At 45.3% G+C, this 72089-nt stretch overlaps 1 long non-coding RNA gene across 1 annotated transcript; it reads right to left on the bottom strand.

Moving 5' to 3' along the window:
- Positions 1-29060: 29060 nt before the first annotated feature.
- LOC140467898 (uncharacterized) lies at positions 29061-43038 on the bottom strand. The gene is made up of 3 exons (XR_011955528.1): positions 42929-43038; positions 37749-37855; positions 29061-29162 (listed from the first exon to the last, which is right to left on the bottom strand). It is a non-coding gene; the product is annotated as an uncharacterized lncRNA (long non-coding RNA).
- Between the last annotated feature and the right edge of the window lie 29051 nt (positions 43039-72089).

The following is a 72089-nucleotide window of genomic DNA, read 5'->3' as shown; positions in this document are numbered from 1 at the left end:
GTCGTGTTATCGAGTTTGTGGGAATTTCTCAAGAACCATCTGTACTTGTGGACGTGTCTCTGTGTGTTTGGGAAGGGAAGGTTTCTTGTGATTCGTCACTTTTTTTCACTAATTCAGAATTTCCCATTTGTTATTGCAGCTCCAGTTATTTCAGTAATAATGTGAAGTTACACATTTGATAATCTCACTGGATCCTCAGTCAGACTAGGAAATATGCGTACAGGCTGATAGATAATCTGCTTGTTTTCCTTCCTCACAGTTAACGCACTGACAATCTACGTCTTGCATGAGAAAGATTGTGGATTGTCTCCATGCGTGAGGCGTTACCTGGTGGCCATGGCAGCGGCAGATCTACTGGTCATTATCTTCGATCTGATACTGAGAAAGATTCCCGTTGTTTATGCAGAATTGTTTTATTTTTTCAAGTCCATCCCCGTCTGTAATATCCACGCCGTCCTGATTTATGCATCCATTGACTGTTCTGTCTGGTTCACCGTCACTTTCACCTTTGATCGGTTTGTGGCCATTTGCTGCCAGAAACTGAAAAGTAAATATTGCAGTGAGAAAACAGCGGTTGTGGTGCTGGGAGCAGTGACGGTGCTGAGTTGTTTAAAGAACATTTTCTGGTATTTTATGCTCACAACTCAGTATCGGCTGATGACACGCCCCTGGTTTTGTGAAGCAAAAGATGGTGTTCAATCCTCCCATGTCTGGGTCACAATCCAGTCCATCCACTACACTGTAACCCCGGCCCTACCATTTCTCCTAATTCTGCTGCTCAATGGTCTCACAACTACACACATTTTAGTGACCAGCAGAGCCCGCAGGAGACTCCGAGCTACCACCAATGGGGACACTCAGTCGGACACAGAAGTGAGAAATCGAATTAAATCCATCATTTTACTGTTTTTGATCTCGGCCAATTTCATCCTGTTATGGTCAATATTTATGCTGTATTCTATGTGGGTGCGGATTCAGGAAATTGTGAATACCCCTGTACATCTCCATCGTTATCTGCGGGAATTGGGCTTCATGCTGCAGCTCCTCAGTTGTTGCACAAACACCGCGATTTATGTCGTGACACAGAATAAGTTCAGACAGCTTCTGAAGAATGTGCTGACATATCCATTTACCTAAATTCATCAATCAATCAAATTCAGTCGTTATTCAATCCATTCAGGATTTCCTCATATCAGTTCAGAGTTTCAGAAATGAAGCAGTCTGTCTCTCTTTTAACAGACTGAGGGTAGCTCTCGTCTGTGCAACAGTATCCCACATTGGGGTTACATGGACACATTAGAATGTTTCTCACAACTTAGTGGCCAATGGGAAACGGCAAAATCCAACTGACTGTACTCTATCACTTCAATTTGTAATCAAAACTGTTCATTAAAAAGCGCCAAACAGCAGAGTGGAAGGTATTGTTGTTTGCCTTTGCTTTGAAGAAGCTGGGCTGGAGAGAGAAAGACTCAGCCCCAAGTCATGGTCCACAGGAAGGGGAGGGATTGGGACTGAACTTAGCAGTTGGGTTTAAGTCATTCTGTCCTTGCTTTCACCTCTGCGTCCCCCCACTCTGACCTGGCCGACTGCACAATTCACCTCTCTGCCTTTTTCATTCTCCCTCCATATCTCCCTCCCAAGCTCACACTGTTCTTCAGTTTTTCTCACTCCGCCTTCCATTTACACAGTCTATTTCACTGGCTACGCTCCCCATTCTCCTGCGCTCTCTGCGTTCTGCACTCGTTCAATCCCAATCGACCTCTCTCCAATTCTGTCTTCCTCGAATCCTCTTTTTACATTCCGTTGCTTGGGGGACAGAAGAGGGGTGTGGATATTCAGGCCGATTCTGGGGGAGAAAAGATGAATGTAGCGTGCCAGGCTGTTGCTCACTAAACAGCCTGGGGCTTGGGACAAACGTCCTTTCTCGGGGATACAGTGAATGCGAGAGCATTCAAGGAGGTAATAGTGGGGGAGGCACCATCGGCTGTGGAAGGGGCTGATGGGTGGGAGTTGGACAGCAGGCTGCTTCACACGCCAGAGACTGTGTAGAACACATTGTAGGCACTCATTGATCTAAGTGGGCACGTGATCAAAGGTCAGTTCAAGAGAATTAACTAGGGAGGGGCATTTGACAAATGTTCAGGGTAGGGAGTGTGCGGGTGAGTGAGCGTTATGGTGAGAGAGAATTCGGGCGGATGATCGTGACGGTGTGGACTGTGCAGTCGAGTGCACGAGTAGTGTACATTGGTGCTGGAATGTACGAGGAGTGAACATGACGGTAGGAGACTGTGCATGGAGATTGAGAGGGACCACGGGGTAGTGTGCAGGAAACTGAGTGCAATGTTGTGGAAGTATTCAGGGAGAGCGAACATGATAGTGTGGGCGTTTGTGGGGGAGAGCGCGTGATGTGGTATGAGTGTGTGGGGAGGGATAATGATGGAGTGGGAGTTTGGGGAAGTGAGTGTGACGATGATGGAGCATGATGGTGGGAAATGTGTGCGGAGGATTAAGGGTTATGGTGTTGGCGTGGGAAGGCTGGAGCGTCTCACGGTGGAGGAGATGAAGGGGAAATAAAAGTCATGGTGAGGGAGTGTGAGGGGGAGTGAGTGCAAAACTGAGGGCGGGTACAGGGGAGTAAGCGTGATGGTGAGGAGTGTGTAGCACGGTAGGCGTTATAGTGATGAAGTTTACGAGGATTGAGCATAATGTTGGGGAACTCCGTGGGGGAGTGATCATGGTAATGTGGGCATGTGGGAGGAAAGAGAGCGGAACGTTGAGGGGAGAGTGTGGGTGAGGCAGTATGTTGGTCGTTGAGTGCGGGGGTGAGCGTGACGGTGACAGAGCTTGTTGGAGAGTCAGCTTGACTGGGGGAAGTGTGCAGGAGTGTGAACATGATGGTTTGGGTGTATGCGGATAAGAGAGTGTGACAGTAGAGAAGAGGGTAGAGGAATGAATGTGATGGTGGAGGAGTGTGCAGTGAAGTGACTATGGTGGTGCTGTACTATGCAGCGGAGTGAGTGGGGAATGATTGCGATGGAAACAAGGTTGTTGGGAGATGGTATGACAGTGGGAGAAGGTTCTGAGGAATGGATGTGATGTCAGGGCTGTGCATGGAAGAGTGTGCGGGACAGTGGGGAAGTGTGCAGGGGAGTGATGTGACGTTAGGACAGTGGCGGCGTATTGAGCATTACGGTGTGGTGGTGTGCGTGTTGGTGGGGGCGTCTGTTTGGTAGTGAGTGTGATGGTGGGGACGTGTGGAGGGGAGTCAATGTGACCACGGCGGATTGTGTGACTGTGGGGAGCATTCAAGGGAGTGAGCATGATGGTGGAGAGTGTGTGAGTGAGCGAGCGTGATGGTGGGCATTTGTGTGGCGAGTAGGCTTGAAGATGAGGCATTGTGTGGTGGACTGAGCATGACAGTGGGGGAGTATATGGAGGAGTGAACATGATGGTGGAGGGATTTGGGGGATGTGAGTGAGATGGTGGGCAAACATGTGCAGAGTAAGTGCATTGGTAATGGTGTTTGGGACGGTGTGAGTTTGACAGGATGGGAGTTTGCAGGGGAGTAAGCATGAAGATGTGGGAGTGCAGGTGAAGTGAAAGTGACGTTGGCATTTGTACAAGCAAGCGAGCCTGTCCATGGGTGACAGTGCAGCAGAGTAAGTGTGACAGTGGGGGAAGTGTATGGGTGCATACATGACAATGGCGGAGAGTGCGAGGGAGTGAGCATAATGGTGGGGCAATATGTGAGGGAGTGAGCGTGATGGTCGGGGAGTGTGTGGGTGAGTGAGTGTGATGGTGGGTGTATGTGCGGAGCAGTGAGAGTGAAGGTGCAGAACTGTGCGGGAGGTGAGCATTACAGTGGTGAAGAGGAAGGAGGAATGAGTGTGATGGTTTGGGGAATGTGCAGGGAAGAGGCAGTGACGGTGGGAGAGAGTGCGTGAGAGTGAGTGAACAGTGCGCGAGTACGTAGGATTGAGTGTGAAAGTGGGGATGTACGCAAGAGAGTGAGGGTGATAGTGGGTAACTGTGAACGTGACAGTCGGCAAATGTGCGGGGAGTTAAATGACAGTGTGCAGTAATGTTTGGGAGTGAATGTGATGATGTAAAGATTGCAGGAGTGAGTGTGACCATGGAACAGGGCGCAGGAAGTGATCATGATGATATTGGAGTATGCAGGGGAGAGAGTGTGACGTTGGTGGAGACTCCTGCTGAGTGAGTGCGACATTGGGGGAATGTGAGGCAGAGTGCGTGACGATGGGCTCGCGTGTGGGATGAGGAGGAATAACAGTGGAGGATTGTGCGGGGGAGTGAGTGTGATGGTGAGGGAGTGTGCGGCAAGTTGCACTGACGATAGAGGAGTGTGTCAGCGAGTCAGCGTCAAGGTAGGAAGCATCTGAGGAGTAAGCACGAAGGTGCGTGAATGTTTGGGGCAGTGACGGTGGGAGAGTACGCAAGTGTGGGGGTCTGATGGTGGGAGCATGCACAGGGAGGGAGAGTGAGGTTTTAGAAGTGTGAGGGTGCGTGAGTGTGAGGATGCTGAAGTATGCGGGTAATTGAGAGTGACGTTTGGGGAGAGTGCAGGAAAGTGAGTGTGATGGTGGTGGATTGTGGGGGAATGAACATAACACAGAGCATTGTGCAGGGCAGTGAGTGTGCTGGTGGGGGAGTGTACCTGGGAATGAACGTTGTATAGGGGTGTTTGTGGGAGGGGAGTGAACGTAACTGTGGGGCAGTGTGCATGGGAGAGAGTCGAATGGGGGAGTGAGTATGACGGTGAGAAAGTATCTTGGAAATTGATTGTGACAGTGGGTGTGCGTGTGTAGGGGATTGTGTGTGATGGTGTATGAGAATGCAGAGGAGAAGGAGTGATGGTAGGGGTGTGTGCAGGGAGGTGAGAATGACTGAGTAGTGTCTGATGGGGAGTGAGCATGATAGCGGCAGTATGCACGGAGCATTGAACGTGATGGTGCGGTGTGCATGGTGGAGTGAACGCAACACTGGGGCAGGGTGCGGGGAGTATGAAAATAACAATGAGAGAGCGTGCGGGGAGTGAGCATGACATTGTCCTGTATGTGGGGCAGTGAGAGGGACTGTGGGGGAGTGTGTGGGGAAGTGAGCGGGACGGCTGGAGATAAAGTGCGGGAGTGAGCTGGACGGTAGTGGAGCGCACGGAACTGAGTGTGATGGTGGATGAGTGTGCGGGGGAGTGTGCATGATGGTGAGCGAGTGTGTAGGCAAGAATGTATGAGGATGGGTGAGTGTGTGCAGAAGTCAGTGTGATGGTGCTGTGAGTGAGTAGTGGTTTGAGTGTGATGGTGGGGGAGTATGCCAGGGACTGAGTGCAAAGGAAGTAGTGTGTGTGGGGGAGGGAGTGTGATGGTAGGAGAGTGCATGGGGGAGTTTGTGCGATACTGTAAAAGTGTATAGGGGAGCGACTGTGACGGTGGGTGAGTGTGGTGATAACGGGTTGTGACACCGGGACAGTGTGTGGTAGAATGAACTTCATTGCGTGGGAGTGTGTGGGAGAGTGAGCATAAGGGTGGGAGAGTGTGCAGTCGACTGAGAGTGAGGGTGCAGGAGTGCGAGGGCAAATGAGAATGACATTGGGTGAGACTGCAGGAGAGTGAGTATGAAGGTAGGGGATATTGTGGGAGAATGAGCATGTTGGTGTGCGTGTGTGAGGTGGTAAACATGATGGTGGGGGCGTGTGCGTGGGAGTCCGATGGTAGGATCATGTGGGCGTGAGCGCTACGTTGGGGTTGTGAGAGTATGAGGGTGGGGGAGAGTGTGGGCGAATGAACATGACGGTGGGTCAGTGTGCAGGGTAGTAGGCATGACAGTGTGGAGAGTGCGGAGGCTGTGTTTGATAGTGGGTGAATGTGCAGTGTAGTTAGGATGATGTGAAGTAGATTGTGGGGAAGTTGGCTTGATATTGGGGCGAGTGAGGCAGATGCTGTGGGAGTGTGCAGCGGAGTGATGGTGATGTTGGCGGACTGTGGAGGGGAGTGAGCATTGTGTTGGGGAATGTGCGGGGAAGAGAAAGTGATTGTGGACGAATGTGCAAAAAAAATTAGAATAACAGTGGAGGCGTATGCAGAGAACTGAGCATGATGATGGGGGAGTGTGCAGGGGAGTGAAGGTGATGGATGGGGTGTGTGCAGGCAAGAGAGCATGATGGCTGGAGATCTTTTGCGGGAGTGAGAGAGAAGATTGCGAGCACGCAGGGAGGGATTGTGCAGCTGAGTGACTGCGATTCTGTGTGCATGTACATGAGAGTGTGTGTTGCTTTGGAGCAGTGTGCAGGGAAATAGGTGAGAATGCAGGAGAGCGTGCAAAGGAATGACTTTGATGCTAAGCAAGTGTGAGGGAGAGCGGGCCTGAGGGTGGAGAAGTGTACACGTGAGTGAGCTTGACAGTGGGGAGAAATGCACAGGAGTGAGCGACACATTGATAGACCATTGATAGATGGATCGTGATGGTAGAAGATAATGTGGGGTGCTGTTGAGGGGGCACAGTAGTGATTATTATAGTAGGGAATTGAGTGAGGAAATGAGTGTGATGGTGCAGGGGAGTGAAGGCGGTTGTGAGTGTGACAGTGCAATGAAGTGAGCGCGAATGTAAGCATGACTATGACGGAGTGAGTGTGAGGGGATCAAGGTGACAGTGATGAAGTGAGTGTGAGAGGTTCAGAGTTATATTCAGTGAGTGAGAGAGACGAGGTGAGGATGAAAGTGATGAAGTGAGTGTGAAGTAGTCGGGGTGACAGTGAGGGATGGAGTGTCAAAGGGTCAAGGTGAGGGGGATACAGTGAGTGTTAGGGGTCAGGGTGACAGAGGGAGTCTGATGGGAAAAGGGTGAGCGTGACGGACTGTGTGTTAGCAGGTCAGGATGAAAGTGTTGGAGTGCTTGTGAGGGGGTCAGCTTGTCAGTTACAGAATGTGTTTGAGTCTGATGTGGTCAGGGTGATGGATACAGAGTGAGAGTCAGCGAGTGAGGTTGAAAGTGACTGAGTAAGTGTGATCAGTTTAGATGACGGTGACAAAGTGTGAGAGAGGGGTTCAGGATAATGGTAACGGAGTGAGTGTGAGGGGGTCAGAGTGTTGGTGATGGAGAGTTTAAGGGTGTCAGCGTTAAAGTGAAGACGTGAGACTGAGGGGTTCAGGGTGACAGTGACGTAGTGACATGGAGGACGTCAACGTCATGGTGATGGAGTGAGTGTTATGGCGTCAGGGCAAAGGTAATAGAGTGAGTGTGAGGTGCTCAGATTGATGGTGATGGAGAGAGATTGCGGGTGCAAACTTTACTGTGATGGACTGAGACTGAAGGATTCAAGGTGACTGTGATGGACTGAGAGTGAGTGACCCAGTGTGATGTTTACAGAGTGATTGTAAGGGGGTCATGGTGACAGTGATGGAGTGAGAATGAGGAGGTCAGTGTGACAGTAATGTAGTGAGTGTGAATGAATCAGGCAACAGTGATGGAGTGAGCGTGAGTGAGCTAGGGTGACAGTAATGGAGTAAGTGTCAGTGGTTCAGATTGCATTGATGGAATGAGTGTAAGGAGAAATTTGTGATGGAACGGACTCAGTGTGATTGGGTCAGGGTAACAGTGACAGAGAGGGTGTCAGTGTGTGCGTGGAGCAGTGAAAGTCTGAGTATAAGTCGGTATGTATAAAGGGGGTGGAGAGATTGTTAGTGGGCCAAGGCAGTGGAGTGTGTGTGAGAGGGTCAGGGTTTCAGTAATGATGTGAATGTGATCAGATCAGGGTGAGGGCAATGGATTAAGAGTGATAGAGCCAGAGAGAGGGTATTAGAGCCAGAGTGTGTACAAGGGAGTCAGGTTGATGGTGACAGAGTAAGTGTGACAGGGTCAGGCTGACAACAGCGGAGAAAGTGGGGGTGTTCAGGATGACAGAGTGAGTGTGAGGTGGTCAGGGTGATGGAGAGAATGTGAGGGGTGGTGGTAACGGTTATGCAGTGTGTGTGAGAATATCAGGGTGACAAAGTGAATATCAGGGTTTCAGGGTGATGGTGAAAGAGTGAATGTTGGTGAGTCAGGGTGACAACGGTGGAGTGAGTGTGTGGGAGTCAGGGTGTCAGTGACACAGTAAGTGTGAGGGGGTCCGTCTGACGGTGATGGAGTTACTGTGTGGGGATCAGGGTGACGGAGAGGGAGTTATTTATCCAAAGCCTAGGTGAGTATGATGGTGTTAGTGTGAGCGTGTCAGTGTGGCAGAGTGAGTGTGAGGGGGTCATGGTATCGGTGTGGAGCGAGATTGAAGGGGTCAGGGTGACAGTGATGCAATGAGTGTGAGAGTGTCTTGGTGAAAGTGACCGAGTGTGTGTGAGCGAGGGAGGTTAGCCTGACAGTGATGGAGTGAGCGTGAGGAGATCCCAATTACGAAGGCGGAGTGGTTATGAGCAAATCGGGATGATGCAGTGAATGTGATGTGTCAAGGATGACAAAGATGGAGTAAGTGTGATGTGGCCAGGGTGACGTCAATTGAGTGAGTCTGAAGGGTCAGGTTAATGTTTCCAGAGTGAGTGTAAGATGGGGTCAGGGTGACAATAGCCAAGTGCCTGTGAGTGGGTCCGAGTGACCATGACAGAGTGAGCGTGAGGTGGCCAGGGTGACATTGACAGAGTAAGTGTCAGGGGTCAGGGTGATAGTTCCGGAGTGAGTGTGAGGGTGTTAGGATGACGATGACGGAGTGAGCGTGAGGTGGCCAGGTTGACTGCGACGGAATGAGTGTGAGGGGTTCAGGGTGACTTTGGTGAAGTATGTGTGAGGTGTCCAGAGTTATAGAGATGGAGTGAGAGTGTGTGAATGGCTAGCGTGACATCGACTGAGTGAGTGTGAGGGCCAGGATGGTAGTTCCAGAGTGACTGTAATGGGGTCACAGGGATGGTGAGGGAGGGAGTCTGATAAGGTCAGGTTGATAGTGATGGAATGAGTACGAGGCTGTCAGGATGACAGTGATGGAGTGAAAAGGAGGGGAACATTGTGACAGTGATGGAGTGAGTGTGATGGATTCAGGTTAATGGCGATGGTGTGATTCTAAGGGGGTCAGGGTGACGGTGAGGGAAAGAGTGTGAGCGGGTCAGGGTGACTGTGTGAGTATGATGGTGGGCAGGGTAGGGATGATGAAGTGATCAACGGTGGGACATGGTGCCGGTGATGGAGTGATTGTGAGGGCGACAAGGTGACTGACTAAGTGTGAGGGAGCCAGGGTAGGAGTATTTGTGATCACTTCAGGGTGAGGGTGATGGAGTGCATGTGAGGTGGGTCAGGGTGATGGTGAGGTCGTGACTGCGAGGTGGTCTCTGTGACAGTGAAAGAGTCAGTGTAAATGATCAGTGTTACAGGAATGGAGAAGTGTGGAGGGGATCAGGGTGACACTGACAGCGGGTGTGTGAGCGGTTCGGGGTGATGGCGAATAATTGGGAGAAAGTGGTTCAGGTTTACCTGTGACACAGTGAGTGTGAGGGGGTCATTGTAACGGTGACGCACTTGAGTGTGGGGTGTCAGGGTGATGGTGATGGAGTGAGTGTGAGGAAGGAAAGGTGACAGTGACAGTGATGGAGTGAGTGTGAGGGGTTCAGGGTGACAGTGATGGAGAGAGTTTGAGGGTGCGAGTCTTACTGTGATGGAGTGAGACTGAGGGGTTCAGGGTGAAAGTGAAGGAGTCAAACTGAGGGTGTCAGGATGGCAGTAGTGGAGTGAGTGTGAGGGGGTCAGTGTGACAGTGACAAAGTGAGAGTGTAGGGATCAGGGTGATAGTCACAGTGTGAGCATGAGATCGTCAGGGTGACAATGGCGGACTGAGTATAATGGGGTTAGTGTGACATTGACAAAATGACTGTCAGGGAGTTGAGGGTGACAATGACTGAGTGAGTGTGGAGGTATAGTGTGATGGAAATGGAAATAGTGCGAAGGGTCAGGTTGACAGTGAGGGAATGAGTGTGAGGGAGACACAACGACAGTGGCTGAGTGAGTATGGCGGGTCAGGTTGCCTGTGACTACGTGAGTTTGAGTGTTTCAGAGTGACAGTGACAGAGTGAGTGTGAGGCGGTTTGGGTGACAGTGACAGGTTGTTTATGAGGATGGTCAGTGACGTGAGGAGTGAGTGTGAGGTCTGCGGGTGATACTGATAGAGAAAGTATGAGGGTTTCAGGGTGATCCTGGGAGAGTGAGTGTGAGGAATTCAGCGTGACACTGAGGGAGTGATTTTGATGGTTCAGGGTGACAGTGTGTGAAAGAGTCAGGGTGACGGAGTGAGAGTGAGCGATGCAGATTGACGGAGATGGAGTGGGTGTGATGGGCTCAAGGTGACTGTGATTGGGGGAGCCTGATGGGGTCACGGTGATGGGGACAGAGTGAGAGTCAGCAGGTTAGCGTGACAGTAACAGAGTAAGTCTGATCAGTTTCGATGAAGGTGACCAAGTGGGAGAACGCCGTTCAGGTGACGTTAACTGAGTGAGTGTAAGGGGGTCAGGGTGTCAGTGATGGAGTGAGAGTGCGGGTGTCAGCCTGGTTGTGATGAAGTGATTATGAGGAGGTTAGCAAGACGATGAAAGATTGAGTGTCAGCGTGTTCGTGTAACAGTGACAAAGTGAGTGGAAGGGGATCAGTGTGTCGGTGATGGAGTATGTGTGTGAGGTGTTAGGGTGACAGTGATGGAGACAGTTTGAATGTGCCAACGTTACTGTGATGAAGTGAGACTGAGGACGTCAGTATGTCACTGATGGAATGAGAGCGTGGCTTTCAGTGTGACGTGGCAAAATGTGCGTTCGAGTGTCAGGGTGATAACAGCAGAATGAATGTAAGGACTTTCAGGGTGATGGAGTGATTGTGAGTTCATGAGGGTGACGGAGAGAATGTGAAGGTTCTGAGTGACAATGACAGAGTGAGTGTGCGGGTGTCAGGGTGGTGGTGTCAGAGTGTTGTCAGAGGGTCAGAATGACAGTGGCACAGTGAATGTGAGGCAATCACGTGACAGAATGTCGTGGCTGTGAGGCTGGACAGCAGAACAGTTACAGAGAGAGTGTGAGGGTTTCAGGGTGACAGTGACTGACTACGTGTGAGACAGTAAGAGGGTCGCTGAAGGAGTGACTGTGATGGAGTCAGGGTGATGGTGATTGATTGAGTGTGAGGGGGTAAGGGTGGAAGGAAGGACTGAGTGTGGTTGCGCCTGGGTGACAAAGTGAATGTAATGAGGTCAGGGTGACAGTGATGGAGTGAGTGTGCGGGGGTCATGGTGACAGAGATGGAGAAGTGTGAGGTGGTCCGGGGACAGAGTAAGTTTGACATGGTCAGGATAACATTGAGGGCTTGAGTGTGACAGGGACAGGCTGGCGGGGAGCACTGAGTGTAATTGGTCTGGGTGATGGTGATGGTGTGAGTGTGACGGGGTCAGGATGAAGGAGTGATTGCGAAAAGGTCAGGGTGACAGCGAAGGAGTGTGTGTGAGTGGATCAGGGTGACAGTGAGTGAGTGAATGTGAGAGGGTTAAATTGATTGTGTCCGAGTGAGTGTGAGGTATCAGGGTGATGATGATGGAATGAGTGTGAGGGAATCAGGGAAATGGTGATGTGATGAATGTGAGGAGTAAACGATAATTGTGACTCAGGGAGTGTGAGCGGTCAGAGTGCTTATGACGGTGACTGATTATTAGTGGGTCAGGGCAACGGAGTGAGTATAGGTAGCAGTGATTGAGTGAATGTGATGAAATCAGTCTGAGGGCAATGGCCTGATTGTGAGGGGGTCAGGGGTTCATTGAAGGAGTGAGTGTGCGGGTGTCAAGCTGATGGTAACAGTGACAGATTGCATGTCAGGGTGTGACAGTGACTGGGTGAGAATATGGGGGGTCTGAATATCTGCGATGGAGTGAGTGTGAGAGTGTCAGATGACATTGAGGGTGTTAGTGTGATCCGTTCAGGGTGATGGAGATGGAGTGAGTGTGAGTAGGTCATTGTGACATTGGCAGAGTGTATATGAGTGTGCCAAGGTGAGTGACTGTGAGGATATCATACATTACAGTGATGGACTGATTGTACAGAGGTAAAGGTGACAATGACGGGTATGTGTGTGGCGAGCATGGTGAGGGGTTGGAACGAGTGTGAGGGGATCAGAATGACCCTGATGGAGTGAGTGTGTGAGTGTCAGGCTGCTGGTGAACGAGGGAGTGTGAAGGGGTCAGATTGACCATGACAGATGAAGTGTCAGGGTGTGAGTGTGGCAGTAATGAAGTGAGTGTGAGGGGGTAGGTGTATCGGTGATGGAGTGTGTGCGAGTGGTCAGGTCACCATGAGTTTGTGAGTGCGAGGGGATCAGGATGACAGAGTGAGTGTGAGGGAGTCAGGATGACGGTTACTGAGTGAGTGTGAGTGAGTCAGGGAACACAGTTAACCCCGGGGTCAGGGCGATTGTGACAGAATGCGTGTTAGAGGGTCAGGGTGACAATGTAAGAGTGAGTGTGAGGGGACAGGGACGATAGAATGAGTGTGAGGAGAGCAGAGTAACAGCAACGGAGTGAGTGCGAGGGTGATATGCCTGACAGTTACAGAGGAAGTGTGAGGGAGTCAGGGTGACAGTAACGGATTGAGTGAGGTAGTCAGGTTACAGTGGTAGAGTGACTGTAAGGAGGTAACGATGACGGAACGGACTGAGTGTGCTTGGGTCAGGCTGACAGTGAGAGAGTGCATGTCAGGGTATGTTTGATTTTAACGGAGTAAGTGACAGACTGATTTTAACGGAGTAAGTGTTATAGTTTTGGAGTGATTGTGGCTGGGTCAGGGCGACGGAGTGACTGTGAGGGTGTCAGGAAGACTTTGCTGGACTACGTGTGAGGGGTCAGGGTGACACGAAAGGAGTGAGTGCCAGGGGGTCAGGTTGACAGTGACTGAGTTAGTGTGCGGGGAGCAGGTTGACAGTAATGACTGCATGTGAGGAGTGATGCAGTGATTGTGAGGTGGCCAGGGTTACAGAGATGGAGTGTGTATGAGGTGGTCAGGGGACAGAGTGAATCTGAGGATGTCAGGATAACATGGAGGATTTGAGTGGGAAGGTGTCAAGGAGGCTGGGCGGATTCAGTGTGATTGGGTCGGGGTGACGTTGATGAGGTGAGTGAGGGGGGTCAGGATTAATTAGAGATTGTAAGGAGGTCAGGGTGACAGTTATGGAGTGAGTGTGAGGGGTACACAGTGATGGTGACTACGTTTGCGGAGGTCACGGTGCCTGTGACTGTGACTAGTCAGGGTTACGTTCTCATACAGTGTGTGTTAGGCTCACTGTGACAGAGACAGAGTGAGTATGAGGGTGTCAGGGTGACGGCGAGGGAGTGAGTCTGATGGGGTCAGTGTAACTGTGACAAAGTGAGTATCGGAGAGTGAAGGTGATAGTGACAGACTAAGTGTTGGGGTAATAGTGTAATGGTGATGGAGGGAGTGTGAGTGGGTCAGGTTGATTGTGACCGAGTGAGTGTGAGTTATTAGGGTGATGGCGGCGGAATGAAAGTGAGGGGTTCAGGGAAACAGTGACGGAGTGAGTGTGAGGGGAACACTCTGACATTGACTAAGTGAGTGTGAGAGTTTCAGTGTGACACTGAGGGAGTGAGTGTGAAAAGCTCAGCGTGACAAAGACGGAGTGAGTGTCAGGGACTCAGTGTGACAGTGGCAGACTGAGCGTGGGGCGATCGTGTGATGGTGATCGAGTTAGACGGAGGGGGTCAGAGTGACAGTGAGGGAGGGAATGTGAGGTGGTCAGGGTGACGGTGACTGAGTGAGTATGAGGCGCCTGGGTGAAATTGAAGGAGTGTCTATGAAGATGGTGCGTGTGATGGAGGGATTGTGAGGGCTCCTGGTGACGGTGATGGAGGGAGTGTGAGGGGTTCACGCTGATACTGGGAGAGTGAGTGTGAGGGATCAGGGTGACAGTGATGTAGTGAGTGGTAGGGGATAATAATGCGCGTGTCAGGGTGATAGTGACAGAGTGAATGTGTGTGTGTGTCAGAGTGACGATGACAGATTTAGTGTCAGGGTGTGAGTATGACACTAATGCAGTGTGTGTGAAAGGGTTGGTGTGTCAGCGATGGAGTGACTGTGAGGGTGTCAGGTGACAGTGAGGGTGTGGCTGTGAGTGGGTCAGAGTAACAATGATGGAGTGAGTGTGACCGGGTCAGGATGATGATGATGGAGTGATTGTGATGGGTTCAGAGTGATGGTGATGGGATGAATGTGAGGGGTCAATGTGACGGTGATGGAGTGAGTGAGAGCGGTTCATGTTAATTCTGGGAGAGTGTGTGTTTGTGAGAGGCCAGGGTGACAATGATATAGTGATTGTTTGGGGATAACAATGACGTTTACGAAGTCAGTCTGAGGGAGTCAGTGTGAAACTGAGGGATTGATTTTGAGTGTTGAAGGTGTGAGGGAGTGTGTGTGTGTTTGTGTGTGACCGAGTCAAGGTGATGCCGTGAGAGTGGGCGATTCAGATTGACGGTGATGGAGTGAGTGGAATGGGCTTAAGGTGATTGTGATTGTGGGATTCTGATGAGGTCATGGTGATGGGGACCGAGTGAGAGTTAGCAAGTGAGCGTGACAGTGACAGAGTACCTTTGATCAGGTTCGATAATGGAGACCAAGTGAGAGATAGGCGTTCAGGGTGATGGTAACGGATGAGTGTGAGGAGGTCAGGGTGTCAGCGATCAAGTGAGAGTTTGGTTTTCAAGGTGGTAGTGAAGGAGTGTGATGGCTGCAAGTGACAATGACAGATTAACTGTGAGGATTTGAGTGTGACAGTGACAGAGTGAGTCTAAGGGGGTCAGTGTACCATTGATGGAGCCTTTGTGAGGGGTTAGGGTGATAGTGATGGAGAGAGTTTGAGGGTGCCAGCGTTACTGTGATCGAGTGAGACTGAGGGGTCCAGGGCGACAATGACAGAGTGGGATTGAGGGAGTCAGGGTGAGAGAGATGGAGTGAGTGTGAGGGGATCAGTGTGATGGTGAAAAAGCGTGCATGAGAGGGTCAGGGTGACAACAGCAGAGTGAGTGTGAGTGGTTTCAGGGTGAGGGATTGAGTGTGAGATGGTCATTGTGACAGAATGAGTGTGATGGTTATGGAGTGCATGTGAGAAGGCCAAGGTGAAAATGCCAGAGTGAGTGTGAGGGGATCGGGGTGACAGAATGAGTGTGAGGAGGGCAGGGTAACAGTAATGGAATGAGTGTGAGGTGGACAGCAAGATAGTTACAGAGGGAGTGTGAGGGTTCCAGAAAGAAAGTGAATGTGTGAACGTGTGGGGTTCAGATTGGTAGTGATGGAGTAAGTGTGTGAAGGTCAGTGTGATTATGACAGAGTGAGTGTGAGATGTTCAGTGTGATGGTGATTGACTACGTGCAGTGTGTAGGGTTGTCGCTGACGGAGTGAGTGCGAGTTGGTCAGGTTCATAGTAACAGAGTTAGTCTGAGGTAGTCAGGATGATTTTGAGGGTTTGAGTGTGAGGGGGTTCAAGGTGTCTGGGCGACAAAGTGAATGTGATGGGATCAGGGTGACGATGACAGAGTTAGTGAAGTGGCCAGGATGACAGAGATGGAATGAGTGTGAGATGGTCAGCGGACAGAGTGAGGTTGAGGTGGTCAGGATGGCACTGAGGTTTTGAGTGTGAGGGGATCATGGTGGCGGGTTGACTGAGTGTGATTGGGTTTGCGTAATGGTGATGGAGAGTGTGTAAAGGATCAGGATGACAGAGTGATTGCGAGGGCATCAGGGTGACAGTGACGGAGTGAATGTCAGGGGACACGGTGACGGTGTCTGAGTGAGTGTGAAGATGTCAGGATGCCTATGAATGTGACTAGTCTGGGTTATTGTGACGGACTGAGTGTGACGGGGTCAGCGTGATAGAGATAGAGTGAGTGTGAGCTTATCAGGGTGTGGGTCAGGCGGTGATTCTGATGGGGTCATTGTGACGGTGACAAAGTGAGTGTCAGGGAGATGTAGGTGACAGTGATTGAGTGAGTGTCGGGCAGGTTGTGTGATGGTGATGAAGTCAGTGCATGGGGGTCAGGGTGACAGTGAGTGAAGAAGTGTGACAGTGCCAGGTTGATTGTGACCCAGTGAGTGCAAGGGGATCAGGGAAACGTTGACGGGGTGAGTGTGGGTGGCACATAGTGTTAGTGACTGAGTGAGTGTGAGTGGTTCAGGGTGCTTGTGACTGTGACTATCAGGGTTAATTTGACGGACTGAGTGTGATGGGTTCAGCGTGATAGAGGCGGAGTGAGTGTGAGGCTATCAGGTTGAATGTGAGGGACTGTGTTTGATGGAGCCAGTGTGATAGTGACAACGTGAGCGTCAGTGATTGAGGGCAACAGTGATGGACTGAATGTGTGGGGGTAGTGTGATGGTGATGAGGGAATTTTGAGGGGGTCAGGGCGACAGTGACGGAATGAGTGTGAGGGGGTCAGGGTGACAGTGAGAGTGTGTGGGTTCAGGGTGATGGTGATGGAGTGAGTGTGGGAGGCAGGATGACCGTGACCAAGTGAATGTCGGTAGCTGGAAGGCCTGGTCAAAGAGGTCACAAAGGTTCGGGAGTCAAGTTACAACCAACCCGAGAGTTGTGTTTTGAATAGGTTGAAACAGACTTCCTAACGCCTTGACTTCCAGCCAGTGCCTGAGCATTATACACCTCACTTGAGAATGACAACAACAGAAGGGTGTTTACTCGAAACTCATTGGATGCTTAGAATCCAGAATTCTGGGAAAATGTCGTGAAAAATTTCCCAAATCATGGCAATCAGCTCAACATTATTGAAATCAAAGAACTCGTAATGGTCTTCAAGGCCACTTAATTACTAATTGGTGAAACCTCTTTGTAAGTACTTTTTGTTCTCAGGATCAATTATCACTGCAATCATCATGCTCTCATCAGATCCAAACATCTGCACGAGACACCTTATTATAATTTACACACTATATCTTTCCCAGACCAATGATGACACTTTATTACTTTTGGCTGTGGATGCTAATCGTAACATGTATTGAGATGAAGCAAGTCCTGACTGCTGGCAAGTTTTCTGAAAGATTTCCAATCCAATAATTATGATAAAAATATAATTGTGGCTCGTTACATTGTGAACAGATCCCCATTAAACGTAGTTAGCTGTTTATTCAGAGACAATATTGAAATAAATACCGTGACAAATGCATTTGACTGTATTTTTCTGAGTTAAAAAGAACCTGATTGACTTATTTTCTTTGTAATTCTAACTCAAATGTCTAAATATTGATAATATGAAAAATTGCATGGATTAAATATAATACATAACTTGTTCTTATTATATATTGTATTTCTCCAGAAGGAAAGCAGAGAAATCAAGTGTAGAATTCTTGAAGTTCTGAGAATTTGGAACGAGAAACCACTTCTGATCAATGTTCACTGAATGTCTAATGTCTTTTCATACTATCATGCCAGCATTTTAATTCTCAGTTGACTGATCTTAATAAATATCAAATCAACATCAAAGCAAGCCCATTTGGAAATATTGATTCATTCAGCTTGCCAGAGTTCTAAAATTAATTAATAAGTCATTGTCTCTCCAAAAATCACACAGCAATTCAGTTTAGGTTTCGTAATAAACATAATCAAATTCACATTTTGATTTAATCCATTATGTCTTAGTGCCAATATTGCAAAGAATAATAGTTCACTCATTCCAAGTCGACACAACGCAAACTAACTCACGATTCCCCATCCAACACTCACAGATAATATCTCTTCCTGTCTCCTTTGAATGCTCACAAAAATCATTGAATTAATATTCAGTCTTACCTATCAACAGATGTCTGATTGTTTTGCACTCCAATAAATACTTTTCATTTTTACATATCACTGGCAGCTATATGAGATTTCTAATCATTTTTAAGTTATCTATGAAATGTTTTTTAAAAATTAATTGTTGCTTATATCTAATATTTAATAATTGATCAAATCCAGTATATCCAGCTTTGAGTGTGAAATTAAGGCTCAGTGCCGGAAACGCATTGCACTGTACAGGTAACAATGGTAGCGAATGGTGATTTTTATTGTAATACTTGAATCTTAGTTGATTTTCTCTTGTGGGTGTGGCCTGCCCCCATCTGGAACAGAAAATAGTTCATGTTGGCTCATACAAAATGCCTGACAATCAAAAAGAGGCAAACTACCTTAGAACTAAAACACAAGATGTCAGAAGGGTGATAAACAAGACTAGCAGTCTCTTGCAGACTTTAATTTAAAAAAAAACGCACGACCAATGGACCTAGTCCAACGCCCGGAGTACAGAATTCCAGACAGCATACAGACAAATGACCAATCCCGACCTTCATAAATTAAAGGATAATTGTTCCAGGAAATGAATAAACAGCAACTGCAGGATGCAGCTCAGTTAACTCACGAAGCAGCTGACACGACAACAGAAGGTTTCGTTTGCCAGAAATAGTTATTATTCTAGAGTTACTCAGAACATTAAACAAAGGTTCTAATAGCAGATTCTTGAGAATCATAGGGATAATATGAAACATAAACTAGATACATGTAACCAATGCCTACTAAAAAGCATTAGAGAAAAGCATTTAGACTTAGATGTGAAGTTTGCTAGTTTTAGGAATTAGCTTCGAGATATGATGTTTACTGCCTATAAATTATAAAGTCCTGACAGTAAGAGTACCTATATAATTTTACACTGTATTACTAACTTTATAACACAAGTCATATTACTGAGGAGGAGGCTCCCAAGCACTGAGGATGTCACCTAGACAGGGGAAGAAACGTGTGCAACACAAATTTCCAGTTCAGCGAACAGAACCACAATATCATATTACTGGCTTTAGCAAGTAAGTTAAAACTAACTGTCGTTTGTATTTCTTTGTGCATAAATAATTAGGACAGTGAACAATATGAGGAGTAATTGACTTTGGTAAAGTAAAATACAATAAACAGCAGAATTCAAAATGTCACACCAGATAAGGCATCCTGAGATGCCCGAGGGAGTTAGCAATAACTTTTGAATCTGAATGAATGAGATGCGTGGAAAGATCCCAAAGCCTGGAGATTATAGTACCTGTTAAACAACATGAGATGATAAGAATCTGGGAATGTCCATCTGAGATTGTGTGTTTAGTTTGGGTGTCTGGATGAGGAGGAGAGGGCTGTAACCACATTACTTGTGCAGAACAATGCTGTTTTTTTTTACTGTACGTGTTACAGTGTGTCATGGATCTCCCTTCCGAGCATGGCCTCGGGGGACGATCCCTTCATTAACTGGTTGCTGCATGAGGAAACATCTTCCACATGCCTGAGCTTAGTTTGCCTCATGAGTCTTCATTCCCTGTCAGGGAAGAACACTTCTGTAGCTGTCATGACATTTCAATTCAATACAAACATTTATTGTGTGTGAAATGATTACATTTTGAGCAATGTTACTTTCATGATAAAATTTCTTTGCATTTGCTTTTATTTTGGTATACAAGAAAACAATGGGGGTATATCCATTTGTTCTTTAGTTCAACTAACACTAAATTTTAAATTATGGTAAAGACTCCAATGGGACAATGGGGACTAGTCTTCAGCTCAAATGTCACATTAAATGATTCTTTCCTTGTCTTTTGAAACATGTTTCCTCCAAAATGATTTTTTATTTTTATTTCATTGTAAGAAAAAAATTGCTTGGAAATGTTGCCAATTTCCCTTTTCCTTTTCCTTACATGTTAGTCGTCAGTGACAAATACTCACACAATTATGAGAAATACTTTCCGGACGAAATGTCATTGACTCGACCTTTTGTTCACAGTAATAGTCACTTTCATGGCCTAATTCTTTTCCTCCTAATTCTGAAATAAATGTCGAAGCATTTATTGTGATAAAAGTTACATTAATAAAATGGACACGACTCTTCAAGAAAACTACTGGAAGAAAGCATATAACTCTTGCGTTGCCTGCATTTTTGAACAAAAGCAATTTTTTTCAATTGTTGCTGAATGATTTTTTCATTTCATACAGCCAAAGTTTAAGCTTTAAGTTTCAGTTTCTTAATCTTAATCTTAATGACTATCCAATCAACATCAGAGCACAGTGCTTTCAAAATATTAAGGCAACTAATCTTTCAGGAATCTAAAAGCAATTATCAATTACAATAATTACACAGCAATTTAACTAAGACTTTATAAAAGTGTTTTTTTTTAAAAATCATTCATTATTTCTTATTGCCAATGATAATATATTAATACTTATTTTTTCAGGCCAATTTAAACGCAAAACAATTAATAATGTCCCTTACAAAATTCTTTGTAAGTATCAGATTTTTGCTCATTTGAAAGATAACAAATATCACAGCCTTTGAAATTCAGAGAGCTCCAATTACTTTTCCCTGCAATATTACTCTTCATTTCTACACATTACTCAGTCTAAAATCAAGATGAGATATCTCGTTATTCTCAAATTCATGAATATGATTTTTAAAATCCCTTTGTTGCTAATATATATTATATATAATATTTGTGCAATCCAGTAAGGGGTATAAATGAGGAATTATGCATCCATGCAATAAACACTGCAAGGATATTGCAATATACAATCTTTCAATCATTGTGAACATTGTATTTATTTTTAAACTTGGAAACATTTTAAATTGATTTGATTATGATTTACTTCGATGCTGATATTTACTGTATATCTAATCACAATATCAGTAGATTATTTGGAGGAGTCATCGTCCATTCCAATAATCACAGTATCTGCTATACACTTTCTTCTGGTCACTCAGAGCAAGATGTTTCTAATTCAACACAATCAATATTCCTCAGAAAATATTTGAGCATGTTGCAGTCATAAAGCTGAAATATACAAAGTCATGACAGTCAGTAATGTTCTCTTTTTCTGTAAATCTTCGTTAAAACATCACGTAGCATTTTATGTTCCAGTGCTATAAATAGGATAAAAGATCAATTATTTCTTCAGTAAAATAAACAAATGCTACTTGATATTTATCAATTTTTAATTCATGGTAAGTTTATGAATTGTGTGAGATTTGTTTTTAGCTTTCCAGACATCTATTTATGTTGAATGTGACATTGAAATGGTGTGAAAATATCAGGGTGTGTTCATTTGAAAGTTGAATTTGCATAACTCTCACTTATCCCATTGATTGCATGATGGTTTAAGAATTTTTCACTCAGCAATCCTAGTCAATATCAAAAACTGTCTGATTTTAAATCAGATCATTCGCACCCAATTATCAATCGGTTCCTAATTTATGTAAATATCTCAATTTTGTTCAAAACAATGTTCACACTAAACAATACACATGGAGCTACACAAATACTTCCATCACCATCTAATTATTATTCAGTAGAATAACCTGAATATCGACGTTTCGGGCATGAGCCTTTCTTCAGGAAGGTTCCCCATGGTAGGCTCATTTAGTAAGTAATGAAGCATGGGATACAGGGAAACCTGCCTGGTTAGATAATAAATTGGCTGGTCCATAGAAGACAGGGTGAGATTACATGGATAGTTTTCAGCTTGGAGCACGGTGACCAATGGTGTTCTGAAGGGATTAGTTCTGCGACCTCTGCACTTTGTGATTGTTAGAAATGAGTTGGGTGAGGAAGTGGAAGGGTGAGTTAGGAAGTTTGCCAAAGGCACGAGGGTGGGTGGAGTTGTGAATAGTGTGGAGGGCTTTTGTAGGTTGCTAGAGGACATTGACAGGATGCAGAGCTGGGCTGAGAAGTGGCAGATGGAGTTCAACCTGGAAAAGTGTTAAGTTATGCATTTTGAAATTGCAAATTTGAATGCATATTTTCGGATTAAATACAGGATTCTTGACAATGTGGAGGAACAGAGCGATTGTGGGGTCCACGTCCATAGATCCCGCATAACAGACATCCAAGGTGATAGGGTTATTAAGATGGTGATTGGTGTGTCGGCTATCATTAACAGGGAGCTTGAGTTTAAGAGCCACGAGGTTATGCTGCAGCTCTATGGATCCCTGGTGAGACTACAATTGGAATATTGTATTTGGTTCTGATCACCTCATTACACATAGGACGTGGAAGCTTTAGAGAAGGTGCAGATGAGATTTATCAACATGCTGCCTCGACTGGAAGGCATGTCTTATGAAGAAAGGTTGAGGGAGCTGGAGCTTTGGTCATTTCAGTGAAAAAGGATGAGAGCTTACTTGATAGATTTGTATAAGATGATGAGAGGCATAGATAGAGTGGACAATAAAAGACTTTTCCCCACAACATTGCATAATTTTAACGTAAATGGGTGAAGTTGTGGGGAGATGTCAGAGATAGTTTTTTTACAGATAGTGGTGGGTGCGTGGAATGCACTGCCAGTGGTGGTAGTAGATTCAGATCCATCAGGGACATCAAAGTGACTCTTGGATAGGCACATGGATGATAGTAAATGAAGGGCATATTGGTTAATTTGATCTTAAAGTAGGATAAAAAGTCGGAACAACATCGTGGCCAAAAGGCCTGTACTGTACTGTACTGCTCTATATTCTATGGACTGAAATGAACAATTATTACATATAAGCAAAATATAAATTTTCAAAACTCTATTAGCATATTTAAGAGTAATGATAAATATCATCTTGCTATTTGACTGCTATCTACAAAAATGAACAGGAATTGTTGCAGGGAAAAGTAATTAGGTTTTTCTAAATTTGTAAGGCTGGGATTACACAGATCATTCAAATGAGTAAAACTCACATTTTTAACAGTGCGTGTCACATTAGAAATAATTGATTCTTTTGTAGGTGTGTTGATTGGAAATAAAATGGATTTTTATATTATGGTATAGATGCTCGGGAAGATTGGATTAAATTCAAATATAATCTTCACTGTAGTTGTTAGCACGACTAAGCAACAGTATACTATAATTTTTGTCATGCAAATGCCTTAACAATTACTGTTAGAATCCTGGAAAAAAGATATAATGTACCATTTTCTAAACAGTCAATAAATTAAATTGTGAACCTCAGTATACTTGTTACCCAGACCAATTATTATGCGATTATTGTAATGGTCATGACTTGATAACTAATGTTAAAACCTAAATAGATAAATTGGTTAAATAATTTGTCAGCATGTTGCTCTGAAATTGATTGGATATTTATTAAGATTTGTAAACTGAGGGACAAAATATAATAGCTTGCTTGATAGAATTGAAGGAAAAAATGAGACAGTGTTTATTGAACAGGATTGCTTTTGGTTAAAACTGCAGTTGATGCAAGAATAATATATTTACCTCCATTGGTTTTCTTGTAGAGACATGGTTTTTTTAAAAAAATTTGGTCATGATTCAATGCTGAGACATTTGTATCAGAGTCTGCAAAGGGGAGAGTGAGAGAGAAAAAAATTTTTAAAAAGCAGAAAGGAAAGGAACTGGCGAGCAGAGGAGCTCCAACTGTAGTGTCTCACCCTGTTAACATCTTATTGGGTGAGCTGGAATACAGACTAGTCAAGCAACAACCTGACACAGTCATACGCACAGAGTTTTAGCTTACAATGTGCTAGACACCACCGTCACCATCCCTGTATGTTCTGTCCCATCGGCAGGACATGGATGTAACTGCAATGCGGGAACATGCAGGGTTATGGACTAAGCTCTGCAGAATGTGATCAATGTGATTTATTTGACATTTGTCCAGAATATTAAGCTCCAGTCCAATTTGAAAAGTTATTAGCGTCATCAGACTCGAACTACAAATGTCAGACAAATAATTATAAGGAAGTTACAGCACAGATCGGGGCCACTTGGCCCATCCTGGGTATGTGTTGGCTGTAATAGAACTCCCCAGGCTTTACAGCTTTTTGTACTCACCATTGAAAGCAACAATTTCAGACTGTGAACTCTCCCCTCTATGCTTTTATAATCTGTTTTTAAAATGTATTTCTTGTTTCCTTGATTCTTTCCCAGCCCTAACTCTATTCTCCGTGGCCTCGAGGAACTACCATTTCTGCTGTTTAATCACTACTGCCTTCCCCCTTGTGACAGACTGTCTTTATGTCCTTGTCTCACCCCGGCTTGCTCACAACCTGTTACATTTCTGATGGTTCCCAGACCTCTGTAACTATCACTGCACCCCCTTGGTCAATGGCGCGAGTTTTCAATTCTCTTCCTCCTCAGATAACCAGAAATCTTTCTGGTTGCAGTTTCCCCCAGATTTTATTTTGAAAAGCAGCGCATTTGTGTCAGAGTCAAGTATTTGTGAGCCTTCATCCACAATTCCGAGCATTTGGATGTTATTTGTGACCGCCCCACAGATGTGTAACGTTACTGTATTGGCCATGCTAACATGGCCACAGTATGCAATTTAGGTGGGTTGGGCTAGCCATGTTTAATGTGGGGTTATGGGGACAGGGTGGGAGACCAGGTCATTGCAGACTCGATGGGCCGACTAGACTCTTTCTGCAACCACTGGATTCTGTGATTCTTACTAGTTGTGATTGTTGTCATATTTTACTCATACCAGGTTCATTCAACGCAGATACATATGCTTCTGTGGGTGCTCACTCCCTCCTTTCCTTAAGTTTTACATCAATTTCACACTGAATGTGAGGGTCGGAATGGATTTGTAAATATAAATACTCCAAACGAAACTGCTCACAGGTCAGGACCTGTTTCTGCTACTTTCATCTCTCGCAAGGAACAGGAAAATAAAGGTTCAGTCACAAATCTCACAGGAACATAGCGGTTATAATCAACAGGAAAGGCTGAACAGCTCAAAAGCTTTTCCCAAGAAAAGAGGAGGCTCAGAGACAGCCTGGTGCAAGTAGAAAGCTTTGTGTCTGTATTTTCAGAGATTTGTGGTTGAAATCATTGGATTGAAAGCATGTTTCATTGCCCCAGATCATCAAAGGTGCTATCTAAATGTGCATCTTTCTATCTGTCTGACTTAACAATCATATGGACAGGTCAATGTCTGAGTATCTTACCATATCCCTGATTGAATCTACCTCCCCCACAATCTCAGGTGCCTCACCACTCACTGGGTCATGGAGAAACTCTGCTGTTACAATGAGAACTGTCTTTGCTGTCACCTCGCCTCGTGCTTCCGCCGAATCCCCACTTCCCTTCATGAAATCCCAGCTGCCATGTAGTCCACCCACATGGGTATGTTGTAGAGCATGACAGGAGAATGGATTGAAATCGAGAGTTCAATAACCAGAATGAAATAGGAAGAAGGAAACAAATGGGGTGTTTGGATCCCAGGGGATATAGACTCCACGTTGAGTCCTTGTGAGCATTCCCGCAGTAATAGGAGACAGCATCCCATGTTGAGAGTTAAACCCGGGTTGCAGGAGAGGGAGCTACTGAACATTAGCAGGTTTAGTTCAAACACAGGCGGTTTATTCAGTCAGTAACAGTGTGTTAAACATGGAGGTGAAGTGAGCAGTGAGGGGAAATGTTACTACAAGCTGCCGATTGAAACTTTCATTGGAACAAGAGGCCATTTAGCCTCTCAACTCTGCTCTGCCATTCAAGATGATCATCGCGGATGTGTGACCGAACGTACAACTTTCAAACCCCTCTAATTTCATCAATAAACTCCTCTTCAACAGACGAGTATTGGAAAACTAAACATCTGCAAATGCTGGGAAATCAGAAATAAAAAACAGAAATTGCTGGAAAAATTCAGTCGGTCTGGCAGCATCTGTGGAGAATGATCCGTTCGTATCCAGTGATCTGTCAGGTGACCAACTGCAGCTGACCATTCTGCTGTTTCTGTAACACTGGAACAGGTTCTGGTGCGAGGGGAGTGAGATTGTCAATAACAACTGAGAGAAACATGAGGACATGCTCAATCAGAATCAGGAATTCACTCACCCGCGCCCCCCCCCCCCCCCCAAGTGGGACACTCACTGACACATTCACACTGCGGAGAGGCTGCTCACCTGCCCCACGCATGGGAAGGGATTTACTCGATCTTACCAGAGGCACCAGAGATGGCACAGTGGATTTAGACCCTTCACCTGCTCAATGTGTGAGAAAGGATTCATTCAAATTTCTCACCAGCGGAGACATCAGTGTATTCCCACTGGGGAGAGGTCATTCACCTGCTCAGTGCGTGGGAAAGGATTCACTCAGTGACCTGCTGAAACACCAGAGAGCTCACTCTGGGGAAAGGCCATTCACTTGTTCCCAGTGTGGGGGGAGAGATACACTCAAATTATCACCTGCAGAGACCCCAGTGAACCCACACAGGGGAGAGGCCATTCAGATGGTCAGTGTGTGAGAAGGGATTCAGTGATTCATCCTGCCCCCCCCCTGAGACCCCAGTGAGCCCACAACGGGGGAAGAGCTCATTCAGATGCTCAGTGTGGGCGAAGGGATTCGATGATTCATCCCATCCCCTGAGACACCAGCGGGTTCACACTGGGTAGGAGCTGTTCACCCCTCTGTGTGACAAGGGATTTGCTGCATCTCCAACACGACTGAGAGACCAGTGAGTACCCACAGGGAAGTGGTCATCCCCCTGCTCCATGTGGACTGCAGGACTCTGATTCTGATGTTACTGTCCATCAGAGTTAGGAGTGGACCTTGTACATGACGACACTGTTGGAGTATTGATGATGTTGTTGTTAACCACATTATCTGGGCTGGAGGCGACTGAACTTACATTGCTACTTTCTGAACCTCAGGATGTCCCTCTGGGCAGTAGGTCTCCACAAACAGCAATGTGACAATGAGCAGGGATCATCTGCTTTGATTTAAATTGCGATTGTTGCACTGCTGCTTTACAGCACCACGTACAAGGTTGGAGTCCAGCCTTGGTCAACGGCCTGTGTGGAGCTCCGATATTCTCCCCATGAGAGTGTGGGTCCCTTCCAGGTGCTCTGGTTCCCCCACCACCACCCCCTCCCCCCCACAGTATCCATGAATGTGCAGACTAGGTGGATCAGCCATGGGAAATGCAATGTTACAGGGATGGAGTGCAGTGGGTGGGATGTTCTTCAGATGGTTGGTGGGATTTGATGGGCCAATGCTCTCCTTCCACACTGTAGGGATTCTATTCCATGATTGAGGATAAAGGCTAAACAGCAGGGTGTCCTTGGAGCAGGAGCATGTGGTGTCCATCAATGCTCCCGATGCCTTTAGGTAGAGGTGGGCACCGCAGGGGATATCGTGCTTTATCTCCATCGCTGTCCCCTCCCCACAACTCTACTTTGATTTAGTCCCTTCTCACTCTGTCACTTGTAATGGTTTGCTTTGCCCGGAATGGGCTTTGTTTGGAAATATTCAGTTGGTTACACAAATGGTTTACTGCTGGTGATTATACGTCTAGATTAGAATGGTGCTGGAAAAGCACAGCAGATCAGAGGCTGGAAAATCAACATTTTGGCAAAAGCCCATTTCTAGCACCACTCTAACTAGGCTCTGGTTTCCAGCATCTGCAGTCCTCACTTTTGCACAGCTGGTGGTTATATGTTAACCAAAAGCAAAATGGCGTAATGATGATTTTGATGGTGGGAAGGTTGCTGTGACCACATTTCTGGTTCAGAGAAATGGGGAAAAAGAACGTTTCACAGCTTACAGAACGAGAACTAAAAAGCAGTTAAGTCAAACCAAAGGTTCAGACAGGGAGGAAATATTTCCTTGGAGTTTGAGTAGCTGGAAAGTGATGGGGTCCGGGAATAGACATGATTTATTTTTACACGAGGTTGAAAGCTTTAAATATTGATTCAGACAGTTTACATTATTTTCTTTAATTTTATTTGCTATGCAAAACATTTTTACATCATTTTAAAAGCAAAATTTACAAACCTTGTGTTAAAGATAAATGTTAAATAAAATCCATCGAACCATCCCTCACTGAAAACTGTTGTGGAAGTGCAATTGCCTGGAGAATCCCTGCCCACTTCATCCTACCCGGGCTCCATGACTATATACATACCTGGGAAATAGCAGCAGGAGGAGACCATTCAGCCTTTCAATCCTGCTCCACCATTCAATGGGAAACAGCTGACCATCCAGTATCCTGTTCCTGCTGTGTTCCAATCCCTTTTCATGACTTTAGCTCGAAGAACTATATCTAAGTCTTCCTTTGGCTTCACTGTCTTTTGTTCCAGTGATGTTGCTGTGTTACTGTGTGGGTGTAGGCAGGGGTAATGTGATGGTGCTGCCTCCTGGAGGATGCACTCAGCATCCCTCATCATCCTGCAGTAACATCAACTGGGTTTGAGCAATGAGGGATAGAAACCATTTCCAGGATATGGGCATCACTGGCTCAGCCAGTATTTATTCCCCATCTCTCGTTACCCTTGAGAAGATGGTAGTGAGCTGCTGTCTTGTACCATTCACAGTACATTTGGCGCAGATAGACCGACAATGCCGGGAGGAGAGTGTAGCAGGATTTTGGCCGAGTGATTCTCTGTCTTTGGTTCTTCAAATGCTGGTTAACTTAATCACGATCTGCATATAATTTTGAGATTGCAGTCTGCAAATCTTCACCATCTAGCACCCTATATAAAGGAATATGTACAGATTAGAAATTCAGAGCAGACAATTCTCGTTTCTCTGGAATATCTTTTTCCCTTTCTTCCCTCAAAGCTGTAACCCTCCAGCCCACTTACTTCTCCCACCATTCTGACTCTGCTGCCCCATAATGTACACCCTCCTCATTCTCATGGAGTTGTTGATAAACAGAGCCATGCCACCACTTCCTGTCCCTGGTTAGACTCTGCACCCTTTCTGGGTTCACTTCTTTTCCCTTCAGTTGCTGAAAGTCAATAATGTAACAGCAGAATGAAACAAAAGGGAACAGAAAGGGAGGTGGCAGATCCTGGAAAGAAAAGGAACCTTCAGACTGGGAGAATGGGTCACATCCTTTTTTGTTTCTCATTGGTCGATTCCAGTGTTCTGACAAGTTGGGAATGGAACTTGGTCACATGTGGGTGTGGTGACACTTTGACCCCGCCCCAACAGATCAATACCACTCGCACATACATTCCTCCTCCAGACAATCACAGTGTGAAATACTTTCCGCTAGTTACCCCAAAGCACACGCTCCAAAACCCACCCACATTCTGTACGTGTGCAGTGCCAGGTTTCCCGACAGACTTGCGGTCCCTGCCTCGGAATTTGGGAGTTGCAGTCCTCATGCAGCCACTGGAGCCCTGTCTCTGGAATGTGAATGAAAAAAGTGTGGGGTGGAGGATGTTGTGTATTGGATCCCCATTCTGACACACGGGACATGTGGTCTGTCACTGGGATTTACTGAGACATCCGCTTAGACAACCTGATTTCTGACGTAAGGAACATAGATTCAGCCAATTGGGGGAATAGGGAGGTTAATAAGGGGCGACAGGTTTTAAGCAGAGGTGGCTCACTGTCTAGCACTGCTGCCTCACAGCATCAGAGACCTTAAGCGACTGTGTGTAGTTTATACATTCTCCCCACGTTTGCATGGTTTCGTGCAGTTCTCCAGTTTCCTCACACAGTCCAAAGATGTGCAGGTTAGGTGGATTGTCCATGCTAAATTGCTGATAGTGTCCATGGACGTGCCGGTTAGACAATTAGCCATGGAAAATGCAATGTTACAGGGAATGAGTGGGTCTAAATGGGATGCTCATCATAGGGTCGATGGATGAATACCCTGTTTCTGCACTATAGGGACTCTATTCTATTCTCATGAGGAAGAACGTACGTGTCTCGATGTGTTGTGAATCTGTGGAATTCCCTGTTCAAAATGCGGTGGATGCCAGGACTATGAGCCAATTTAATGAAGAGATACAGATGTTGAATTTGCAATGGGTTAAAGAGTGAGAGAGAGCTGGTGAGACAATCCAGCTGAGACCGAGCTGAGCTCAATCATCACCGTATTAAATGGTGGGGCTGGTTCTCCTGTGCCCAGTGCTTATCTTCTTACGGTAATAACTGGAAAGCTGAATCCAAAAATCACCACCTTCACCAAAGGCGATTTTCGGAAAATGACAGATAGTCAGGTGGATTAGCGTTCCAAACTTAGATAGTGAGGAAGTGTGTAGGAGATAATGATTTTGTAATTTTAAACTGAGGGGAGACAGTGATTTATGGTTTTATATTGCGTCGTACATTCGCAGCGTCCAGAGTACACTGTTGCGAATATCTATCCTGTACTTTATTACAAAACCAAGGTCACTGACAATGAAAACCAAAACACACAGGTAACATCGCTTCACCTCGTAATCTGATAAAAGACTTCTGATAAGTCTGGTTGAACTTATAACACAGATGGAAAGCTGGAAGATTAGACCCACTCCCAAGATCCTGTGCTTAAACAAAAGGAGGCTACAATAGGATGAGACAGGAGTTGGCTAATGTAAACTGGAAACAAAGACTTTATGGGGAGAATGTTGACAGACAGTACGGGAATATCAAAGCAATTTTTTGAAGTCCTCAGCAAAAGTATATATCAGGGAAAAGGAAGGAAATTAGGAAAAAGAATAATCTGCCAATGGTGCCTCAGGAAATGAGAGTCTATCAAATTGAAATAGAAAGCATACAAATTGCCAAAGACCAAGGAGATTAGATGGGATTGGGGGAGAAAAGTGATGAGTAGCTATCCCCAGGGTTAGAATAGCAGTTTATACTGCTAAAGTGGAACCTATTGTGTGGGGAACATATGGCCTCTGTAATTGTTGAAGCACTTAACTGTTACCATACAGATAATCCTGATCAAATTAAGAATCACAGCACAGTCTAAAAGCTTGTACTTCTAAATAATCCTGTTGGACTATAACCTGGTGTTGTGTGGCTTTTAACTTTGTCCACCCCACCACCGGCTCCTCCACATCAGAATCCTGATAGATACCCCACTGAAACTGAAGCGCCTGTCAGATACTTGGAGTCACGGGGGCGTGGGGGAGGGGTGTGTAATTTAACTACAAAGTGCTGAACTGAACTAGACTTTCCAACTGCCGCTTCCATGGAGATAATATTGAGACACAGTCTCTATTCAATGTCCCAAACCACAAAGGTATAAGAATGGGAGCTGTAATCGGACAGGCATGGAGTTACCTGATGCTGCCTAGAGGTGTTTTGAATGTACACTATCCAGCTAACTGCCATGTCTCATCAATAAAGACTCAAAGAAGACCTCTCAGAGTTCTGTGCCTAGTTATTCCTATCCAGCAGAGTTCAGGAATATGAGTACATAGCAGTCAGTCTTCACAGTGGAGCATACGAAGAGCATGGCAGTAATTGATTAGGAGACTGAGGAAGGTGAGGACCTAGATAATAACCATTATCGTGAAAGAGTTACAGATGGGCAAGTTAATGGAGCTAAAGGTAGACAGGTCTCATTGCCCTGATGGAATACATCCCAGGATACCAACAGAGTTAGTGGGAGAAATAGCAAATGCACTCAGAGTAATAGAATCTGACAGCAGAGACTGGCCCTTTGGCACAAACTGGCCCATGCCGACCAGACTGTTTATCCACGCTAACCCCATTTCCCTGTACTTGGCCCATTTGCTTCTGACCCTTTCCTATCCATGTATTTATCCAAATGTCTTTTACCTGTTGTGAGTGATCCTGCCTGAACCACTTCCACTGGCAGCTCATTCCATATACATACCACCCTCTGTGTAAAACAGTTGCCCCTCAGCTTCCCTTTTATTCTTTCTCCTCTATCCTTAAACTGATCCAATCAAGCCGTTCAATCCTCGAGTTCCTGGGAAAAAGACTGAGTGCATTCACCTGATCCATGCCTCTCATGGTCTTATACACTTCTAGAAAAGAACCCCCTCAGTTTCCTCTGCTCTAAACATAAAATTCTCACTTGTCCAACCTCTCCCTATAACTCAGAGCCCCGAGCCCTGGCAAAATCCTTGTAAATTGTTCTGCACTTTTTCCAGTTTAATAACTGAAACCTCCATTACATTCCTCATATTTCCAGTGTTTCCCCGCGGGGCTGGAACCGACGGGACAATGCCAATGGAATACAATCCATGATCGAGAATGAACTCCTTTACAACAATCCCGTTTTCATAGTGTTCCCCATGGTGCAGGTATCCTGGTGTCTTTCTGGTTGCATGGTTAATTAAAGACTTGTCCTTCTACAAAACAAAGTTGTGGCTTAATTGTTCCTGGGAAATGTGCCATGATTTTTCAGACTTTCAAAAACAAATGAAATCTCTCTCCACACTCACCATGCTGACATCGACTTTGCAGTGTCTCAGTACTTTTGCATGCACATTGAGATTTGAAATATTCGCCCACGGACACAATGCACACCTTTCCTTCCAGATGAAAAGGCCAATGATATTCAGATCGCCACGGATCAAGTAACCATCAGATTTGAACATGAAATTCAATTTCAATTTCTCATCCGCAAGTCCACCATTTCAGTACCATACAACAGAGCACACAAGTTACCACTGTTAATACAGGATGGAAATTCATAAGACAATTGTAGTATTAAACTGTAGTTTCCTTGTTCACCAAAGCTTTAAACCTCAGTCTCACAATTTCTCTGTTCTGTGAACTGAAATCCAAACCAATCCCCCCACTCCTTTCCTCCACACCCAGTTCTCACACACACTCTCTTCGAATTCAGTTTCCTAGCTCCTGATGAGAACCATCCTGCATACACTGCTTCCTGCACGCTCTGGCCAAGACCCATCTTACTAAAATGAGCCAAATTAGAATTCTAATTGCAGGCTCATCCTTGTCCCTTTCCATAACAATTTTGACTCTTCACAAGAGTTCTGATAACTTTCTGTAAAACGCTGCATCACTGATAGTCTGATCACATGTCAGGGTAGCAAGAAAGGGCCATTCCCCTGGGTCCTGCTCCCAGAGGGATGAAGCTGCAAATGATAGGTTAATTCCTCACACCCACAGCCTCCTTCCCAGGCACTGACCTATACTGTGCATACTCCCACAACTGGCCAGCACTGTGCCCGTGCACTGGTCTCCCCTCCAACAGCACGTGCTCCCGATCATATAGGAGTCCGGGTGATTGACAGCAGCTGCTGCCCAATATATCAGAATCCCTACAAAATCCCTTTGGCCAAACAAGTCCATACCGACCCATTCCCCCTAACTAATGGTATGGGCAATTTAGACTGGCCAATTCACCTGTCCTGCACATCTTTGGATTGTGGGAGGAAACTGCAGCACCCGAAGGGAACCCGCTCAGACACGGGGAGCATGCGCAAACTCCACAGACAGTCGCCGTGGCCGGAATCGAACCCGGGTATCTGGTGCTGTGAGGCAGCTGTGCTAACCACTGACCCGTCTTTATCGACGGGAGGGGGTAGGGCTGGAGGACAGGGACAATGGAATTGTTAACAATAAATGAATGTGGAGGACACTGGAGGATGGACAGTTCACTGAGGGACAGGAGCAGCGCAGCGGCAGGAGGGGATCCTGGACAAACTGAGTAATGGGAGAGTCTGACAGGAGAGAAACTACAGGAAGGTTCTGTTTGGAGGATCAGGCAGCGACAGCTGGGAGACAGTATGGCCTGGTGGCTTGTGCAGGTTTACTAAACAGCTCTTTCAAAGATGCTGTTACTCAACTCTGAGCCTGATCCTCCTAGTCCAGAGGTAAGGACACTTACACGATTTCCTGGTGGGCAAGTGATACAGGGACTGCCTTTCAAAAGGAACTCACATGTGTTGGTGACATTAACAAGACTCAATACAGAGTCACTGACAAAATGCTAGCGCACTTGAACTTCATCGAGAATATTAACACCTATAACTGGGCAACGCAGACCCCAATGTACAGCGTTAAATCCTGGTAGAAGGCAGAGGGTGCTTTTCAGGCTGGAGGCCTGTGACCAGTGGAGTGTCACAAGGATCGGTGCTGGATCCATTACTTTTTGCCATTTATATCCATGATTTGGATGTGAACATAAGAGGTATTGTAAGTAAGTTTGCAGACGACACCAAAATGGGCGGTGTATTAGACAGTGAAAAAGATTACCTCACAATACAAGAGTATCTGGATCAGATGGGTGAATGAACTAAGCAGTTCAGTTTCGAAAAATGCAAGCTGCTGCATTTTGGAAAATCAAACTTTAGCAGGACTTATACAGTTAATATTAAGTTCCTGGGGATTGCTGATAAACAAAGAGTCCTTGGAGTGCAGGTTCATAGTTTCTTGACAGTAGAGTAGCAAGTAGACAGGATAGTGAGGCGCCAGTTGGTCTGCTTGTCTTTACTGGTCAGACCATTGAGTATACGGGTTGGGAAGTCATATTGCGGCTGTACAGGACATTGCAAAAGTTGCCGAATCAATATTCCATAGAATTCTGTTCTCCTTTCTATCAGATGGATGTTCTTAAACTTTAGAGAGATCAGAAAAGAATTATATCATGTTGCCAGGGTTGGATAGGCTGTTTTCCCTGGAGAGTCAGAGATTGAATGGTGACCTGAAAGAGATTTTTAAAATCAGGCTGGGCATGGATAGGGTAAATAGACAAGATATTTGCCCTGCAGTGGAGGAGTACAGACTAGGGGACGGGGAGGGAGAGTGGGCAGATAGGGCGCGGGTGGATCGAGAGGGGTAGGACAGAAATGGGTGGGAAAAGAGGGGGGGAACAGAGAGTGGTGGCACAGAGACGGGTGGGGACAGAAAGTTGGATTAGAGAGGAGGGGAAGGGGGGGTGCGACGGACAAAGGGGGAACAGACCTGGGGTGTGGAGGCGACCAACAAAGGGGGGAAAAGAGACAAGGGGGCGGGCAGGGGGAACAGGCCGACGACGTGGAGTGGTGAAGAGACAGCCGACAGAGGGAGAGGAGACAACAGGCCGACAGAGGAGGGGGCAACAACAGGCCGACGGGGGGGGGGGGACAACAGGCCGACTGAGGGAGGGGGGACAACAGGCCGACTGAGGGAGTGGGGGACAGACAGAGTGGGGGGAGACGGTGGGGGGGGGGAAGCAGACTGACTGGGGGGAGACAGGGGGAACAGAGGGGGATGATGGACAGTTATTTTATAGATCTAAAACTCAACTCTGTTCCAGTTTTCTCCTCCTCACCTGAATTCCTTCTGTAGTGCTCAGAACAAGCGCATAGTTCTTCGAAAGTAGAGTTTCAGGGAGATCAGGTGTTGAACGTGGCATTTGGGACACTAACATTGAATGGAATGTGTTGATCAATGATTGGACTCAGGTTAGATTCCACCCTCTGTGTGGTGTTTGCACAGTCTCCCTGTGTGTCTGCATGGGCTTCCTCTGGGCGCTCTTAATTTTCTCCCACAAATCCAAAGACATGCAGGTTAGCTGGATTAGATTTGGGTAATGGTACGTTACAGAGTTAGGGTGGAATGCTGTTCCAATGGTTGGTATGGTCTCTTGGACCGAAAGGCCTGCTTTCACACTGTAGGGATACTGTCACTGAGTATAGGGGTTAGGAGGTCACGCTGTGGCTGAGTAGGGCATTGGTGAGGCCAGTTTTAGAATATTACACTCAATTGTGGTCTCCCCGGTTTCAGAAAGATGTTACCAGAATAGGACTCAACCTCTTAATGACAAGTTCCTGGGAAGTGTTGACAGACACACCATGCAGTGTTGGTTGATCGTTCCTTGAAAGTGGGGTTGAAGGTAGACAGGTCGGTGAATGTGGTGTTTGGTATGCTGGCTGTTATTGGGCAGTGCATTGACTATAGGAGTTGGGAGATCATATTTCGGTTGTACAGTTTATTGGCTCGGCCACTTTTGGAATCCCCAGACTGGTCTCAATTCCAGTCTCCCTGCTATAGGAAAGATGTTGGGAAACTTGCAAGAGTTCAGAAAAGTTTTACTAGGGTGTAGCCAGTATTGGAACATTTGAACCATAGGTAGAGGCTGAATAGGCTGAGGCTATTTCCCTGCAGCACTGGATTCTAAGGTGGCTTTATTGAACTTTATAATATTATGAGGAGCAATGATCGGGTGACTAGTCATGGTTTCTCTTTTTCCCCCAGAGTCGGGGAGACCAAACAAATGTGAATCTTTTTTCCAGGTGGAAATGACAAATTCTAGAAGAGAGATGACAAGTTTAAATGATATGAAAACCGAAACAACTGAAGATGCTGTAAATCAGGAAGAGAAACAGAAATTTCTGGAAAAGCTCAGCAGGTCTAGCAGCATTTGTGAAAAGAAATTAGAGTTAACGTATCTGAGGAAGGGTGACCAGTCCCGAAAGTTTAATTGATATTTCTTCATAGATGCTGTATTACCTTCTGTGCATTTCCAACAACATCTGTACAAGATTAAAGTGAGTTGTTTGGAGTATATACCTGAGAGGAACGTTATAAAGTGCGAGTGAGACCACATCTGGAGTAATGACAGAAATTTTGGTCCCTTTAAGGAAATACATCATTTTATCTGAGGCATTTTCACAGAAAACTGACTGGGATGAACCCGGTTTTGCAGGGATTATCTTTTAAGAAAAGGCTGAAGAGGTTGGGACTCTACTCACTGGATTTGGGAAGAATGAGAGGGGATCTCATTGTAACATGGAGGATTCTTAAGGAGTTTGTCAGGGTAAATAATGAGAGGATGTTTCCCATCATGAGGGAGTCTGGAACCAGATTCTGGGATAGTCGCGGAATCACGGGTTCTGTTTTGGATTCGCCAAGTTTAAGGCAATATCGACACGGGTCAGGGGTTTCAGTAGCAATGGAGCTGGGGTGAGGTGGAGACAATCAACATTTTAAGAGATTGGATTTCCTGGTGTTTGTGATGGTGTAGATGTCTGATCAGAAGGTCACCTTGGGGTCAGATATGAGAGCAATATTGTGAACAGTGTAGTTCTGCCTCAGACAGTTCCCAGGGAGAGGGAGGGGCTCAGCAGTAAGGGAAAATAATTTGTAATAGCAACTGAAGGCAATGGGTTTAACCATTGCAACGTTCCATTGCAGGAAATTGCAGCCAATTGCGTAGTGGGAGTGTGATGAGCAGTTTGATAACTGAGTAATGGAGAGGGATGATGGGGAGGGAGAGCTGGGCATTGTCAGTGTACATGTGAAACCTAACACGGTGCTTTTGGACAATGTCACCTCCTGGCAGTGTGTAGGTGAGAAACAGGAGGGACCAAGGAGAGATTCTTAAGGGACACCAAATACAAGGAATTCAAAAAGGAAAGGGAGACTAGGAATGGAGTAGGTTTTTGCAACAACGGTGGGGTCAAATATTAGTTTGTAGCAGAATGGGAGAGAAGGCCATAATCAGAAAAGACAGACAGAGAGAACAAGGAACAATATCTGCGAATTGGCGAGGGGGAGTGATGAGGAGGAAGAGCAGCCCAACTCCAAAAGCACTATTCCTACATTAGTGACATCACCCAACACCACCCTCGTCTCAACTCATTTACTGAAATACTCGTCCATCCCTGTGTTATCTCCAGGCTTCATTATCCAAACACTCCTGGCCAGCCTCCCACATTTAACTTACATGCAATCTCAAGAGTATCTAAAACTCCCAACGATGTGTTTATTCAACGCTTCACCTGTCTGGCTGTTTCTACTGTTGCCAAGGCAACACTTTCTAGAATTCCCACCCTAACCCCCTCAGACCTGCTTTCCTCCATTAAGGTATTCCTGAAAACCTGCTTATTTGGCAATTGTTTTGATCACCTGACCTATTATCCCCATCTGTGGCCTTATGTCAGAAGTTCTCAAAAGTATTTCTGTGGAATTATAAACATGATAAAAAAAAACAAACTGTTGTTGATTTGCACACACAATGTCAACTCCTCACTGTCGCTAAGTGAATATCCTATAACAGTCCTTACCCAAACACATTGTGGGAGCACCTTCACCACACGAACTGCAGCTGTACAAGGAAGTCAAACATCACCTTCTCCACAGGCAATGGGGCTTTGGCACTGATCACTGGTATCTGTGGAGGGAGAAACACACAGTTGATATTTCAGGGAGTGCAAAATGCACCAAAGGGAGGGAAAATGGTGCAGAATTTTGGATTTTCAAATTTGTGTTTTACAATGTGCACAAGTTCTGTAAAACCTCTCATTCCATACCGTGAAAATTTCCTTCTCTTCCTTGTCAATATGTCTTTCCTTTCCCCTGCCCTTCACCTTCACACATTTCCAATGCCTTTTCACAACAACCCTGTGCTGTCAGTGAAGTTTATCACGTGATCGAGTATTGTCCCGCCCCTCATTCACTCCGATTGGTTGAAGGACCAACCAGCACCTCTAGCCCCCGTTCCCCCACTCTAATTGGTCCTGCACTGACATCAATAATCCGAGGCCTATTGTGGCATGGAGCATGCTCAGTGCTTCCTGCTTTTGCTGCTGTTCATCAGGTGTAAGAGAGAGAGAGAGAGAGGGTTCATCCCTGTTTTTCTTGATGTCAGACAATAACAACAACTACGTGCATTGTATGGAGCCTTTCACATTGACAAATCTCCTAAAAATGCTTCACGAATGATGGAAACGTTGATTAATGAAAACGATTTTTAGATACATCTTTAAGGCGGACAGAGGGGGTTCGGGAGGATATTCCAAAGATTTGTGTCCTCGGCAGCTCCACTCGTGGAGTGATATAGGTGGGCAACAGCTTACAAGGGAGACAGTTAGCGGCTAACCAATAGGTTAACAACCTCATGTCATAGCCCCCTACCCCACACACCAGGCCTTGTTCTCACAGCCTGCCATTACATACCTATGGTTAGCCACGAACAGTCTCCATTAATAGCTAGTCACTCTCCTCGAGTCAGATCCTTATCCTTTATCCAACTGTTCTTCTCACTCTAACCCCATCTATCCTTTACTCCTTTTATCGTCCCCCCACACTAACTTCTGCACATAAACTGACTTATGTTTTGTCAGTAACATCTGTCCTGAGGAAGGGAACACCGGGTCTTAAACTTTAACTCTGATTTCTCTTCACAGATTCTGCCAGACCTGCTGATCATTTCCAGAACCTTCTGTTTGTTGTTTCTGATTTACATCTTCCACAGTTCTTTTGGTTTTAATTTACCGGGAGTTTGTAATTCAGGTCCAACAGCTTCTGTCCCAGAGTCTGCTGTCTCTCCCAACCCCAAACAGTGACACTGCACCTGTACAGCTCATGGACATTTGTTGTAATTGCTGCCAACACCCCTCATTCAATCCCATTGGCTGCAGGACCACACAGACTCTCCTCCCATTGGTCTGGAGCTGCCGTCAATCAGCTGGGCCCCATTGTGATGAGAGTGGAGGGCTAATCCCTCTCTCTGTCCTGGGATGAGCTTCATCATTCACAGTGAATGGGGCAGTATCACAGAGCACAGGGCCTGGGGGCTATTCAGCCCATTGGGGCTGTACACGCTCCCTCTGGAGATGCTGCAAATCTGTCCCAAGTCCCCTCCCATGTGCCCATAGCTCCCCAAATCTTTCCTTAAAAAGTAAAATTCCAAGTCTGTTTCAGAATATCTGCTGAATCTGTGTCGTTCAGAATTTTCCAGATGATCAGAACTTACTGAGTCAAATAGTGTTCACATTTTCACTTTGTATTATTTGCCAATTATTTGAAAGTAGTTACTAAAAATTGTGACAGTGTTAACAATTCCTCTCTCTCTCTGCAAATTCAAGACCTTGGAACCAAATCTGCACCAGGTCGAAATCACTGCTTCACCTTCTCAGCTCCAAGGATAATTTTCTGTGCTTCAGCTAGCACTCCACAAAATAGAGGAATGCATCTTAATTTATTAAGATCAAAGAAACCATAGGTAGTGTGAAATGGCAGGTCCAATTCGTCCGTGCCAACAAGGAAACTTAAACTAATGGATTCCCATTTACCAGCTATTGGCCTGTATTCATCAAAGCCCTTCCTATTCATGTACCCAATTGGAAGCCTTTTAAATGTTGTGATTTTTCAGCCTCCACTACTTCATCTGGTAGCCCCTCCCATTCACACACCACACTCAGCTTGAAAACGTTGCCACTTTGATCCCTTTTAAATCTTTGCCCTCTCAACTTAAACCCTAGCTCTAGTTTTGGACACACCTAACCTGAGGAAAAACGACCCCAGCTGCTCACCTTACCCACGCCCCTCATGATTTTCTAAATCTCCATGAAGTCACCCCTCAGTCTTTGACTCGCCAGAGAAAATAGCCCCAGCCTATTCAGCCTCTCCCTGTAGCCCAAATCCTCCAATCCTGGCAACGTTTTGTAAATCGTGTCCAAACCTTTTCAAGTTTCACAACATCCTTCCCAGAACAGGGAAATTCAAACTGAAAACAGAATTCCAGAAGTGGCTTAATCAATGTCCTGTCCAGCCACAATATGACATCCCAGCTTCTGTATTCAATGCATTGACCAATAACGGAGAGCGTTAATGGAGTCCCATTTTCCAGTGGTTCACCCTTATCCCTCTAAAACCTTCCTCCTCATGTACCCAATCAAATGCCTTTTAAATGCTGCAATTGTACTAGCCTCCACCCCTTCCTCTGGCAGTTCATTCCATACTTGCAATGCCCTCAACATGAATAAGATGCCCCTTAGATCCCTTTTAAATCTTTTCCCTCTCACCTTAAGCCTGTACCATCTATTTCTTTACCCACCGAATTTGGGAAAAAGTCCGTGACTGCTCACCTTATCCATGCCCTTCATGATTTTATAAGATCACCTCTCAGCCTCCAACTCTCCAGGGAAAATAGTCCCAGCCTATTCAGCCTTTCCCAATAGCTCAAACCGTCCAACCCTGCTAAAATCCTTGCAAATGTTTTCTGAACCCTTTCTAGTTTCTCAACATTATTCCAAGAACAGGGAGAGTGGAGCTGAAAACAGAATTCCAGAAGAGCTGTAATCAGTGCACTGTCCAGCCACAATATGACGTCACAACAGCTGCATTCAATGCATTGACCAATAACGGGGAGAGTACCAAATGCTGCATTCACTCCCCTGCCTACCTGTGACTCTACTTTCAAGGAACTATGAACCTGCACTCCAAGGTTTCTTTGTTCAGCAATGTTCCCCAGGACTTTACCATTAAGTGTATAAGTCCTGCCCTGATTTGCCTTTCCAAAATACAACAGCTCACATTTATCTAAATTGAACTCCGTCTGCCATCCCTTTCTCCAATGGCCCATCTGAGCAAGATCCTGTTGTATTCTGAACTAACCTTCACTGTCCACTACACCTCCAATTTTGGTGTCTTCTGTAAACCTACTGACCACACCTCATATATTTACATGTAAGTCATTTATTTAAGGGCCCAATATCCATCCTTGCAGCACATTGCTGCTCATAGGCCTCCAGTCTGCAAAGCAACCCTCCATCATCCTCTGTCTCCTACCTTCAAGGCAGTTTGTAATGGCTTGCTCTCCCTGCATTCCATGTTATCTTCCCTGCTAACCAGTCTGCTTTGTGGAACTTTGTTGAATGTTCATATAAACAACATTCACTGCCTGGATTAATCAATTTTCTTTGTCACTTCAAAACACTCACTCAATTTAGTGAGACACAATTGTGCATGTACAAAGCCACATTGACTCTACCTGATCATTCCTTACCTTTCCAAATCAATGGATACCCTGTCCCTCAGAATCCCTTCCAACAACTTGCCTGCCACTGACTACAGGCTCACTTTTCTCTTGTTCCATGGCCTCTCCTTACCACCTTTTAAAAATAATGGCACCTCACCTGTCGCTATCAACGATACAAATACCTCAGGAGAGGCCCAACAATCACTTCCCTACATTTCCAAAAAGTTCCAGGATACACCTGATCAGGTTCCAGGGCTTTATCCACCTTGATGCGATTTAAGACATCCAGTACCACCTCCTCTGTAATATGGACACTTTTCAAGTTATCACTGTTGATTTCTCCAAACTTTCGAGCTTCCATATACTTCTCCAGTAAATTTCAAGTGAAATATTTGCATGTCTTTCGCATCCCCTGTGGTTTCATAGACAGCCTTGTTGACCTTTAAGGGGTCCTATTCTCTGGTCCAGTTAATCTTTTGTCTGTGATATATTTGTTTAATCTCTTTAGATTCTACTCCAGGACATCCCAGAAAGGCCGACTTCACGGACCATAATTTTCCTCTGACTTGATCAACAATGCTCTCCAACACATACCCTCCACTTCCCGCACCTCCGCCTTTACCCCACCGCTCCAGCCACAATGAAGAATATAACCCTGCGGCCTTCACCTTCCACCCCACTAATCTCCAGATACAGCGCATTAACCTCTTATTTCTGCTACCTAAAGTCAGACCCCACCACCAGAGACATATTTCCTCCCCAACCATATCTGTGTTCCGCAGAGACCATTCCCTCTGCATCTCCCATGTTCGGTCCACACTCTCCCACCAACCCATGTTCCGCACCCTTGACCCTCCCTTGCCGCCATGGGAAATGTAAAACGTGCGGCCACACCTCCCTCTGACCTCTATCCAAGACCCCAAAAGGATCTTTTCACATCAGACAGTGATTTGCCTGTACATCCCAAAACCTCATATACTGCATCTGGACACTATGGGAAATTTAACGTGGTTCATCCAACTAACCTACACATCTTTGGACTGTGGGAGGAAACTGGAACACCCAAAGTAAACCCTCACAAACACTGGGGAGAATGTGCCAACTTGAACACAGGCAGTCGCCTAAGGCTGGAATCAAACCCAGTTCCCTGGTACTGAGGAAGCAGCGCTTAACACTGAGCCACAATACTCTGGGATCTGTGGTGCTGATGCGCTGCCCCACTGATACCTCGGTCACTCACCCTGCCTCATTTCCTAAGAGGCAGCGATAACGGAGTGAAATTATCGCTACACAGTTAATCCAGAGACCCAGATAACATTCTGGGGACCCGGGTTTGAATCCCATCACGGCAGATTTTGGAACGTGAATGCAATACATATCTGGAAAAAATAATCTAGTGACGACGAGGAATCCATTGTCGATTGTTGGAAAAACCAGTGTGGTTCACTAATGACCTTTAGGGATGGAAAATGCCATCCTTACCTGGTCTGGTCTGCATGGGACTCCAGACCTATAGCAACGTGGTTGACTCTTAATTGCCCTCTGGGTAAACGCAGCAATAAATGCTGGCCGAGCCAGTGACAGCCTTATCCTGTGATGAATAAAGAAAACAGGTCAGGTTTTGTTCCTTCTCTGTAGGTACATCCAAGAAACTGAATCTGAAATATTCTCGTACACACTGAACAAATACCTTTCCATCCAAGCCCTTAACACTACCAACATGGCCTCGGAGTGCTGTAAAGTTAAAACCCCTTATCATTGCATCCATATTATTCTTACAGATAACTGAGGTCTCCTGGTAAAATTGTGTCTCAATTCCCCGCTGAATATTGGGAGAGAGTCTATAATACAATCCCAGTAAGATGGTCATCCCTTTCTTATTTCTCAGTACCAACCAAATAACTTGCCTGGATATACTCCCAGGAATATCCTCCCGAAGCCCAGCCATAATGTTACCCCTAATCAAAAACACCTCTCTCGTTGCTCTGTTGGCCCCTTTCTATCCTTGCTATAGCATCTATACCCTGGAACATTAAGCTGCTAGTCCTATCCATCCCTGAGTGATGCCTCTGAAATTGCTGTAATATCCCAGTGCTATGTTCAAAACCATACCCTGAGCCCACCTGCCTGACCTGTAAGGCCTCTTGCACTGAAATAAATGCAGTGCAATTGGTCCGTCGCACCTCATTCTGTGACTTGCTCTTGCCTGCCTTGACAGTCTGACTGGTGAACAGTACCAGCCTCAGACTCACCTCTTTTCTCACTATCTCTTTAGGATTAACCTGAATCCCTCACTTGTTTAATGTCTCCTGAATGGCACTAGCAAATCTCCCTGCTCATCAGGACCCCATGCTTTCCCCTTCCTATGCCACTGGTGCCAATATACAATGTCCTCCCACTGGTTATTTTTCCTTTTGAGAATATTCTGCTCCCTCTGTGAGGCATCCTTGACACTGGCACCAAGGAGACACCACCCCATTCTGATGTCTCACTGTCAGCTGCAGAAATGGCAGACTGTGTCACTGACTAGAGAGTCCTCTATCACCATCGATCGTGTGGAACAGGATATACTTCACATTATGTTCGAAGCCAGTCTCAGTACCAGTAACCTGGCTGTCAGTGCTACTTTCCCCTGAAAGTCTATTACCACTTACATTTTCCAAAACAGTATACTTGTCTGAGATGGGGATAGCCACAGGAGACTCGTGCAGGACCTGCCTACCCCTTCTAGCTTTCCTGAAGGTAACCCATCTACCTGACTGTATCTGCAGTATCCTGCATTCCTGAGACTGCCATCTATCACACCCCCCGGCTCCCGTCAATTCCTCACTGCCTTTAATCACTCCTCCACCAATCCATGCGTTCCAATAGGATTTGCAATCACACTTGCTGCAGACATAATCATCAGGATCATTGAAAATCTCCCTAATCTCCCACATCCGACAGGAACAGCACGCCACTCTACAACAGGCCATCTCTCCGCCTTAACAATCTACAGACCAAGACAAAGACACAGTTTTACTGCTCGAAAAATACTGCCCGAGAATAAATTATTGCTTACGTTTCATATCTTAAACATTTAATCAAGAGACCGTAAGACATTAAAAAGAAATCGTCACCCTACTCACTATTGTAGATTTAATAAAATAAAACCGACTAAGATTGATATTTGAAGAGACTGAAACTCACTGAGCTGATCCCCGGCTCTGAGTACTTCCAAGGGTGAGCTCTCTCTGAGGGCAGCTGTAAAATGTCACTGTTTCTCTTCTCTGCCCACTCCATTTCCAGAGAGGTTTTTAACTTCACAGCAAGTCAGCTTAGAGAGGTCACTGCTTGGTTTTATTCACGGGCGTTGCCTTTGCTCCCCAGACCAGTATTTATTGGCCACCTTTACTTGTCTTGGAGAAAGTGGCGGTTAACCACCTCCCTGAAATGCTGCAGTCTATGTACACCACAGTGATGTTTGGACAACAATCCCCCTCTGGCCCCACAACCCTCCCTGTCTCTATAATCTCCCTCAGCTTCATAAATTACATGTCCGTGGCATAGGATTTTTATTTGGATTCATTTTTGTTTCATAACCCCCTGCGCCCCCCCCCCCCAATAGTGAAATATTTCGCCCCCGAACAATTTTCTGTTGATTAACCTTTTGAACAGGCTGACACATGGACGTTGCAGTATTTTATCTCACATTGTACACGTAGAATTATGGAACTTTCTTTTAAACATTGCTAAAAAGGGAGGCAATGGCTTAATGTTATTCCTGCCAGATGAGTGACATGTGCAATGTTCCGAGGATTAGGGATAGAATCCCAACATGGCTGATGGTGGCATCAGAATTCAATACAATCTAGAATGAAAAGGCGAATGATGACCATGAAACTATTGTTGATTGTTAGAAAACCCATCTGGTTCACTAATGTCCTGTAGGGAAGGAAACGGTCATGCTCACCTGATCTGGCCTACATGTGACTCCAGACACACAGCAATGTGGTTAACTCTCAATTGCCCTCAGGAAAAGTACTTTAAAAACTGTTAACAAATACTCCGCAGGTATCACTTAAAAACTGACTGTTCCCATTGGGACTATGAATTTCTGAACGGCCTGAACTAAAACGGATTTTCAGCTTCACCTTCTCCCTGTCTCACCTCACTCTGTTTACACCCAACTCCAGAACACTCTCATTGAGCCCAGCAGCACTCACAGTGCAGCCCTGTCATTTTCATTGTCTGCTCATACCTACACTGCCCTCAGCCTCCTGTACTGTTCCAATGCATCTCAATGGGAGCTCAGGGACAGCACCTCATCTTTCAATTCAGCCCTTTGTAACCCCAGAGTCAACAGGGACCTCAGCAGTTTCTGAATGAACAGACAGTTGTCAGAAGCTGGAACATTCCAACTGAAAAGGTACTGGAATTTGAGTCCAAAAGGATTTTTAATGGGAAGTTTGCAGGTAACTGAAAATATGAAGTTTACAGGTTAACATCATGAAGTGGGTGATTGGGTCGAAATCTGAGAGTTCTTACAAAGAGACGAGGTATAATTTGGATAAATCTGTGCTCCCTCTCAGGCCAATATCTCCTTCCTCAGCTGCAGGGCCCAGAGCAGAGCACATACCCAAAGGGTGATCCAACCACGAATTTATACATCTTTCTGCTTAACAAAAATATTGGAGATATTTTCCCACAAACAGATCATACAAACCTTTCTCCTTCCACAGTTAAACGCCAATGATATTCAGATCCTGATTATTCCATTGACTGTAAAAACTTGCTTTTGAGTCCCCAGCCTCAGTAATTCTGATTTAATATCCTAAGAAATGAATCCAAAAAACAAAACTCACAGTCAGTACAGGAAGAATATAAACACTTTTTTTCTTGGTATGTACGTGATGTGTGAATGCCTCTCTTCACATTGCACAACCCCACCCCCATCCTAGGAAGGGGACATGCACATACGCCTCACTGTACCTTACCCGCAATAAAAATGGCGGCCATATCCTCGGGCCTATTACCACCTGAGGGCCGCAGCCATTTTCCCATCTGCTGCAAACGCAGGATTAAGAGTTTCTAATTCAGACTTACGAACTGCACAGAGTATAATTAAAACTTCCCAGTTTAAAGTGACTCATTATCTCCCTGTCTCTGAGGCCACTCTCTCCTTCCCTGTTTGCGTCTCCCACATTAACCAACGGCCGAGTCACGTGGCACTGCATCGGCTGAGTTACTGGTGACGTATCATCCCACTGGCCACGCCCCTCATTCGCTCCCATTGTTTGGATGACTAGCTTGTTCCACTTCGTCCACCAGTCCCACCACCTTTTCCTATTGGTCTGAAGCTTCCGCCAATCAGCTGGAGCCCATTGTGAGGTCAGTGGTGGGATCCTCCCGCTGTCTGAATCAAACATGGAAGGTGCATGGATGTTGTCAATGAGGAACAACGAGCAGAAGGTGCCGGCAATTCTCAGCAGGTCTGGCAGAATCTGGGAACGGAAATCTGTCCAGTGGCCCTTCCTCAGAACCGATGGGAGCTGGGAAAATTAGAATCCTGACAGTGTGGAAACAGGCCATTCGGCCCAAAAGTTCCACAGCCTCCCTCTGAAGGGTATCCCACCCAGACCCAATCCCTACCCTACTACTGTATATTTCTCCTGACTAATGCACCAAACCTACACACCCCTGAACATTATGGAAAATGTTGCTTGTCCAATTCAACTAAACTCCAGATCTTTGTACAGCAGGAGATATGGGTTAAAGAGTAAATAATAGGCACGGACAGAACCCAAAGAGAGACCAGAACATTTGGAAAGACAAAGGAGTGAATTACGATCTGGCTGGGGGTGGGGTGCATAGCTGTTCATGGAGGGGACAGGTACCTGTGTCTGGCAGCATCTCAGTGGAGGTGGCGGAAATGGCTACTGATGATCTACGTTCTGCTGCAAAAGCAGACCCCGAGCTTCCAGCTGCTTGCCACTGTAACACACGAGCCCGTTCCCTGGCCAACATCTCTGCCTCATGCTTACTGCAGTGTTCCAGTGAGGCCAGAACATACCAAATGGCAACGTATTTCAAGGACTGCAAATTCCCCTCCCATGTGGTCAATACCATCCACTACATCTCCTCCACTTCCCGCACCTCTGCCTTTGAAACCCACACCTCCAACTGCAACAAGGATAGAACAACCCCCCCTACACCCAAGTCCTTACCTTCCACCCAGATACAACACATCATCCTCTGTCATTTCCACCAGCTGCAATCAGACCGCACCACCAGATTCTCAAGGGGTTTGACAGAATAAATACTGATGTGTCTGAGGGTAAATACTGAAGTGGGGAGTCTGAAACCAGATTCTGAGTCAGTCACAGAATCAAGGGTTCTGTTTCGGATTCGTCAAGTTTAAGGCAACACAGACACGGGTGAGGTGTTTCAGTAGCAATGGAGCTGGGGTGAGGAGGAGACAAGCAACGTTTAAGAGATTGGAATTCCTGGTGTTTGGGATTGTGTAGATGTCTGATCAGAAGGTCAGCTTCGCGTCAGATATAACTGCAATAGTGTGAAGAGTGTAGTTCTGCTGCATAGTTCCCAGTGAGAGGGAGAGGCTCAGCAGTAAGGGAAAGGAATTTGTCAGGCAACGGGTTTAACCACTACAATGTTTCATTGGAGGAAACTGCACCTAATCGAGTAGTGGGAATGTGGTGAGCAGTTTGATAACTGAGTAACAGTGGAGTAATGGAGAGGGATGATGGAGAGGGAGAGCTGGGCATCGTCAGTGTAAATGTGAAACCCAACATGGTGTTTTTGCACAATGTCACCTCCTGGCAGGATGTACGTGAGATACAGAAGGGACCAAGGACACCAAATGCAAGGAATTCAGAAAGGAAAGGGAGAGTGGAGATGGAGCAGGATTTGGGAGAGAAGGACATAACCAGAAAAGACAGAACAAGGAACAATATATGTGAATCCTTGAGGGGGGACTGATGAGGAGAAGGAGGAAAGAGAGTTGGAAAGTCTGCGGTTTAGTGAAATTAAGGTAAAGGTTCAAGATGAGCTGTGATAAGGCTTGACAAGAGACTGGAGGAAGATGTAAGTTTAGGTCAAAAACCGGGAACACCACGTGAGGCAGTTTGGCTCGGCGGGATAATGGGACGGAGGGAGGGAGGGAAGCTACAGATCGGATTATCTCAGTCTTAGTGACAGAGAAACTCCATGTGCTCCAAACTCTTGTTGTTGGAGAGAAGGATGGAGGAGACAGATTGATGGACAGTGTTTCACAAAGAAACAAAACCTGGGTAAGTGATATTTAAAGTGAGTGAATAAACCTAATGTATTTAACTTTTATCCAAAATATTACAACAAACGACTGAAATCCTGGTTCGAAACCCATCTTGGCAGATGGTGGAATCTGAATTCAAGAAAAAATAACTGGAATTAGGAGACTCCTGATCTCCATGGAAGCATTGTCATTGGCGAAAAGAATCCTACGAACCTGACAGCGGCCCAGCCAGCTACTCACTGTATTAATCACTGCAAAGTCTCAACGAAGGAATGAAACTGGATGGGCCACTCGGCATCGAACAAAGCACCAGAAAATACAACCACGGAATCAGCCCTCTCGATGGTGCAACGTCCTCCTCACTAACATATGGTTTTTGTCACAAAATGTGGAGAGCTGTCTTACAGACTAATCAAGGTACAGCCTGACATACACATACTCATGAAATCAACCCTTACAGACAATGACCAGACACCACCATCACCATCCCAAGATATTGAGATTGTGGTGATGGAAAAGCACAACAGGTCAGACAGCATCTGAGGAGAAGGAGAATCAATGTTTCGAGCCTAAGCCCTTCATCAGCCTGACCTGGTGTGCTTTTCCAGCACCAGACTCTTGAATCTGATCTCCAGCATCTGCAGTCTTCACTTTCTCCTGAAATATCTGGATATGTCCTGTCCCACCGGTTGGAAAGACCAAGCAGAGGTGGTGGCGCAGGCAGGGAGTATTTGCCCTCGGAGTATTCAACATTGACTCCAGACACCAGGACATCTCATGGCTCCTGCTGATTACCACGTACCGTCCTCCCTTGGCTGATGAATCACTTCTCCTTCATGTTGAAAAACATTTGGAGGAAGCACTGAGGAAGTAAAATGGTGTCAAACGTACTCTGGGTACAGGTTTTCAATGTCCACAATCGAGACTAACTCTGCAAAAGAATTACTGACTGAGTTGGCCAGGTCCTAAAGGACACAGCTGTTCAGCTGAGTCTGCTGTGGGTGGTGAGGGAACCAACAAGAGTGTAAAACATACTTGATCTCATTGTTATGAATTGACCAGCTGCAGATGCATCTGACCATGACAGTATCAGTACGAGCGACCATCACACATTCCTTTTGGAGACACAAGTCTTGGCTTAAAGTTGAGAAAAACCTCCATTGTGTTGAGTGACACTATCACCTTTCTAAATGGGACAGACTTTGAAGAGATATAGGATCTTAAACTGGGTATCTATGAGGCACTGTGGGACATCAACAGCAGCAGAACTGTACTCTAGCACAATCTGTAATCTCATGGGTTTGTAAGTACGGCTCTCACTCATTACAACGGACTGTAAAGGAGGGTCTGCCAATAGAAGAACCAGGCATACCTAAAAATGAAGTGCCAACCTGGTGAAGTTACCAAACAGAACCATCTGTGTTTCAAACATCATCAGCAGCAAGCAACAGAGCTAAACAATCCCACAACCAATGGATCAGATCGGAGCTCTGCATTTCTGCCACACCCAGTTGTGAACGGTGATGGACAATTAAACAACTCACTGGAGGAATCATCACAGTTTTCCCCACTTTTACTGATGGAGGGGCCTCACACACCCATGCACCAGATAAGACAACTACATTTGCAGCAATATGAAGCCAGAAGTGCAAAGTGGGACGATCCATCTCAGCCTTCTCCAGTGATTTCTAACATCACAGATGTGAGTTTTAAGCCAGTTCGATTCAATTTGAATAACATCAAGAAATGGTTAAGTAGTGCAAAGGCTCCGGGCCCTGCCAATATTCTGGCAATAATACTGATGATTTGTGCTCCAGAACTTGCCACCCACCAAGCCAAGTACCGCTCAAGCACTGGCATCGACCGACAATGTGGAAAATTGCCCAGGGATGTTCAACACAAAAACACAGCCCAATCCAACCCAGGCAATTTCCATCTGTTAGTCCACACTTGATCAGCAGGAAAGTGATGGAAGATGTCATCAACAAGGTTACCAAGCAGTAGCTGCTCAGCAACAGTCAGCTCAGCGACACTCATTTTAGGCTCCACCAGGGCCACTCAGCTCCTGATTGTGTTACCGCCCTGATTCACAACTTGACAACTAACTGGATCCGAGAGGTGACGTGAGGGTGACAGCCCAGTCCCACTCCAAGACCACTAATTCTAGCTGATTCTACCCTTGTCTCTGCTCATGTACTCCCATCCACCTTCTGTTATCTCCATACTTCATTATCCAAACACACTCCTGGCCAGGTTCCCACATTCAACCTCCTTGTAATCTCAAGAAAAACTGAATCTCTGCTGCCCAAGTACTTCCTCGTACCAAAACTTGTTGATCCATCAAAAGGCTCCTATTCATAATCAACAACATAGAGCCACAGAGATGTACAGCATGGAAACAGACCCTTCGATCCAACCTGTCCATGCCTACCAGATATCCCAATCTAGTCTCACCTGTCAGCATCCGGCCCACATCCCTCAATTTAAAATTCTCACCCTTGATTTAATTCCTGATTATGATCATCCCTTGCTCGCTGCATCACGCACCCTTTGAGACCACGACAACACATTCTGTTCGAAACTCCCAATGATCTGTTAATTCATTACTTCACCTATGTGGCTCCTTTTACTTTTGCCAAAGCAACAAGGTCTGTAATTCGCAGCCAAAACCTCACAGGTCTGCTATCCTCCTTTAAGACATTCCTCAAAACCTGCTTATTTGGCAATGCTTTTGGTCACCTGACCTAGTATCACCATCTCTGGCCTTATGTCTAAAGTTCTCAATAATATTTTTGCGAAATTATAAGCATGATAATAAAAATACAAACTGTTGTTGATTTGGGCATTATTTTCAAATTATCACTGTTGCTGAATGAATAATGTATAATGCCACTTACCCAACCACATTGTGGGGACACCTTCACCACACAAACTGCAGCTGTACAAGAAAGTCAAACATCACCCTCTCCCCAGGCAACAGGGCTTTGGCATTAATCACTGGTATCTGGGGAAGGAGAAACACAGTTGATGTTTCAGGGAGTGCAAAACGGATTACAGCGAATGAAAACGGTGCAGAATGTGATCGTCAGAAATGGAAGGAAAATACACGTGCTTATTGGAAAAAATAATTCTTGACTGTTCAAGATTTTCCAGAAACAAAATTAATAAGCAGCACATGATCAGGGGCTGGGCGGCAGTGAAAAACTAACTTACAAAAATGCCTGTAAAAGTAATAGTAAAATACTAAACAGTCTAAAAATACACCCAATGTTCGAGACTGAGGAAGCTAGATATTGACAAAGTGGTCATGAGGTAGCCCAGAGATGAAGCAGAGCAGTGTAAGCTGTTATGATCCCACAGTAAGAGAGATGAATAGCACCAACAAAGACTCTTTGGTCTAACTCATCCTTGCCAAACAGGTAGCCGAACCTCGTCTATTCCCATTTGCCAGCACTTGGCCCATATCCCTGTAAAGGCTTCCTAATCATATCATGTGTCTAATTAGATGCCTTTAACATGTTTTAATTATACTAGCCTCCACCACTTCCTCTGGCAGCTCATTCCACCCACTGCATGAACAAGTTGTCCATTAGGCCGCTTTGAAATTTTATCTGTTCACCCTAAAGCAATGCCCTCTACTTCTGGACACCACCACTCCAGGGAAAACACCTTGTTCATTTACTCTATTCATGCCCCTCAAGATTGTATAAACCTCCATAACATCACCACTCAACCTATGGCACTCCAGGGATAACAGCCCCAGCCTTTTATGCCTCACCCTGTAGCTCAAATCCTCCAACCCGAACAACATCCTTGTAAGTCTTTTTTGAAACGTTCAAGTTTCACAGCACCCTTCTGATAGGAGGCAGGCGAGAATGGCACACAATATTCCAAAAGTGGCCTAACGAATGTCCTGTACAGCAACATGACCTCCCACATCCTATGCTAAATGCTCTAACAAATAAAGGAAAATATACTGAACACCTTCTTCGTTATCCTATCTACCTGCAACTTGACTTGCAAGGACTATGAACCTGCAGTCCAAGGTCTCTTAGTTCTGGAAACGTCTCCAGGGCCTTGCCATTCAATGTATATGTCTTGCCCTGATATGCTTTTCCAAAATGCAGCACCTCACATTTATCTAAATTAAACCCCATCTGATCAATATCTCATTGTAATCTGAGGTAACCTTCTTCATTATCCACAATACCTCCAATTTTGTATGACCTGCAAACTAATTTACGATACCAAATCATTTAAATGAATGACAAAACAAATCCAGAAATAAACATCCATTTCTCGGAGTTTCAATGTGCTCTCTGCAAATCCTGCCCAATGACTCTGTAGCAGAGAAAGGCTGCACATGCGCCTGGCTGCACCTTGCCCCCTACAAAGCTGGTGGCTCCGCACGTGTCCAGTGAATCTTTGCCCCAAATAAAGATGGTGGCGCGCACACCCATGCCTGCAGCCACACTGAGGCAATTCCCCGTTTGCTGAAAACACGAGACTGGGACGTTCAAATTTGTGTTTTCTGACGTGCACATTTTGTTTGTAAAACCTCTCCGCTCATACAGAAACTCTCTCACCTCCTGCGGTTCCACAGTGAGCCATGATGATTTTTGCGGTTACCTATTCTCTGCCTGGTTACTCGTTTGTCCTTAGTGTATTTGTACAATCACTTTGGATTCTCCTTAAACTTATTTCCTATAGTTATCTCATGTCCCCTTTTTGCCCTCATGGTTTACCTCGAGTATACTCCTACTGCCCCTATACTCCTCTAGGGATTCACACAAAAACATCTCTCTGTACCTGCCATATACCTCCTTCATTTTCTTGACCAGGCCCTCAATTTCTTTTGATCGGCAGCATTCTCTACACCTACCGGCCTTGGCCTTAACAGGAACATACTGTCTGTGTACTCTTGTTGTCGCAGGCCTATGGAGGCAATGGCAGATGAGGACAGAGAAGCAATCATTCCCAGTAAAGAGGTAATATTGGGAAAGTTAACAGCTTAAAGGTAGATGGGTCTTCTGGCCCTGATGGATTGCATACCAGGGACTCAAGGAGATGTCGGGGGTGGTGGTGGTGGTGGTGGGGGAGGGGGGGAAACAAATAGACTCATGATAATTCACTAAAATTTGTTGGATTCTGGGATGGTTTTGACAGACTGGAAGCTGCAAATGCGATGCCACTATTTTTCAAAAAGGACCTGTTAGCTTAACATCTGTAGTGGAGAAAATGGTTGAATCTCTCAAGGAAGTAGTGGTGAGATATCTGGGTAGAAATTGTCTCATTTAGCAAACACAGCATGGATTCATGAAAGGCAGGTCACGTTTAAGGATTTACTGGAATTATTTGAGGATATGACGAGCGCGTTGGACAAGGCGAACTCGGTGGATGTGGTGTACCTGGATTTCCAGAAGGTATTCGATAAGTTGCCACACAAAAGGCTGCTGAATAAGGTAAAGAAGCACAGCAATATGGGTAATGTATTATCATTGATACAGGATCGGTTAACCAACAAAAAATAAAGAATGGGAATAAACGGGTGTTTGGATTAGTGTTGGCACTAAAACAGTTCGCAAGTTACACAAATGTTTTGGAGTTGAGGACCACGTGTTCGGTGTCAGAGATCACATTTGATACAAAGATGAGGTACAGCAATGCCTGCAGAGGCCACTGTCATTCTGCACAGGGATACAAATAGGTTATGTGAGTGGGTAAGGGTCTGGCAGATGGAGTTCAATGTTGGGATATGTGAGGTCATCCATTTTGGTTGGACTAACAGCAAACTGGATGATGAAATGGTGAAAACATGCAGCAGTCTGCTGTACAGAGGGAGCTGGGTGTCCTTATGCATGAATCACAGGAGGTTGGTTTGCAGGTGCAGCAGGTAATTAAGGCAGGGAAGGGAATATTGTCCTTCATTGCGAGAGGGATGGTAATGTTGCAGCTGTACAGGGTGCTGGGGAGGCCACTCTTGGAGTACAGTGTACAGGTTTGGTCCCCTTACTTCAGCAAGGATGTACTGACACTGGAGGGAGTACAGAGGAGGGTCACTAGTTTGAATTGGGAGTTGACAGTGTTGGTGTATGTGGAGAGATTGAGAAAGCTGGTTCTATTGTCATTGTAATTTAGAAGAATGGGAGGTTGGAGAGGACAAAATAAAATTATGAAGGCAGTAGATAAGATAGAAGCAGAGAGGTTATTTCCACTGGGGACGGGTCAAACTAGAGCATAACCTCAAAATAAGGGGGAGCAGATTTAGGACTGATTCAGGAGGAGCTTCGTCAGCTAAAGGGTTGTGAATCTGTGGAATTCCCTGCCGAGTGCAGCATTTGACATTATCAACTTGAATGCCTTTAAGTCAAAATGTAGATTTGTGAACAGGAAAAGAATTAAGGGTTATAGTGAGAGAGCAAGAATGTGGAGTTGAGGCCATGAAAAGCTCAGGCCTGATCTTATTAAATGGTAGAGCAGGCTTGAGGGGCCAGATGAAAGTTCTTGCCTTAGGCCATCAAAATTGGCCTTTGTCCAATTCAGTACCTTAAAGTTTAGATCTGGTGTATTATTTTCTCTAACTATTTTAAAACTAGTAGAAATATCAGAGAATTCCAAACAGTGTGGAAGCAGGTCATTCAGCCCATCATATTAATACTGACCCTTAGAGCATCCTAACCTCCCGCTGTAACATGGCATTTCCCAGGGACACCCAACCGACACATCCCTAAACATTATGGGCAATTCAGCCTGGATAATCCACCCAACCTGCACATCCCTCAACACTGTGGACAATTCAGCCTGGATAATCCAACCTACCCTACACATCTTTGGACGGTGGGGGGAAACCAGAGGACACAGACGAGATCCATGCAGAAAACTCCAATAAGGTGATCATCCCTTTCTTCTTTCCCAGTTCCACCCAAATAACTTCACTGGGCGGACTCCCAGGAAAAGCCTCCCTAAGCAAAAATATAATTCTATCCCGAATCAAAAATGCCACACCGCTTTCTCTCTTGTCCCCCTTTCTATTCTTCCTATAGCATCTATGCCCTGGAACATTAAGCTGCCAGTCCTATCCATCCCAGAGTGATGCCTCTGTAATTGCTATAATATCCCAGTGCCATGTTCAAAACCACACCCTGAGCTCATCTGCCTTCCCTGTCAGGCCTCTTGCACTGAAGTAAATACAGTGCAACTGCTCAGTCCGACTTCATTCAGCCCATAATATTAATACTGACCCTTGCCTGCCTTGACTATTTGACTTCTGAACTGTACCAGCCTCAGACATACCTCTTTGCTCACTATCGTCTTGGGCTTACACCCACTCCCTCACTGCTTTAATGCCTCCCGAGTATCACTAGCCAGTCTCCCTGTCTAGATATTAGACACCTTCCAATTCAGATACAATCCATCCTTCTTATGCAGGTCAACACTACTCCACCAGTTCCATAGCCACTCACTGAGCATCTCCTCCTCTAATATGCACATTTTTTCAAGATGTCACCATTTATTTCCCCACATTCTCTATCTCCCATGTACTTCTTCACAGTAAACAGTAATGCAAAATAATTGTCTCCATATCTCGCCCATCACCTGCAGCTCCACACAATGGCTGCCTTGCTGATCTTTGAGGGTCACCTCTCAGTCTTTGACTATCCTGGGAAATTACCCCTAGCCTATTCAGCCTCACCCTGTAGCCCACATCCTCCAACCCTAGCAAAGTGTTTGTAAATCTTGTCTGAACTCTTTCAAGATTCACAACAACCTTTCCTGAACAGGGAATTTCGAACTCAAAACAGAATTCCAGAAATGGCTTAATCAATGTCTTGTCCAGCCACAATTTGACGTCCCAGCTTCTGCACTCAATGCATTGACCAATAAATATAAGCATACCAAACACCACCATCACTAGTCTGCCTACCTTCGACTCTACTTTCAAGGAACAATGAACCTGCACTCCATGGTCTCTATGTTCAGCAACATTCCCAAGGACTTTACCATTAAGTGTGTAAGTCCTGCCCTGACTTGCCTCTCCAAAATCCAACGGCTTACATTTGTCTAAATTGAACCCAGTCTGCCATTCCTCGCCCCAATGGCCCACCTGATCAAGATCCTGTTGCATTCTGAAGTAACCTTCTTGATTGTCCACAACACCTCCGATTTTGGTGTCTTCTGTAAATCGACTGACCATATCTCATATATTCACATCCAGGTCAATTATTTAAGGACCCAATATCCATTCCTGCAGCACACCACTGCTCACAGGCCTCCAGTCCACAAAGCAACCCTCTTTCACCATCCTCTGCCTCCTACCTTCAAGCCAGTTTTGTATCCAAATGGCAAATTCTCCCAACATTTCATGTTATCGAACCTTGCTAACCAGTCTGCTTTGTGGAACATTATTCAGTGTCAATATAGGCAACGCCCACAGTCGACCTTAAAAGAACTCAATCAAGTTAGAGAGAGAGATTTTCCCACACACAAAGCCTTGTTGACTATCCCTCATCATTCCTCATCTTTCCAAAAACATGTAAATCCTCTCCCTCAGAATCCCTTCCAACATCTCGCCTGCCACTGACTTCAGGCTCACTGTTCTCTTGTTCCCTGTCCTTTCCTTACCACCTTTTAAAATAATAGTACATGTCTTCCAGCACCTCACCTGTCACCAATGACAATATAAATATCTCATGGGGGGGAACTGCCATCATTTTCTTAGCTTTTCACTAATGTCTGGGATACACCTTAACAGGTCCCAGGGATTTATCCACCTTGCTACGATTTAAGACATCCTGTACTACCTGCTCTGTAATATGGCCAGGAGCCTGGCATCAGTGGACAATTCATTTAGAGAAAGGTCTGTGAACGTAATCATAAAATACTAAACAGAGCAAAAATACACTCAGAGACTGAGGAAGCTAGATAATGAACAAGTGGACATCAAGGAGCTCACAGGCGAATCAGAGCAGTGTTCACTTTTATGATCCCACAGTCAGAGATGTCTAGCTCCGAAACAGACTCTTTAATCTATCCCATCTATGCCAACCAGATATTCTAACCTAATCTATTCCCATTTGCCAGCACTTGGCCAACATCCCTCTGAACTCTTCCTATTCAAATCCCTTTGACATGTTACATTTTGTGTTGCCCTTTAGGCTCCAGCTGAATTTTCCCCTCACACCCGAAACCTATATCCTCTGGTTCTGGGCTCCACCACCCCAGTGTAAACACCTTGTCTACTTACGCCATCTATGCCCCTCACGATTATATAAACCTCTTCAACATCACACCTCAGCCTATGACACTGCAGGGAAAATGGCCCCAGTAATTATGCCTCTCCCTGCAACTCAAATCCTCCAACCCTGGCAACATCCTAAAAAATCAATTATCAAACCTTTCAAGTTTCATTGACTCTTTCTGATAAGAGGGAGACCAGAATTGCACACAATATTCCAAAAGTGGCCTAACCAATGTCCTGTCCGGCTCCTTTACTCAATGCTCTGACCAATAAAGGGAAGCATACCAAATGCCTTCTTCACTATCCTATCTACTTGTGGCTCTACTTTCAAGGAACTGTGAACCTGCATTCCAAGGTCTCTTTGTTCAGCAAGACTCTCCAAGACCTTACAATTCAGTGTGTGAGTCTTGCTCTGATTTGCTTTTCGAAAATGCAGCACCTCACATTTATCTAAATTAAACCCTATCTGCCACTCCTCAGCCCATTGGCCCATCTGATCAATAGCACATTGTACTCTGAGACAACCTTTATCACTGAGCACAATACCAACAATGTTGGTGTCACCTGCAAACTTACTAACTGTACCGCCTCTATTCATATGGAAATCATTTAAATGAATGACGAAACAAATCCAGAGACAAAAAAAACAATTTCTCTGGGTTTGAATATGCTCTATGTAAATCCTGCCCTATGACTCTCGACCAGGGAAGGCTGCACAGACACCCCTTTGAACTTTGCCCCCTACAAAGCTGGCAGCCGCGCACGTGTCCAGTGAATCGTTGCCCCGAATAAAGATGGTGGTGCTTACTCGAGTCAATCGGTCGATGAGGCATTTTCCCGTTTACTGCAAAAAACGAGACTAAGTTTCAAATTTGTATTTTCCGATGTGCACCAAATGTTTGTAAAATCTCTCAGCCCATACCGACACCATTTCCCTCCCGCTTCCTGTTGTTTATTCCTTTCCTTACCGACAACTCTCCGCCCGCACATTCGTGCTGTCCACGAGGATGATCACGTGGAATAGCCAAGTCCCGCCCCTCGCTCACTGATTGGTCGGAGGGCCAACTGCCCAACCAGGTCCTCCAGCTCTGCCCTGACATCAATCATCCGGGGACCATTGTTGGCTGGAGCATGCGCACTGCTTCTTAGCTTTTGTTGCTGTTCAGATGTTACAAGAGTGAGGGACAAAGTTAAAAACACGCAACCACCTGATGAAGCAGCAGCAAAGCTAGTGCTTCCAAACAAACCTGTTGGACTATAACCTGGTGTTCTGTGAATTTTAATTTTGTCCATCCTAATCCAACACTAGCATCTCCAAGTCACGAGTGAAGGAGGAATGCATAACATAAGAATTAGGAACAGGAGAAGGCCATTCTGCCCTTTGAGATTGCTCTCGCTCTGGTGAGTTGTTGCGTGAGAGTGGCTGTTGGTTTGTGTGCTGTTATGAGTCCTAGTGGTCGCAGTAGTCTGGCTGTCAGTTCGGAAATGCTCTTGATTTATGGTAGTGTGGCTAGTCCTTTGGGTTGTGGCATGTACTCGTTCCGTTGTCTTTCCCTTCGGCATCTGTTGATGAAATTGCACGGGTATCCGTTTTTGGCGAATACATTGTATAGGTGTTCTTATTCCTCTTTTTGCAGTTCTGGTGTACTGCAGTGTGTTGTGGCTCTTTTGAATATTGTCGTGATGCAACTTCTTTTGTGTGTGTCGGGGTGTTGCTTTCGTAGTTCGGGACTTGGTCTGTGTGAGTGGCTTTCCTGTATATCTTTGTGGTAAATTCACGACTCTCAGACAACAACTCACCAGAACAAAGGACCCGATACACAGCATGAGCAAAACCAATACGGTGTACAAAATCCCATGCAAGGACTGCACAAAACACTACATAGGGCAAACAAGAAGACAGCTAACGATCCGCATCCATGAACACCAACTAGTCACGAAATGACATGACCAACTATGCTTAGTAGCCACACACGCAGATGACAAGCAACATGAATTCGACTGGGACAACACTACTATTATAGGACAAGCCAAACAGAGAACAGCCAGGGAATTCCTAGAGGCATGCCACTCATCCACAGATTCAATTAATAAGCACATCGACCTGGCCCCAATACACCGACCACTGCAACGGACAGCTGGAACTGACAACCAGAAGCGACTGATTCAAACCACTACAAATGCCGGAGGAAAGATCACAGAAGCGCTTCACAGGAGGCTCCCAAGCACTGAGGATGTCACCTAGACAGGGGATGAAACGTCTGCAACACAAATTCCCAGCTCGGCGAACAGAACCACAACAACGAGCACCCAAGCTACAAATCTTCTCACAAACTTTGCACAGTCCTCTGCACACATCGTCCTGGTACTCATCTTAGCGTCATATGCAAACTTTGACACCCTACATGTGGTCCCCAACTCCAAATCATCTGTATCACTTCTAAATAATCGCAGTCCCAACACTGATCCCTGAGGCACACTCCTAGTCACTGATTGCCAGCCAGGATAATACGCATTTATCCCCACATTTTGCTTCCTGTCAGTCAACCAATCTCCTATCCATGCTGACACTCTACCCCTAATGCCATGCACCCTTAGATGATGCAACAGCGTCTTGCACAGCACCTTATTGAAGGCCTTTTGCAAATCCAGGTACACCATATCCACTGGGTTCCCGTTGTCCACCTTGCTCGAAATGTTTTCATACAATTCCAAAAGATTTGTCAAGCATGACCTGCACTTCATGAATCCTGTGTCTGTTCAATGGGACAATTTCTATCGAGTCCTTGCTATTTCTTCCTTGATAAGCATCTTTCCCACTACAGAGAAAAAGCTAACTGGCGCAAATTCCCCATTTTTTGTCCACCTCCTTTTTGAAATAGTGGTGTCACTTTTGCTGCTTTCCACTCTGCTGGGACTGCCACAATGTCCAGTGAATTTTGGAAAATTTCTTTCAGTGCATTTGCTATTTCTCCTGGCATCTCTTTTAGTACCCTGGGATATATTCTGTCGGGGCCTGGAGAATTTTCTATTATTAGCACAATTACCTCCAACAGTCCAAAACTAGCTGTTCTGTAATAATGATAGTTTCCAATTCCTCACCTACCTTTACCTTTTTGTTAATTACTGGCAAGATATTAATATCCTCCACTGTGATATCCCATAACGAAATTCTCCTTCTCTTTTTCCAAAGGACCAACATTTACTTTAGCCACTCTTTTCTCATTATTTATGTTTATATAACCTTTGCTCTTTGTCCTTATAGTCTGTGCTAGTTTATTTTTCTCATGTTCTATCTTACATTTCTTTTAGCTCTTCTGTGGCTTTCTGTTGACCTTTAATGCTTTCCCAGTTCTAGTTTCATGCTGGTTTTGACCACTTTGTAAGCCTTTCAATTTGATCACTTTCCTTAATTACCCATCACAGAGAACGCCTTTTCTTACAGTCCTTCCCTTTCACTGGAATATACCTTTGCTGAGGACTTTGTAAAGTGTCTTTGAAAATCTTTTACTGCTCATCAACTGTCCCACCATAAAATCTTTGTTTCCAGTCTACGCTATCCAGGTTCTCTCTCATTCTATTGTAGTTCCCCATGTCCAAGCGCAGGACCCAGACATTAGATTTTATCTTCACACTCTCCATATGTATTAAATTCAACTATACAGTGATCACTTCTTCCGAGAGGATCCCAAACTCTGAGATCACTAATTATTCCTGTCTCATTGTACAGGGCCAGATCTTGGATAGCTTGCTTCCTTGTCGATCCATTTCATACTGTTCAAGTAAAATATCAGATACACTTAATGAACTTCTCAAAGCTACCCTGACTGAGCTGGTTTGACCAATCCACATGTAGATTAAAATCACCCATGATAATAACCATACCATTTTTACAGGCTTTAGTTATTTCGTTGTTTATTGCCCATCCCAATGTGATGTTATTATTTGGTGGCCTATACACTGCGCCTATCAGTGACTTTCTTGTTAGAATATTGAATGCATCATTTCTGTTTCTCCTCACGTACGGCAAAAACAACAACTACTTGCGTTGTATGGAATCTTTCACAATGGCAAATCTCCTAAGGTGATTCGTGGATGATCAAAACATTGATTAAGGAGAATTATTTTTTAACAAAATCTTAAAGGGTGATAAAATAGCTTAGGGGGGCTATTAGACAGACTTCTGCCCTTGACAGCTCCTATTGTGGAGTGACGCAGGTGAGGTGGGTTGGAAAAGGAACATGCAAAGGGGAAACGGATGAGTGCAGGCAGTGTATAAGGTCTTAAGGACAGAGGAGGTTCCAGACTGAGTCTGTCTGTCATATAGAGTATGTCTGCCTCATGGAGTTTGAAGCACTGCCATGGGTCCATGCAAGTTATGTTAGTCACGGATAGTATAACGGTGGCTGAGAGTATTTTTGATGACGACTTTATCACTGAGGTAGTGTGGGCTGAGGTTAGAAACAGGAGAGGAGAGGTCACACTGCTTGGGGTTTTTTTATAGGCCTCCACAGAGTTCCAGGGAAGTGGAAGAGAGGATTAGCAAAATTATTCTGGGTAAGAGCAAAAGTACTAGGGTGGTCATTATGCAGGACTTTAGCTTCCCCAACATTGACTGGGAATGCTATAACTCTAGTATGTTGGATGGATCAGTTTTTGTCCAGTGTGTATAGGAGGGTTTCCTGACACAGTATGAGGAAGGCCAACAAGAGGGAGGCCACATTGGATCTGGTGCTTGGTAATCAACCAGACCAGGTGTTTGAATTAGTTTTAGATGAGCACTTTGGAGAGAATGACCATAACTCAGATACGTTTAGTTTAGCAATGGAAAGGGACAGGTACATGCCACAGGGCAAGAGTTATCAATGGGGCAAGGACAATTATAATGCGATTAGGAAGGAATTAGGATGCATAGAATAGGGTAACAAAATGCATGGGATACAGACAATGAAAATATGGAGCTGGTTTAAGGAAGAGATATTGCATGTCCTTGATAAGTATATCCCTGTCAGGAAGGGAGGAAGTGATAAAGTAAGGGAACCGTGGTTTACTAAAGAAATTTCATCGCTTGTTAAGAAGAAGGATGCTTATGAGGTGATGAGGCAAGATGGTTCAGATGAGGAGATGGAGAGTTACAGATCAGATAGGAAGAATTTAAAGAGAGAGTTCAGAAGAGCAAAGAGAGGACAAGAGCAGTCTTTAGCAAATAGAATAAAGGAGAACCCTAACGTTTTCTATACGTATGTGAGGAATAAAATGATGATTAGGGTAGGAATAGGTCCAATCAAAGACAGAAGTGGGAAGGTGAGTGTGTACCCTGCGGAGATCGTAGAGGTGCTAACGAACATTTCTCATCAGTTTTCACTCAGGGAAAGGAGAATATTGTAGAGGAGAAGAATGTGGTACTAGATATTAGACTAGAAATAATCAAGATTAGTTAGAAACAGGTGTTGTCAATTCTAGAAAGAGTGAAATTAGCCAAGTCCCCTGGGTCGGATGGGATTTATCCGCGGATTCTCTGGGAAGCTAGGGAGGAGATAGCAGAGCATTTGGCTTTCATATTTGAATTATCATTGTCTACAGGTTTGGTACCAGAGGACTGGAGAATTCCAAATGTTGTGCCTTTGTTCAAGAAGGGCGGTAGAGATGACCCAGGTAATTATACACCAGAGAGCCTGACTTCTGTTGTAGGAAAGTTTTTGGAAAGCATTATAAGAGATAAGATTTATAATCATCTTGCAAACAACAATTTGATTTCAGATAACCAACATGGTTTCACCAAGGGCAGGTCATGTCTCGCAAACCTCATTGAGTTTTTGAGAAGCTGACCAAGCATGTAGATGAGGATAGGACAGTTGACGTGGTAGACTGTTGGAGAAAATGCATAGGCATGGAAATGAAGGTGATTTAACAGTTTGGATTAGAAACTGGCTTTCTAAAGGAAAGCAGCGAGTGGTGGTTGATGCAAAATATTCAACTGGAGTCCAGTTACTAGTTGTGTGCCACAAAAATCTGTTTTGGGACCACTGCTGTTTGTCATTTTTATAAATGACTTGGACGCAGGCATAGGTGGATGGATTAGTAAATTTGCTGATGACACTAAAGTCGGTGGAGTACTGGACATTGTGGAAGTGTGTTACCGGTTGCAGGGGGACTTGGATAAACTGCAGAATTGGGCTGTGAGGTGGAAATGCAGTTCAATGCAGCCAAATGTGAGTTGATGCACTTTGAGAAGAATAACAGCAAGGCAGAGTACTGGGTCAATGGAAAGATTCTTGGTAGTGTAGATGTGCAGAGGGATGTCGGAGTCCATGTACATAGATCGCTGAAAGTTGCCACCCAGGTGGATGGTGCTGTAAAGGCGGCATACGGTGTGTTAGTTTTCATTCATAGAGTAATTGAGTTCCAGAGCTGCAATATCATGCTGCAAATATACAAAATGCTGGTGCGGCCATACTTCGAATATTGTGTGCAGTTCTGGTGCCCATATTTCGGGAAGGACGGGAGGAATTGGAAAAGGTGCAGAGGAGAGTAACCAGGATATTGCCTAGTTTGGAGGGAAGGTCTTATGAGGAAAGGCTGAGAGACTTGAACCTCTTCTCCTTGGCAAGAAGAAGGCAAAGAGGGGATTTGATAGAGACATACAAGATGATGAGAGGCTTAGATAGGATAGACAGTGGAAGTCTTTTTCTAGGATGATGCTGTCAGTATGCACGAGGGGGCATAACTACAAAAGAGGAGTGATTGATTTAAAACAGATGTCAGAGGCAGGTTCTTTACTCAGAGAGTGGTTCGGTTGTGGAATGTACTACCTGCCAGTGTAGACAACTCAGCCACATCAGGAAGATTTAATCTATCCTTATATAAGGACATGGGTGATTTTGGGATAGTGTAGGGGGACGAGCTGAGAACAGATCACATGTTGGAGCGACATCAAGGACTGAAGGGCCTGTTCTGAGCTGTATTGTTCTTTGACTATTGTGCTACAAGAGCTTTCCGCTGTCTTAAACAGAGTGACAGATCTTGTATGTTGGCTTACGAAATGTCACTGATCTCTACCAAAAATGTACGAGGTCGAGTCAGGGGAATAATAAGTTACTGCAACAGGAGGAGAACAGGTAACTCCATACAAAACCTTGCTTCTTCTCACCTATTTTCACCACCAAAATCGAGGGAGTTCCAGAAAACCACCTCTGTATCCCACCACAACACTTTGCCCCACAATCGTGGTATCTGGCTGTGCACTAGGTGGAGTGGAATGGTCTGTACTGGGACCCATTGGGGCCCTGAAACACTTGGTAAAGACTAAAATCATCTGAACATTGAGAACCCCACCACATTGTATGCATTTGGTATTGTTTTTACCCTGCTCCTGACTTCCCTTGTTTTTCCGAATGAACCTGTTCAAAGTTGTTATTAGACACACCTGCACACGCTGTGAATTGAACCCAGTCTCCCGGTCCAAGATTCGGGATATTTTCACCGCATCACAAGACATCGACTCTAACTTCCCTTGTTCCTTAATGTTTCTGGTGTTTAGCTGCTGAGTCACGTCCGAATCAACTTTGCAAATGGGAGGAATGGGCGGAACTGGAGGACCAAGCAAACGCTTCAGGATTGGTCAGAAAGCAAACTGTTTTGCAGGATTGATCGTTGTCACTACATAGTGGAGTGTTAAACCTCTCTCATAAATCAATTTGAGATATTAAGAAATAATTGTGATGTAAGTCTGATAACATGCATATTTCCAATCGAGTAGCACAAATTGAGTAAGAAACTTCTTTTCAAACTCAGAATGACTGGTAATTTACATACTTGGCAGGTATAGTTGCGTTGGACCGAACAATCTACTCGCATAATAGACAGCTCTAAGTCGACAGAACAGTTGTTCATGACAAATATTGCACCCATGATTCTGTGCAGTTATGAATAGTCTGTATAAACGCACCGGAAACCTCAGACGCACGCGCAGGTTGGTTTCTATGGAGAGCATGCGTCGTGTCTCATTGATCCCGACCGACACCGACATGGAGCTGCTTTTTCCGGCAGCGGCTGCGATTGGCTTCAGAGAGCGGCGCTTAGAGCCGGTGTTAGGGAGCCTCGCTGGGAGAAAGGAGCGGATAGAATTCACAAATCCCGGATAGAGGTAAAAAAAATCCGAAATAAGACCCTCCAGGCCCGGGTACGGAGGCGGCGGTCTCTGATCAGGGAAGCGGCCCAGGGTCATGGCCGCGATTTGTTTGAGTGAAGAGGGAGCACTCAGGTCCGCCATCTTCAGAAGGTCAAGGTGCAGGAGGGCGGGGCTATCGGGATCTGGAGAACAATCAGAGGAAAGGGAAGACCCATTGTTATTATTAATTCCACGAACACAGCTTCACTGGGCGATCCTGCAGGAATATCCTCTCTCAGTCCTGCTGTGATGTTTCACCCAGTCAGAACCAGCAGCTCTCCTGCTCTCTCAGCTCCCCTTCTGTCCTTCCTGCAACATCTGTCCCATGGAACATTGAGCTGCCTGTCCTGTCACTCCCTCAGCTGATGTTCTGTAATATCTGTGATATCCCAGTCCCACCTTAGATTTCATCACTAAAGACAGGAATGAATCCGATGGATTTTTCTTAACAACAGAAATTGTTTAATACTCATTTACTGTTTTTTAATTACATCGTTTTTGAAGCATTTCGTTCTCATTCAATCATTTACAATGGTGGGATTTGAACCTGTGTCCAGAGAACACTTGCTGAGTTTCTGGATAAATTGTCACACAATAATGCCACTAGGCCATCACTTCCCCTGTTCACAGTTTGTATATCCCAGTGCAACATGAATCAAACCCCTTTCTTCCTGCACAATTGTTTGACCCGGCACTCTGGTGATGTGACTCAGTACCTTTCCATGTGTTATCCCTCACTGTGTGGGTCTAATTGCTGCCTCTGTCAGCGTCTCTCACTTTTGAAGCTACTCCAGATCATGAGCCAACAGAATTCTCCACTCCAGAGAGATGAGGCAGCACAGGTCAGGAATGGAGACTGGGATTTTGTGGGCTCAGTGCCATTCTATATGTGTAACCCTCAAAGCATTAGTCTAATTTCCCATTCTGCCTATTTCTGTGTCTTCTACGGGTATTCATGGAGTTCCTGACTCAATAGACTTGCCAACCGCTGGTTGGGACGATGGCTGATCATCCAGAAAGGCAAAGTCAGGGAGGTCGGGAGTCTTCAAGAAATCCTGCTGCCAGGAAAGATCATTCCAGTGCACAGAGCAGAAAGTAATAAGGGGGATCCAAACATCAGCAAACAAGACATGACATAGAGAAAGTGTTGGAGGGGGAGCACAGTACAGACACAACCCAGGCTCAATCACCACGCCTGCTGAAAGTTTTGTTGTCATGAGACAGCATCGGGAATTCCCAGTTATCAGTCCAGGCCTGTGCTTTCTTAGGGAGCATCAGAACAACTGAGGGGACAGCAGGCCTCCCATGAGAAGGTGGTAATGCTGCCTGGGATCTTTCTGTTCCCAATTCCCTCTCCAACACTGTATCAATGGCTTGTATTGAGGACCAGTGTCTTCAATCATTCTAGCCCCTATAACAGTTCCTACCTCTGTCATCTCCTCCCCTCTCACCAATAATTTCACATAATTGAAACCTCCAGTCCAGATGACCATCCGTATCGCTGTAACTTGTTTCAGTCTCTACAACATGCCTTGTCTCGATAGTCTCCTCCTCCAATAACTGGAGGCATCGGGTCTGTTTCTGTGCTGCATGACTCTTCGGCCGAGGTTTCCTAAATGGAATGATTTCGGTTGCCTGTGTTTGCTCATATCCCTTCAAACCTTCTCCTCTCCATGTAGCTGCCCCAGTCTTTTCCATGTTGTAATTGTACTTGTTTTTACCATTTCTTCTGGCAGTCCATTCCGTCTCTGCACCATCCTCTGTGGATAATGTTGTCCCTCAGCTCCCTCTCTCACCTCACGTTTATGCCTCTAGATTTAGACTCACCTACCCTTGGTGAATCACCTTACGCACACCGTACATGGTTTCATAAACCTTTATAAGGTCACCTCGTGGCCTCCTCTGCCCAGGAGAAATATTGACGACAGTGTTACAATTATCTCCAACTCATGTACTCAATGCTCTGACCAATGAAGGCAAGTGTGCCAATTGCTGCTTTCAACACCCTGTTGCCCTGTGATGCCAGTCCAAGGAACAATGCAACTGCCTCTCATGTCTTTTTTATATATGTCTCTCCTCTGAACATAAAAATGTAGTACCTTGTCTTGAAACTCCCCTGTCCATGGGAAAAGACAACTCCCATTAACTCTATCTATCCCCCTCATGATTTTATAAACTTCTAAGAGGTCATCTGTCAACATTCAGTGAAAAATACCAACCTATTCAGACTTTCATTATACTGAACCCTTTCGTGCGCAGCCACATCCCAGTCAATCTCCTCCCAAGCCTTTCCAGCTTAATAATATCCTTCCTTTAACTGGTCGACCAGAACTGGACACAGTATTCCAGAAGAGGAAATACTAATGTCCTGGATAATATCAATGCGACTTCCCGACTCCTATATCCAAAGGACTGAGCAATGAAAGCAAGTGAGGCAAGCACCTTTTTTTAAACTATCCTGCTTCTCCATGTTGCAAACTTCAAAGAATTATGTAGCTGAACCCTGAGTTCCCTCTGTTCTACAACACTACCGAACATCTTGTCATTAATTGTATAAGCCCTGCCCGTGTTTGTTGTACCAAATGCATTACCTTGCATTTATTCAGATTGAACTCCATCGACAGTTTTTCAGCCATTCACACATTTCATCAGGATCCCTTTATAATCTCAGAAAACCTTCTTCACTATACACAATGCCACCCTCCAGTCTAACAGCCTATCACACATAGCACTCTATGTTACTAATATCTCTGCAAGGGGCCCCACAATGTCTTCGCCAGCTTCCCACAATGTCCTGAGACCCATTTGATCAGGTACTGGGGATTTATCTACCTTTGTGTTATAAAACCTCCAGAACCTCCTTTTCTATAACTTGGATTCATTTCAAGACATTGAGTCATAGAGGTGTACAGCACGGAAACAGGCCCTTCGGACCAACTCCTGCATGACGTTTCTAGTCACATTTGCCACAATTTTGCCAAGGTCCCTCTAAACCTTTGCTCTTCATACACCCATCCACATGCCTTTTAAATGTATTTCCATCAGCCTCCACTATTTGCTCTGGCAGCTTATTCCATCCACTCTGCGGGAGCCAGTTGTCCTTTAGACCCTTTTGAAAAGTTTCCCTCGCCTGGGGAAATGACCTTGTCTATTGACCCTGTCGATGACCATCATGATTTTAAACACCTTTTATCGGTTAACTCCACAGCTTCCCATGTTCAACTGAAAACAGCCCCAGCCTATTCAGGTTTTTCCCTGAAGCTCAAACCCTCCAACCCTGGCAACATATTTGGTCATTTCTTCTGAACCCTTTCATGTTCCACGACATCCTTCCGATGGCATTGAGACCAGAATTGCACGCAGTATTCCAATAGTAGTCAGGACAAACACGGTTTAGTTCCCTGAGTGCCCCAGTATTTATCCACTGTCAGCTACAAAGTGAAATATTTGTTTTGGATCTTGGAATTTCACACATTGTTGCCTTCAATGATCATTAAGGACACCGGGTTTGTCCCGAGCTCTTCTTTTGCTCTTACTACACTTGTAGAGTCTCTTTGGATTCTCCTTAAATTTCTCTACCTAAGCTATTTCGTGTCCCCTTTTTACATTCCTGATTTCCATCCTAAGTGTATTTCTACAGCCCCGATGCTCCTGAAGGGATTCCCTTGAGTCAGCCAGTTTTATCTGATATGTGACCCCTTTTTTCTTGTTCACAGCCTCGAAACTCAGCAGTGTTTCCTAATTCAGTCAGTATTGAGCTGCACACTACCAGGATCACGCTGGCGCTGAACGCTCCTTTTATCTCGGTTTTAAAATACTCCTACTTGCCAGATTTCCTTTGATCTGCAAATAGCCTCCCCGGATCTACTTTAAAAATTCATGTTTAATAATAAATTGCTCAATTCAATAACTTTAACTTGTGGACCAGGCCAGTCCTTTTCCATCGCTATTTTCAAATTAATACAATTGTGCTGACTTTCCAAAGTGCTCCCCCACTAGCACCTCAGTCCCATTCGCGACCTTGTTTCCCAAGGGGATGTCAGGCTTAGCCCCATTTTCCAGTTGGGCCACTTACATAATGACTGGGAGTTTTCAGAACACACTTAACAAATTCCTTCCATCCAAATGCATAGCTTAGTAGCAATCCCAGTCCAGATTTGGAACGGTTAAGATCCCCTATCATTACAACCCTATTATTCTAAGAGATATCTGAAATCTCCTGACATATTTGCTCCTTCATCTCCCATTGCCTATCGCTGTAGTCCGACCGTAGAAAACGAATGACCAATTTTTATTTCTCAGTTCTAGCGATATCATTTAACTGGGCGATCCTGCATGAATACTCCGTTCTAGGCACTGCTGGGATGTTTCCCCCATTGAAACCCACCAGCTCTCCTCCTGTTCTACCTCCTGTTCAGTCCTTCCTCTAGTATCTGTCTCCGGAACATTGAGCTGCTGGTCCTGTTGCTCCCTCAGCTGTGTTTCTGTTATATCTATGGTATCCCAATCCTATGTTCCCATCCATGCTCTGGGGTCATCTGCCTTATCTATCTGGCCCTTTGCATTGAAATAACTGCAGTTTAATCCACAAGTTTTCCCTAATTTTCTACTATGTTCTTGCCTGCCTAATCTACTTATATTGCTCTCTTGAACATTTGTACCAGCCTCAACTTTTTTTCTGGCCTTACGACTCTTTGGCGTCACACAGCCCTGCCAGACGAGTTTAAATCCTCTCGAGCAGCTCCAGCAACACTCCCACCAGGATGTGGGTCCTCCTCCTGTTCCCAGTTCAGGTGTATTCCCCACCCTGACTACCTGTGCTGACACCTTCAAAGATCTCAGGACTTGCTCACCAAGATCCCTGTATTCCTCAGTACTCCAGGAGGACCTACCATTCATAATGTTTATCATTCATTTATGAGAATTTCCACAGTGCATTACCTCACAGTGATCAGAATTAAACTCCATTTGCTATTACTCTGCTCAGTTTATCATCTGATCGATATCAGACTGCAGCCTGAAACCATCCCCCTCACTGTGGACAACACCCTCACCTTTCATGTTCTCTGCAAACCTACTAATGTTACCTTCTGCTTTCACATCCGAGTGATTAATGCCCCTAAGTGACAGCAATGACTCCTGCACAGATCCCTGTGGTACACCCGCTGGGCAAAGGTTTTCAATCACAAAACCAACCCTCCAATAATTGAGGACCCAATTTACCAACTTGCCTTGGATCTCATGGGCTCTTCCCTTTTGGACCAGCCTTCCATGTGGGAACTTGTCAAAGACCTTAATAAAGTCCATATAAACCACATCATCTGCACTGCCGTCAACAATATCAGAGGACAGTCGTCCAGCAAATCCATACAGACAACCCCTAATGAAATTGCAGGGGTATCCGTTTTTGGCGAATCCATGGTATAGGTGTTTTTCTTCCTCTTTTTGCAGTTCTAGTGTACTGTATTGTGTTGTGGCCCTTTTGAACAGTGTCTGGATGCAACTTCTTTTGTGTTTGTTGGGTGGTTGCTTTCGTAATTTAGGACTTGGTCTGTGTGTGTGGCTTTCCTCTATACCTTTGTGGTGAATTCTCCGTTCGGTGTTCTCTGTATAATCACATCTAGGAATGGGAGTTGGTTGTCCTTTTCTTCCTCTCTAGTGAATCGGATTCCAGTGAGTGTGGCGTTGATGATCCGATGTGTATTCTCTATTTCTGTGTTTTTAATGATTACAAAGGTATCATCTACATATCTGACCCAGAGTTTGGGTTGAATTTGTGGTAAGACTGTTTGTTCTAATCTTTGCATTATCGCTTGTGCTATGAGTCCAGAGATGGCTGAGCCCATGGGTGTGCCGTTGATTTGTTCATATATTTGGTTGTTGAATGTGAAGTGTGTTGTGAGGTACAAGTCCAGTAGTTTGAGTAATACGTCTTTGTTGATAGGTTCACCATCCTGTTGTC

The sequence above is a fragment of the Chiloscyllium punctatum genome, chromosome 46 (genome assembly GCF_047496795.1).
Source record: "Chiloscyllium punctatum isolate Juve2018m chromosome 46, sChiPun1.3, whole genome shotgun sequence".
Lineage (NCBI taxonomy): Eukaryota > Metazoa > Chordata > Chondrichthyes > Orectolobiformes > Hemiscylliidae > Chiloscyllium > Chiloscyllium punctatum.
Note: the sequence above shows the minus strand (reverse complement) of the source record. Positions and strands in the feature narration are given on the sequence as shown.